Source organism: Phalangium opilio, unplaced genomic scaffold (genome assembly GCF_054372755.1).
Source record: "Phalangium opilio isolate 3A_F unplaced genomic scaffold, DU_Popi_V2 ptg000209l_1, whole genome shotgun sequence".
Classification (NCBI taxonomy): domain Eukaryota; kingdom Metazoa; phylum Arthropoda; class Arachnida; order Opiliones; family Phalangiidae; genus Phalangium; species Phalangium opilio.
The window spans coordinates 10,317,097-10,371,457 of record NW_028324217.1 but is presented as its reverse complement, the minus strand read 5'-3'; the positions used below and the strand labels follow the sequence as shown (position 1 = coordinate 10,371,457).

At 36.8% G+C, this 54,361-nt stretch overlaps 1 protein-coding gene across 1 annotated transcript; it reads right to left on the bottom strand.

Annotated features, from left to right (window-relative positions):
• Positions 1-2,732: 2,732 nt before the first annotated feature.
• On the bottom strand, positions 2,733-47,766 carry LOC149619072 (ATP-binding cassette sub-family C member 4-like). Its single transcript, XM_089854555.1, has 22 exons — positions 47,693-47,766; positions 47,135-47,245; positions 42,979-43,099; positions 42,698-42,916; positions 39,979-40,232; positions 39,594-39,719; positions 38,779-39,028; positions 36,953-37,069; positions 36,712-36,801; positions 33,996-34,369; positions 33,828-33,924; positions 33,445-33,678; positions 32,809-32,981; positions 32,448-32,752; positions 27,342-27,421; positions 27,124-27,274; positions 25,640-25,870; positions 25,379-25,479; positions 20,327-20,683; positions 15,096-15,185; positions 3,374-3,652; positions 2,733-3,305 (listed from the first exon to the last, which is right to left on the bottom strand). Exons 1-22 carry the CDS (start codon positions 47,764-47,766, stop codon positions 3,138-3,140), a joined length of 4,002 nt encoding a protein of 1,333 aa, XP_089710681.1. The 3' UTR covers positions 2,733-3,137.
• Positions 47,767-54,361: the final 6,595 nt, after the last annotated feature.

The window sequence follows — 54,361 nt, the reverse complement described above, 5'->3', positions numbered from 1 at the left end:
ATTATTTCTTTCGTTCCGTGACTCGCATATATATATATATATATTGCTTCATTGGTTCCAACTTTTTGTGTGGACAATTGAAAATAACTTATAAATCGATCGTTAAATATGGACCAAACAGATAATAAAAAAATATCGGTTTAAGTAATTTTGGCATCATCAGTTAGATGTTGACTTACTGTTTTGCCGGGAACACACCAAAAAGCAAAAGTCAATTACCAAACACTAAAATGGACAAAGAAAAACGGAGGAATATGCATCCATTTTATACATTGGACACTATCTCAAATCGAAATTCAAACAAATAGTACATGATTTTATCCCTTTAAATATCCTTAATAAACAAATTTTACGTTCAAGATTTACAATGGACAGAATGCGGTAACAGCAGCTCCCTTGCATATGACCTGATGACCCTTTCAATCGAACGACTGGGATTTAAGTACAACGTGTTTTTTAAATAATCTGAATTTAGCATAAATAATGAAGTAATTCACAGTTTCGAAGCAATTTTTGCTTTAGAATTTCATATAGGTAGCGTTATTACGTTTATTATTGGCATTTAGTTTCACAATATTATAAAATCATTATTCCCTCTTGTGCTAAGTTACGTTAGGTTTGGTTTGGTTAGGCTATGACGAACACGTCACTATTTCCTAAGGTTCAGTTAGATTAGTACTTTCTGAATAATTTGATGATTTTTCCAAATAATTTTTGCTTTCAATTAGATGCTTCCGCAATAACTTAACACCTTTTCCAAAATATCTTTGCTTTCGTTTACAAACTTCCCCAGTATTATGATACCTTTTACAAAATATTTGCTGGCAACAATTGGCGCTGTGTTAGGTTTTTTTTCGTTGGGCTAGAATAAGCCATGTTAGGGTTGATTTTGTAAAATTTTTAAGGTTATGTAACTAAAACTAAAAATATAAACATAAACACTAAAAATTAATAAAAGATACTGAGGTTTGGTTAGCATATACCAAATAAATTTAGTGAATAAACTGGAAGTGTGTTCCCTTAATTATTTTTATAATGATGATTTTGAGTGCAAATTATGGAAAAGATCAAAGGTTTTCTTCATTAAACTTCTTAGCTGAACATTTGTTAAAAACTTTCGTTTCAATCGTCATTAAAGGTAAATATCCAATGAACTACTTCGAAGTACAGCTTATTTTACATTACCCATAAAGTTCTATAATTATTATTTATTTTGACGCATTGCGTCCCGGATTTAACTTTTTTAAATCAATCAAAAGAAGTTAATTTATCGTCAAGTGCTCACGACTTCCACACTCTTCGTGAACGGCCCAAAGTGTTGGATTTCGGTTGATTTAAAAGTTTAGAAAACCCAAATAATAACTAAACTTATTCTGCACTAAAGTTCCACGATTCTGCTGATGCAAATTTGAACTGCAAGCAAAACTTTCATCAAAAAATTCATTAAATCTCAACAACTATCTGTAACATGTTAATTTACGGAGATTGTTAAAAGCATCATTTTACAATAATATCTAAGAAAATGTTACGGATTATGGCTTATCTCACCTTTCCCTTATATTTAAATAAGCCTTCTAATCGTTTGAAAATATAACTCCTTGCTACTCTGTTATTATCGAAGATTAAATAGCAATGAACACTTTCGTTAAGTGCAGTCTTTTGAGTCTATTTCCCACTTTTCGAAAGTCGCCAAAGGTGCGAGAGTTCGGTAGAATAGGCCTTTCCAATTTTGGTTTCGATCGAATGATAGGTAACCGCCCGTTTACCAGCCGATATCCTGTCCATTCGCCAACCGTCATGCTGTCCATTCGCCAACCGTCATGGTGTCCATTCGCAAGCTGATATCTTGTCCATTCGCCAACCATCATGGTGTCTATTCGCAAGTTGATATCTTGTCCATTTGCCAGCCGATATCGTGTCCAATTGCCAGCCGATGTTGAGTCCATTAGCCAGCCGTTATGATGTCCGTTCGCAACCAGATTTAGCGTCTATTCACCTTCATTTCAGTTGATTTCGTGTCCATCCGCTGGCCGATTTTCTGACCGTTTGTTTGCAAATTTAGTGTCCAGTAGACTATCATTTTCGTGTCCATTCGCCTCCTGATTTTCTGACCGTTTGATTGCAAAATTTCTTTTCCATTCGCTTACTGATTTTGTATCCATTAAGAGTATTTTGCAATCAACCGTAATAAACGTGCGTATATACTGGGATAGCAAGACACTTATCTGGGCGGACATTTTGCACTGTAGGGTACAGTCTAAGGTCACAAATCAGGTGATCCAAAAACCGTCCAGCTATTTAAAATAAAGTATCTGTGTGTGTGTGTGTGTGTGTCTGCCACCGCGTTCGTTCGCAGTTGGCAAATCGGAGCAAAGTTGTTCACAGAAAGCAATTTTTGTCTTCTACTTCCATCGTTTGGATTAACAAGTACGTGGCGATTGGCTAGGGTTACGAGAGGCAGGGCTTCCATCAAATTCTCACGCAATTGCGGCTTTTCTTATCATTTATCGTAAATCAATTGCCTTCCAAAAATTGTTAAAAAGTCATAGGCTTGAATTCAAACGTCAAAAGTTGCTAAGTGTAAAATGATTTCAGGAATAAAGATTCTTAAAACGATTTAACTAGAATTAAGGTAAATTAATGACGATTAAAATAAACAATATCCGTTATATGTATTTAATTATTTAAGAAAAACCGTTGCGTCTCGACTCGGAGAGGTTTATATAGGTTTCCCAACTTGTACTTTTAATATAGCGAGTCTGAAATTTCAGGTTTCAAATTTATTTGGCTTCAAAATACAATTATTAAACATGCTTTTTAAATGAAATCGCTATTTTGATATACGAATTCTTCATGATTTATATTCGAATATTTGATATTTTTCCACCACGAGTACAAATATTTTACTTTGTCACAACATCCAATAACCGTTTAACTTTTATAAGAAAAATGCTTATTCATACCAAGAGGTCTCAACTACTTCAAATTTAATTTACTTCAAAAATTATATTTCTTTCTCTCGTTGTAACAAGTGGTTAAAGTACTATCGAAAGCGGATAAGACTTCACTCATGTGCGAAGCCTAATCCGTTTTTGGTACTAGCTAAATATTGAAATGAGATTTTCCGTGAAATAACCCTATAAATGTATTGTTTCCTTATCTGATTGGGCGTGCTTAGCAATTTCGAACAATATTTTGGCCATAACGGGGCCAGTCTGCCGAACCATATCCGAGAAATGAGATGATTCTTGTTCTAACAACTTTAAAGGCTCATCAAACTCTAGGATTTTACCAGCATCCAGCACCTGTTGTATTTTGAATTTAAAATTAAATGAACTACACGAGTTGCTATAAATAAAACTATTCACAATACCAAAATTCTGTCTGAATCCATGATGGTATTTAATCTATGGGCTATTGTTAATACGGTGCAATGACCAAATTTGTCTCTGATTGTGTTCTGAATCAACGCGTCTGTTTTATGATCAACGTTCGCTGTAGCCTCGTCTAGTACGAGTATCTTATTCCTTCGAAGTAGAGCCCTGGCTAAGCAGATCAACTGCCGCTGGCCGACGCTCAAATTACTTCCTCCTTCAGACATCTTGTTATCAAGACCCCCACCCATTTCCATCACTGCTTCTTTAAGCTGAACCTAGAAATAAAAATAAGAAAAGTTTTAAAAACGCTTGTGGACACTGAAACTGATCACTCCGTAACCAAACCACAACGTAATTGGAATATTACTAATTTTAGAAAATATTATGTCACTGTTAATAACCAGTGGGAATGGGAACCCTATACTGAGCCCCTGGGTAGAAGCAAGGAAGACAGTGAATCTACGAGAGGATCTTTAGATCCCAGAAAGTTAATTATTTTCTAGTCATCTGATTGGGTTATAGAAACTCATACAGTTGGTTCCAAAAATACCGCGCCTCCTGTTAATGCCATGACTACAGAGATTGGCATATAACAACAACAGATTTCCATAAAAAATGGCTACCTATGAACGATACCATGGTTCAGTCGCTAAATAATATTTTTATAGTTTTAGAAACTATAATATTATCGCTTAAATTCATGATTTTAATTGTGAGACAATCTTTTCATTTACGAAGGGCGTGTTTTTATAATATGCCAACGACACTCTTCATTTTGAAAGTTTCGTTTTCAATAAAATTATTCGCCTCGGAGGAAAAAAAATTTAATTTCAATCACTACTCTAATAAGTTTTAATAGCCTAAATATTTTATTTTGTACTTTAAGCGACATTTAGGGCAATTTTCTAACTTTTTAAACGAGTTATCGCAAGTGATAACTATCGTCTTAACCTCGTATCAACCTCGTGCGTTCTATGAGAGCACAATATCTAAATAGATGATTAGTCATAGGTGTCATCAAACCTTGAACGAAAATCGGCGGATGTCTCGCGAATTCCCCTCTTGCTTATAAGAAACAAGGTGGTCAAGTTAAAATTTTACCGTTTTTAATTATCACGAAAGTGATAACTTATCGAAAGGGTTAAGCGGGTCGATAAGTTATCGCTCGTTTTATAACTAAAGAAGGTAAAACTTTCACTTAGATATAAAAACGAATCTATTTTTTCCAATTGAGGATAGTAAAAAAATAGGACAATTTGAAAGCTTCCATTTCTTCTGCAATTTTTTGAATCCGAAATTTAAGTGCTTCATTCTGTATCAGACCTATCTGCGATTCCAGATATTATTTTATTATGCATCATATTTTTTTTTCAGAAAACACTGCGTCCTTATTCGTTGTGCAATTTTCTGGTGTGCTACCAAAAAATTTAAATCATATTTATGACTGATTTTGTAATATTTTATTCCTAGCCACCACCCCTCTATGCATTGAAATCGTGACCCATTGAAATATAGCCATGGAGCAAACCAGGAGAGTCAACTCCGGTAGTTTCCGTAAACGTCCGGTAGAGGCATGACAGAAGCGTTGCAGAAGCTAGGCTTCTAGCGGCCTCTAGTTTTCCTACGGAACATAATTAGATGCACAGGGGGCAAGGTACTAGTTTCCTCAATGTTAAAATCCCCCGTTTTTCCGTACGGAAAACAGGGGGCGCCACGATCGCGTTTCGAAAATCGGTTACTATAGGCCAAAGCTAGAGTCGGCTATCCTGGTTTCATCCATAATATAGCCCACTGGGTGTTATGGACACGAAATAAAGCTAGATTATTATTATTATTATTATTATTATTATAGGGTCTTTGCGCGTGACGTCAAGTTACCTTCCCCCTTTCCTCTCCCCTTGCCGGCTGCCCGCTCTGGCCACGTTAGGATGCCATGTTGACATCCCCTGAAAACCGGTTTTCGCCCCCTATTTCTTCTCCCTTTTTACTCTCGCGGAAACACCCTATAAGGTGTTTGGAGGGTTTTCTCAAAATACTTGATTGGAAGCTATATTACATCACGTTATATCATTGAGAACTTCGTTCTATTACCAATGTGTTTCAGAATTTTCAGAAGAGGATTTGGCAACTGGTACTACCATAAGCATATCATTATAATACCACCCGGGTGGTATGATTTGTAGCTGATTTAGCTTTGGGAGAGCTTTAATAAATTAGAAGATACGGTTCCGACGGACTGAAACATCGGTCCCATAAGCGCGGTTGAGTTCGTATCGGTGTTGGTAGGTGAAAAAATAGAAACGGTACAAACGGGTAAAACCAGAAGGGAATAAGAGAGAAGGGAGACATTAGAGCCTGCTTTGGTAACGAGAGTCCGACCAACCTCAAGAAAACCGCGAAAACTTTGCGCAAGTACACAGCTTTTAACCAATTTACTGCAAATATAGTTCTTTAAGTTCTCCGCGGTATCAGGCGGCCTATTTGTCTTAGGGCTGTCGATGTTTCGTTCTTGTGTAATTATAACCTCAAGTATGTATTTTATTGGAACAAATTTTTATTTTTTAATATTAATTCAGAATAATTAGTTTTCATCTATTTATTACCTTCAAATTATCTGATTTTGGTATGTTCTGAATTCCCGTGTATCTAAATTAATTGCACAGCTTGATTTCGTTTATCAACATGAAATTCGGCCATTTTTATCTCCTTCAACGTAAAGTTGTAAACAAAACTACTTTTTATTCGTCAACCGAGACGTCACCTTCTTATGTGACGTACAGCTAAGGCAGAAGTTAGATAGCCAATCAGTGAAGGGTAGTTGATTTGAGGTTAGTAAGACTGTTGTTACGAGTGTAAAGCATTATGGAGATATAACGTGTGTCCCTCTCCCTTATTCCCTTCTGGTAAAACTTAACAGAATCTAATGATTTATTCGTCCTTTAAGAATTAAAGATCGCACTTGATTTATTGTTTCATGTCTAATTCACGCACAGTTTATTTTTAATTTTTGGTTTAAATTCGCACAAAATTACGCCTTATAAAAGCACTAATTTTTCTTATTGATCTTAGAAATGCTCAAAAGTTTCTTTTATTTCTAAGGCTTTTTAGGGCCAAGCTCACACAAAATTTAACCTTAAACCACTTACAGGTTGCTCAGTTAGTCCTTTTTCTTGGGCCTTTTTAAGGGGGCCTAGCGCGCTCACAAATTTTCTAGCCAACTTACTTGTTGGACTGCTCGAGAGATTCTACTTTTTTCTTTTTATTTTTTGGTAGCTACTGGTTTTTTTTTCTTAGGTGTATTTTTGGACCCACAATTCCTTTCTACAAAGGGCTTTTTTTCTTGTTGGCTCAAATCTTTAAAAAACACCTGTTTTGGGCAAACATACCCGCACTAGCACTGACGTAGGGGTTTTTTTATTTTTACCTACGTTGAAGGGTTTTTTACGGTTATTCACCGATTCTGATAGAGAAAAACATGTTTACAAAGGGAATGTCGAAAACGACTTGAAAGGAAGGAAAAGTACAAAAATAGCACCATGACAAATTTTAAAAATATTAACAATGAACATTGCTCTTAACAAACTTAATATTTACAAGTTAAAGCATTGATTTTTACAAGTTAAAGCATTGATTACAAGCAAATTTACAACAAAATATTCCTAAATCAAAACACTTAAAATTTTAACAAAATCATTCAATTATTATTATCAAAAACTTTATACAAATTAACTAACTTCTAGGTCGCCCCTAAAATATCTCATTATTTTACACACTCCCCGCCCTTGAACTGTCTATACAGTTCAAGACAAAGCCTCCTTTTTTTTTTTTTTTTACAGTTCTAAGTTATATAATAACTGGACGGGTCTCCTAAGTTTGTTACCATTGGATAATCTTACTAAACAAGATCGTACTATGCCATCGCGCCCTTCCGTTAGTTCTTGCACAACAGCCAACTTCCACATACACCGTGGACTTTTAGTATCTTCAATTAAAACTACATCTCCTGTTTGGAGTTCTTTGGTCGGTTGACCTTTGTTTAATTTGAGATGAGGAGCGGATCTAAGTTCTAGAAGATAATTATCTTTCCATCTAACCCAGAATCTGTCTAAAAGCGCTTGGCGATATTTTAATCGCTTCACTAATTCCCTTTTGCCGGCCGGTGGGAGCTCGCTAGTGGAATATACTTGTGATGGAAGTACGGTTAGGCGCTTGCCCACCAAAAAATGGGAAGGCGTAAGGGGTTGCGGCTCCCCAGGACTATCATAAACAAACGTAATCGGTCTAGAGTTTATAGTTGCTTCTATCTCTACGAGGAGAGTCTCAATTTCTTCATAGGTGAGGAGGGCTTGTCCAAGGACTTTTCTTAAGGAGGTTTTGACCGATTTTACCATTCTCTCCCAAAACCCTCCCCACCATGCTCCGCGCTCTGCGATGTATTTCCAAGAGATTTTTAGGCCTCCCAGAAATTCGGTTACTTTTGGACTTCTTATATTGTTTAGCAAAATTTTTAAATCCTCATCCGCTCCTTTGAAGGTCGCGGCATTGTCACTATAGATAACTCGCACTATGCCGCGCCTAGCTATAAATCTTCTGAAAGACAATCGGTGACCAATTCTAAATGGACCGCCCTTGTCACCGCGCACGTGTATAGGGCGATGTAACATTTCTTGTTTGGCTTCACGTAGATGGGGCCCGCGTGGTCGATGCCACAGATCTCGAATGGAGGAGAAGGATTTATCCTGACATCTGGCAACGGAGCCATGACTGCCGTCGTTGGCTTTGCACGGAATATTTTGCACCGCGGGCATGACGTGATTATTTTCTTGATCAGTTGTCTCCCTCTAGGTATCCAGAATTGCTCACGCGTTTCCACTAATACGTCATTCAGGCCAGCGTGTTTTAGTCTGATATGATTCGAATAGCCTATTAAGTACGCTATATGATGGCTCGGCGAGAGAAGCCATGGGTGCTTCTCCCTGTATGACATTTTCGCCGCGCCGAGACGCCCGTCCACACAAAGTAACCCGAGATCATCGAGCTTCGGGTCCAAGGACCGGATTGGTGATTGTTTAGGGACATCTTCTCCCTTCTCTAAGTTTATAATCTCGTCTGGATAGCTTTCACTCTGCGCATTTCTAATCCTGTACCTTTCCGCGGCTTCTAGCTCTTTTGTATTTAGCGCCCCTTTTGTTTTGTCATCTTTTGCTCTAATATTGTTTACGAATCGGAATATCCACGCGGTCAATCGCACGACTAGCTGTAGGCTACTGTATTTCTTGATATCGAAGACCGTTTCTCTGGATTTCGCGACTGAATTTATGTTTACCATAAACTCTCTCGTTGACGCTCTAAGCTCGCACGTGGCTTCTTTAAGTACAGTTTCTGTTTGCACGAAATTTTCAATTGGACAATTTTCTTCCTGAAGCCATTGTGGCCCGTGCCACCATAAATCGCACGAAGCGATATCTTTTAACGATTTTCCGCGTGTAGGGAGATCGGCCGGGTTTTCTGTTCCCGCAACGTGATTCCATGACTTAGGGTCAGTACGCGCCTGAATTTCTCTGACTCTATTTTGCACAAACGGCTTCCAACGATTAGCTTCTCCGCGAATCCAACACAACGCGATGGTGGAGTCGGTCCACATTTGTATTTTGTCCAGTTTTACTGTTAGCGTTCAACTAAGCTATTAGCTAACCTGGCACCGATAACGGCTGCCATCAATTCTAATCTTGGCACTTTTAAACATTGTGATTTTAACTCTTTTTTCAGTGGGGCGACCTTGGCTTTAGAAGCCACTAAAACAGTACTAACTAATCCATTTGCATATACATTTTTCAAATAAAAAACTGAGGCATACGCAATTACGCTCGCATCTACAAAACCGTGTAGCTCAATTGAGATAGGCGGTTCGTCTGAACAATTTTGAAAATAAAATCTGGGAACTTTAATTTTAATTAAGTTTCTTAACTCTGTGCACCATGAATTAAACTTTTCGGAGAACTCAAGCCCTAATTCTGCGTCCCAGTTTATTTTATTTTCCCATAATTCTTGCAAGAGCATCTTGGCAGAGATTGTAAACGGGGTAATAAAACCCAGGGGGTCAAAAATCCTGGCTACGGCTTTTAAAACCCACCTTTTAGTATTTAATCTGTTTAGTAAAAACGTTAAGAGCGGCTCCACATCAAACATTAAACAATCTCCAACTTCATCCCAGGTCAACCCTAAAACTTTGACTAGTCCTGGATTGGGTAAAGGATGGGTACCGGCTAAGCCCAAAGATTCATTGCCCCATTTTGCTCTAATTTCGGGGGAATTGCTGTGCCACTTCCTCAAATTCATACCTGCACTGGCCATGATTGCTTTAGTTTCTTTGATTAAGTTATCTGCTTCTGTTACTCCCTTCCCCCTGCTGCTAAATCATCGACGTACAAGTCTCTCAACAACGCTTCACTTGCTATGGGGTATTCGGCTAAGTATTTCTGCGCATGGACTTTAATTGTTGCGGCTAGCAAAAACGGACTAGCAGTTACGCCAAAAGGGACTCTAGTCAGCCTCAATTCTACTAAGGTTTGGTTGTCAGGACTTTCTAAACCTTTTACCCACAGAAATCTCAAAGAATCCCTGTCTCGCTCTACTATCCCTATCTGGTGAAAGGCCTTTTCAATGTCTCCTGTCACTGCAATTTTGTTTTCTCTAAAACGAACTAATATATTGAACAGCTCTGGGAGTAAATTGGGACCAGATTCTATGCAATCATTAAGTGAGGGAACGTTTTTGGCATGAGACGAACCATCATTAACAATTCTTAATTTTGTCGTGACACTTTCTACTCTGACAACCCCCCCGATGAGGAAGGTAATACAGGGGTCCCTCAATCACGTGGTTTTCTGGGACTTGCTCAACAATACCCGTCTTTATTTGCTCTTGGATTATCGCGTCATAAGCGCTAAACGTAACGGGGTCTTTTCTTAGCCTTTCTAATAAGCTAAGGGTTCGCTTCTTGGCCACTTCATAGTTGTCGCCTAGATTATTCACATTATCTTTCCAGGGGAAAGAAACCTGGTACCTCCCGTTGTTAAATTGAATTGACTTTTGAAAATCCTTAATTACTTTATTTTCTGCGCTAAAATCACTAGCTTCTGGGGTATCGTTTATTCCTAAATGCTCTAAATCCCAAAATGCTTTTACTCTTTCTGACAGAAGGTCGTCCTCGCTCTCTGGCTTCACGGTAACTCTCATTACGTTAATCGCGTTAACTGCTACGCTTAGCGCTGCTCCTGCGACCTTGGTGGTACCGTGTAAGGTCCAACCAAGCTTAGTGTCAATAACAACTAACCTGTCTGATAGTCTCTCTACTGGACCTTTTGCAACTGTCCAAAAATAGTCCGCGCCTATCAAAATATCTAACGGGGCTTCCACACCTGAACTGGCTTCGCTCTCTGAATCTGACAAGGTATACCCACGTTTCTCCATCTCACTAGCAATATCCCCGCTTGGGACGGTGAAAACTCCACCACTTATTCCAGGGGTCTCCAAAGCTTCTATCGTAACTGTTTCCTCGCTACGCGCATTCATAAGGACTACTTTTACTCTATTTCGCACCATTGTTGTTGGGACGTTACTCTCAAATTTAAAAACATTAAGTTTTTCTTCCCCAACTTTCTCTAGTCCTAGCTCTCTAGACAGTTTCTCATTGATAAATCACCTATGGCTTCCGCCATCGAATAAACATCTAACCCCTCTTTCATGCCCATTATCTCCTCGAATTACCGCCCTAACTGTTTGTAGCATAATTTCTTTTGTTTGCACTTGCTCGCTCTGCGCTGCGGTATTTACATTAATATCACTTGGGTTATCTTGATTTTTATTTTTCTCATCGTCACACAATATCTGATGGTGTTTACGACGACATTTTCTACATTTTTGTATTTTTCCTCTACAATTGTCAGTTACGTGGCCAGATCGCATACATAAGAAACAAACCTGCTTTCTAAGGGCTATTTCCTTTCTTTCACTAACTGTTAATTTGGTACACGTATAATAAGGGTGCGGACCTTCACAAAATACACACGTTCCAAAGCGGGAACTTGGGACAGGTGACACAGCTGTGTTCAAGGCAGCGGCGGAACTACTTCTTCCGCTATAACTAGGGACGGGCTTAGGGACGGGCTTACTATGGGGCTTTTCAACTTGCACGGTACTACTTGTTTTATGTTGACTCCCCGCTCTGTGAATGGATATGGCCCTCTCCGTACCCTCTATCGCTTTTCCCAAAAAACTTAAAAGATCGTCTATTTTCCAGACATCTGCCTGTCCTAAAGGGTCATCTCCAAAACGCTCTAGAAGTTCAATAGGTAACAAACCACCCAGAATATGTGCCATGAGTTCTCCGTCACTAGCTGATAATATTCCAAGGGCTTCTAAACTTCGTACCTCGATTTGACACGTATCATGCAAATGCCTCAATCCCTTTATGTCATTACTTTTAGAAACAGGTGGTAATTGTAAAATATTGTTCATGCGTGTACTAATTAACATACTTCTGCGTCCAAAACGCTTTTCTAACGTGTGAATGGCTAAGGCGTAGCTACCCTCGCCGTCAATTACAGTTCTTATGGCTTCCTCAGCCTTCCCTTCCAAAAATGAGCGTAAATAAATCAACTTATCGGTATCAGAGAGTTCTGGGTCCTGGTCGATGGTTCCACGAAACTGTCCCCAGAAACGTTGCCACTGGTTGCTGTCTCCATTATACTTCTTTATCTGGATCTGAGGTAGTTTGACATTCTTCTTGCTCGTGGAGTGCGTCGTACTGCTGGATTGGCTCGAAGGCGGTCCTCCTTGGCCTGAGGTTACGCTGGCGGCTGAGCTGGTGTTCCGTTGCATCTTATCCATATAGCGCTTTGCACGATCCTTCCATAAGGTTATTTCGTCAACCCAATCTTCTACGTCGGCTAGCTCGTTTTTCAGATCATCGTCATCTTTTATCAGATCAAATATGACCTGATTTAACGCGGTAATCTTTTTCTCTCGCGTACTGATTTGTGCTAAATCGTCCGCCAATTGTTCTTCGTTAACCACGGGGTTTTGAAGTTCATTTTTAATGTTATCTAACGACGTTTTAATCCGACTTCTCACCGCTTCGCGCCTAGCCGTTTGTTTAGCTAAATCGTTACTCGCCATTGTTCTATTTAATTAAACCGATCTAAAGTCTCATTATCCAACACCTCGATCCCGGGTTTACGATTGCACCAAAATGTGTAGCTGATTTAGCTTTGGGAGAGCTTTAATAAATTAGAAGATACGGTTCCGACGGACTGAAACATCGGTCCCATAAGCGCGGTTGAGTTCGTATCGGTGTTGGTAGGTGAAAAAATAGAAACGGTACAAACGGGTAAAACTTAACAGAATCTAATGATTTATTCGTCCTTTAAGAATTAAAGATCGCACTTGATTTATTGTTTCATGTCTAATTCACGCACAGTTTATTTTTAATTTTTTGGTTTAAATTCGCACAAAATTACGCCTTATAAAAGCACTAATTTTTCTTATTGATCTTAAAAATGCTCAAAAGTTTCTTTTATTTCTAAGGCTTTTTAGGGCCAAGCTCACACAAAATTTAACCTTAAACCACTTACAGGTTGCTCAGTTAGTCCTTTTTCTTGGGCCTTTTTAAGGGGGCCTAGCGCGCTCACAAATTTTCTAGCCAACTTACTTGTTGGACTGCTCGAGAGATTCTACTTTTTTCTTTTTATTTTTTGGTAGCTACTGGTTTTTTTTTTCTTAGGTGTATTTTTGGACCCACAATTCCTTTCTACAAAGGGCTTTTTTTCTTGTTGGCTCAAATCTTTAAAAAACACCTGTTTTGGGCAAACATACCCGCACTAGCACTGACGTAGGGGTTTTTTTATTTTTACCTACGTTGAAGGGTTTTTTACGGTTATTCACCGATTCTGATAGAGAAAAACATGTTTACAAAGGGAATGTCGAAAACGACTTGAAAGGAAGGAAAAGTACAAAAATAGCACCATGACAAATTTTAAAAATATTAACAATGAACATTGCTCTTAACAAACTTAATATTTACAAGTTAAAGCATTGATTTTTACCAGTTAAAGCATTGATTACAAGCAAATTTACAACAAAATATTCCTAAATCAAAACACTTAAAATTTTAACAAAATCATTCAATTATTATTATCAAAAACTTTATACAAATTAACTAACTTCTAGGTCGCCCCTAAAATATCTCATTATTTTACATGATTTGCTTATGGCACTACTAAAACTACATAAAAAAATGGAAAAAAAGGCTAAGCCTTGGCTAATACAAGGTTAACATCACAAATTTGATTACTATTAGGGTGGTAAATTGCTGCGAAATTAATAATTTGCTTTGGTGATAATTTTGGGACCTAATTTTAAAAAAATTATAAAATTTTACAAACGTCTTCTAAAAGTTTACTAACAGAAAAAAATAAAAAATAAATAAAAAGTGGTTGACTGAACCTGGAAGGAGTGACAAGCAATATGAACTAGGAGATATGAAATACATTTCGTAAAATTAATTAATTTCATCCGCCGTGCCTATTTACTAAAAAAAAAACCTAATCATGGGCTGCGTTCAGTAACACTCATCAGGAAAAACATCGATGTTTGGGAAAATGAAATCGGTGTTCTTTTGACGTCATGATGACGTTGCAGTTGTTGAACGGCACAATTTTGTGTAATCGATGCTTTTCAAAATGGCGACGATATTATGATAACGTTACTGCAGAGGCTTAAATAATAAATCCCAAATATTTACAAAGATTTTGTACTTCAATTTATCAATTAAATCAAAATTCTGTCAGAATCCATTTTTTAACGAAATAATATATTGCTTTTTAGTATTATTATCGATAAGGATAATATTTGTCAATTCTACATTATTTTAATTGTCGCGGCGAAAAATGACGAAATTTACGTCATGAATCCGATGCTCATCAAAAAAACCTCCTCTCACAGCCGATTTTTCTGATGGGCATCCGATGAGCATCATGACGTCACGCCCAAAGACGCGAAAAACCATTCAGTAAGACATCGATGTCATCTTTTAGTCATCGATGTTTTTGATGCCGGTTACTGAACGCAGCCAATGACTACCTCATTGAAAAGATTTTTTTGGCTAGCATCTTATCAACTGCTCTTCGAACTTTCAAATAGCATAACATCAACGCACAAAGGCAGGAAATAATTCAGATTATAAACATGGCTTGCAAATTTGCTTCCTCGAGATCAAGCATCGCGTTTTCTCCACGCAGTGGCACCAGAGATACTCTTCGTTGCCAGTACTAAGAACTAGTATTGTAAAAGCATGAATGATGAATCGAACAATTTTTGGAGCCATGTTTATAATTTGTGGATGGTTGCTCTGTGTACCGACTAATATTAGTTTTTTATTCACTCAAAAGCACTCTAAGTATTGTTATATTCACTCAAAAGCACTCTAAGTATTGTTATATTCACTCAAAAGCACTCCAAGTATTGTTATATTCACTCAAAAGCACTAAGTATTGTTATACTCACTCAAAGCACTCTAAGTAATGTTATATTCACTCAAAAGCACTCTAAATATTGTTATATTCATTCAAAAGTTTTGTTATTTATACCAAATAATAATAGGTACTAAATATGAAGATTGACTGAAATTTCAATACAAGAATACTTATGTACGCATACCTCTTCAAGCACAGCCCATAAGTCGTTGTCATTTCTTTCATTAAATGGATCAATGTTTCCCCTCACAGGTCCGCTGAACAGTATTGGGTCCTTAAACAAATAATAGAAGATTAGTTTCTACAGAATTTAAATTTAATCCTTTGGAAGGGCAAACATCAAGTTTATTCATTACAAAACTACTTTTGAATTTTGAAAATAAAACAAAGTTTTGTTTTTGTTTCCCACTTGGCGAAAATGGGGCGAAACTTCAACGAGATAAAATTGACCGAATTTTTGAAATTCGCCGGCAAAAAATCGTACGCGCGGAACTGAGCGACTTGTTCTATTTTTTTTAGTCGAGACGAAAAGGAAACCAAATCGCCCATAAAGCAACCAATCAAAACCCATTTTCAGAATTTTGTCCTGCCTCCTCTCTTTTGTAGATCACTTTGGTTTTATTTTAAGCCTACTACGGTTTTAAGTTTTAGCACAACACAAATTATATTAGAAATACAAAGTTTGCCCATGGCTAAAAAACAAAACGATAGCGCGGATATTATTTTTTGCTAATGAACTTTAAAGACAATCCGTATTTTACAATTCTTTAGAATTTGATTCAATCCCCTGATTTTATTGGTAATGGATTTATTTCCTATAAATTATTGAAATTAAAAATTCCCTGAATTCATTTAAACATTTACGAATTCATACTCGAATTCACTGGTGAATTCCATGAATTCACTTCAAAATCTATAAATGCAGGTGTGAATTCATTTTCTACTTGCGTGAAGTCATCTAACACATTGATGAATTCTTTCTAAGAATTCAGTATTCAGTAGAAAATCATGAATTCATAAAGTTGAAAATGAAGGAATTCATGAATCCTTGAATCTATATAACTATGAATATACAGCTCTATCATATGGCCCTTCTATCATGTCGATTTGGTTTGGGTGTTACCCTCCTAGTTTTGACGTGTTTTGCGTAGCTCTAATAGCCAATTAGAAGACAAGAGGAAGTGACGTTTCGAATTTACACACCCCCGGACTCCCGCTCCTAACACTAGCATACACGTGACTGATGTCTCCTTTCGCTAAGCCCCGCCCAAACCTTATCGAGAGGTTAGACAGCGTAACGCAGCTGTATATTGATAGTTATATAGATTCATGATGAATCTGAAATCTGGTGTACACCATTAAGAGAGAGATAGCAGCCCCTCGTTTCCGCCTAATGCGAACCAGGCTTTACTCTAACAAATGAATTAAAAATATCGCTTGGAAATTTAAGGAATTTAATGAAATCGTCCAGGTATAGCGTTTCCCTTAATATATGCCTCGTTAACAGAGGATCAGGTCCTGAGATAGCAACCGCGATTCCATTGTAAAATATTTTTATTTTTAATTAATTCAATAGTAGTATTATTATTGTAATTTAGTTGATTAACTTTTGTATATTTTTTATTGTTGTTATTAATTTAGTTTGGTAATTCAAGGTTGTTTGTGTAAAATTTGGAAAATTTGTTATTCAATGTATTTGTAAAATGTTTTCGACCAAAAGATATTGCAAAGAGCTAAGTATTTTTTTGAGGGTAAAGTGGACAAAAATAGTTTAAAAATAGAGCAACCTGCTGGGGGTACCAAAGAGCGGAAAACATAGTAAAAACCCTTTACGTAGGTAAAAATTGAAAAATAAGTTGAGGCAGGTAAACAGCCCTGTTAGCGGAAAAGACCCAGTAAAAAAGAAATTGGAAAAAACTGTTTAAAAAAAATAGCCAATAGGCAATAGGCCAATGGGCCCCAACCTAAGAGATAATAACAAAAGCGGATTATGCTTTACACATAAAGTACGTAAGTCCCACTTTTCCATATCTTTGGCCATGGATTTCATGGCATTCCCGAAGTAAAAACTAAGCAGACGAACAAAAAAGCTTTTAACCAATCATGAGCCCCCTAACCATAGATAACCTCTTTAATTCCAGACCAATAGGCGACGGCTATTACTATTTTCTTGCATGGGACCTCGACTCGACCTCGCCGTCGACATAACCGGGAGGCCCGGAAGGCGAATTTGCGGGACCGTTCCGTAGTCGTTATAAAATATTCAACGTTTTAAAGCTCAAGTTTCGAAATATTTTGAGACATTTACTTAGTCTTCAACTAAATATGATAAGATTGTCTTTAAATTTCAACAGAAAAATAGCTCTGCGAATAAAATTAGACACGAAAACTACACTAAGCCTTGGCTAGATATCAGCGGCTGAGGCCGAGCGGCGCATCTCGAGCTGCCGGCGGCCGGGCTTGCCGTAACGGCGAGAACAGAAAAATACCTCGTTAAAAAACAGATGCACGGCGTCTTAAATAGGCCAAGCAAAAGCTACGCAGATTGATAGGATCTTCGTGCCTTACTCCCAAATAATCTTTCGTATTGTGAATAGTTTTAACTAAAGAATATTTCAGACACTCTACTCAATATTTATACTAGTTCCCTAATTTCAACAGAAAAATAGCTCTGCGAATAATAATAGAGCAATTCGAATATTACATGCAGAGAAACAAACTTCCAGGGGCAAGTGGCCATTGTGAATAATTTCCCTCACGCCAGGAGACATCGCTAGAGGCATGACCGGGTTTGCTAGCCTCTAACATGCAGTGAGCTTGGGCTGCCCTCTAGTGGTGTTTCGTGGCGGGAGAGAAATTATTCAGAATGACGGCTTGCTCCGGGAAGTTTGTTTCTCTGCATGTAATATTCGAATTGGTCTATAGACTCTAAAACTACACTAGGCCTTGTCTAGGTAACAGCGGTATCCCGATTCCCGAGCCGCCGGCGGCTGAGCTCGCCGTAACCGCGAGAACAGAAAACATTCCTCGTAAAAAACAGATGCACGGCGTCTTAAATAGTCCAAGCAAAAGCTACCGAGATTGATAACATTTTAACGCGTTACTCCCAAATAATCTTTGGTATAGTGAACAGTTTTATCTAAAGAATGTTTTAGATACCCTACTCAGTCTTTATAGTAGTTCTCGAATTTAGGTACGTGGTAAATCGGTTTTTTAGGCGGATGGATGCGATGGATCCGAAGGAGCCGCGTTACTGAACTATTTCCCTCCGCGTAAGGGGAGGTTCTTTCCTAGGAGCTTAGAGAATATCGTGTAGCTCCCCAAGGCACATGTTACGCACTTCATGTGTAAAGCCTAACCGGCTTCTGATAATAATAAGAAAACGTTTGAGCAAGATCAGTCAGTGTGGTCCGAGAACTCAAAGAAGATGGCTTGAACCTCGAAAAGAAAATTACTGAGCGGTCCTCGAGGAAATAAAAAACGAGTTAAAATTAGAGTGAGCATAACCTAAAGAGGTAAATAAAATTTAAACAACTTTTCTGTGCGGGCGGATTAAAACCCAAATTAATAAATTAAAGAACTGTGCGAGCGGGTTGAAACCCAAATTGAGAAACTAAAGAACTTTTCTGTGCGGGCGGGTTTGAAAACTCAAATTAAAAAATGAATAGAACTTTTTGAGCAAGCGGTTTTCTTTATAAAAAATTTAAACTTTCTGTGCATTTGATTAAAATCTTGTGCGAACATTTAATGAGCTAAAAATAAATAAACTAAACTTTGGTGCGAATATAAAACTATATTATTTCAAACACACGTATCACACCAACAATAATTATAATGTTTCAGTCCGTTATAATTACTTAATAGACTCTCCCAATTAAAGAACTAGGGGTTGCCAAAAAGGCGCAACATCCATAAAATAGCGGCGCTGTTCAAAAATGCTTATTTAGAAATAGCGGCTGATCGAGTGTTGAACAATGCTTAACCCTACAGTGTATCTGGCTACGACTAGATCATAATACCTCACCTAACCTTGCATGACCTAATATTATTTGTGATCAAATAACAAAAGCTAAGCTAACCTACCCTATAATAGTATTCGGGTTTAAATATCAAAAGTTAACCTTACCTAATACTATTGAGGTTCAAATAGCCAAACAAAAGCTAAGCTAACCTACCCTAATAGTATTCGGGTTTAAATACCAAAAGTTAACCTTACCTAATACTATTGAGGTTCAAATAGCCAAACAAAAGCTAACCTGAACTAAAACTATTGGGGTGAGATAACCACATCAAACTTAACCTTACCTATCCTATTACTATTGGGGTTCTAATAACAAAACCTAACGTAACCTATTACTATTGTAGTTGAAATAACAAAACCTATCCTGACCTAACACTATTTGGGTTGAGAAATCAAACCTAACCTAAATTTACCTACGACTATTATGGTAAAAATAACCAAATTTAACCTGACTTAAATAACATCACCTAACCTAAGACTATTGTGCTACAAATATCCTAATCTAACTCGACTTAATACTATTGGGGTTCAAATAATCAAACCTAAAGTTACCTAGCCTAATGCTATAAGGCTTCAAATAATCAAACCTAACGTTACCTAGCCTGATGCTATAAGGGTTCAAATAATCAAACCTAACGTTACCTAGCCTAATGCTATAAGGGTTCAAATAATCAAACCCAACGTTACCTAGCCTAATGCTATAAGGGTTCAAATAATCAAACCTTACGTTACCTAGCCTAATACCATGTAGGTTCAAATACACAAACCCTAAGTTACCTAACCTAATACCATTTTGGTTAAAATAAACTGACGTCTCGTTTTTCACATCCTGGTTGTACTGCTCCTTATTGAACTGCAGTAACGGTACCCAGCGTTTACAAAACCGCTGTTTAAGGAACTACCATAATGGGTAAATTGAGTCTTCTGGAAACCGCTATATATAGGGTATCGAGGTTACGAGTACGAGAACCACTATTGTGTGATACGCTTGGTTTTGTATGACTGTCGATCAAAAATGGCTAATGTTCCTAATAACTCGTGATTATTTTTACTTTTCAGGGCAATATCTTTTAAAATGGCACCCTGAAAGGTATCAATAATTTCTGAACGCGCTAAGGGTCAATGCTGTGTCTCTTTGCTACTATTCTCTAAATTTATTCGTACAATTTGATAGAGGCTAGATTTAACTGCATTTTAAAGTACGACAGTGGTGTATGTTAAAAATAAAGCCCCTAACAATGTGTAATATTTGTTTTTACGCTATACCCCGAACTATAACTGTATCTGATTGGCTTAACATGTGATTGGGTTACGTGCTTATGATATTTGGTAATATTTTCCTTCCTAATTAGACGAACTTTAATAACCATTTAAAATGAAAATTTTGTTATCACCTGAGGAATAATGGAAATTTTACTACGAAGGTCATGGAGACCAATTTCTTGAACATTAATTCCGTCGATAAGCAGGGTACCATTTGGTTCAGCCATTCGGAACAAGGCAGATATAATGGAACTTTTCCCAGCACCTGTACGTCCAACGATTCCAATTTTTTCACCCCCTTTTATATGGCAGTTTAGGTTCTTTAGTACTGGAATATCGCCACTGTCTGGATATGTTAGAGAGAAGTTCTTCATGGTTATGGATCCTTCTATGGGCCAATCCAATGGAGGTTTCTTATCTGGGGTTGCTTCAAGTTCTGCTTCAGGTGTTAATTTGCTGTACTCCAAAACTCTCTCCACGGAGGTCATCTAAAGTACACAATGTGTTTTTCATTAATTATCATAAGGAATGCCATAAAAGAGTCATTGGTTTTCTGAATAGAAATTTCTGAAAATACCGAGGGGCGAGGGGAAACAATCGCAAAGTCACGAAAAAACGTATCATTGAGTGACATCTTTACCCCTTTCATAAATGTTATTCAATTCTTCCGCTCCTAGTTTTATGTCTCAATTCTTAAGTCGTCTGCTGCTTAATGTCCAATTTATTCAAAAATAATTGAACGTCGTATCGAATGACATACTATAGTCATTCCATTTTGTTCTCTTATCTTTAATTTTTCTTGCCTTTGTCCACTAAGAAATTTTTTATAAATCTTTTTGTTGACGTAATTGAAAATTATACGTATAACCCTGCTGGATTTGTGCCTAACTTTTTTGAGCATATGTATCCTGGATTCCTTTTCTAATTAAACTCATTTTAACAAAACTAGGACCAAGTAATGGCACAATGCAATCATGATGTTAACCTATTTAAAGGAATGGTTCACTCATAAACTTTTTTTGTCTCTTTGCGTCAATAGTACTTTTATAAAGATAGTGGTACTACTGAAATTAAATTAGTAGCGATAGTTTGCATTTTATAATTAAAATAAAATTTTATATAGACATCACCATTAACCCCTATCTCTAAACTTCACTGTCGTGCTTGGCTAGACCTGCCAGATGGTTGACTGGTTTAAATAGACGTTTAGTCGATGAGATTTTAGCACTCCAAGCAGAAGAATTTAGGTCGGCTTTTTATAATGTGACAACTTTGTCTTCAAGTCAAGTATGTTTAGCTCTCGTTAGTCGTTTCGTTGATAAGTGCGTAATAGTCGTGTTTACTTTTTAGTAGAAGCTTGTCCTATATATTCCTCGGCCAATAAGATGGAGGACTGAATTAATATATGAGAGTGACGTAACGCACTCTCTCTGGCTTTGCGGAAAAGCACCATACAGGCGCAATAAAGTCCTCAATGCAATTCGTTTTTCTGATTTAGTTTAAAATATACTTAATGTAAAATTTTTTCAACTCTCGAAATCTGGTTTTTGGGTGAAATTAAAGGGAATACAGCAAAAAAGTTTATGAGTGCCACATTCCTTTAAAACTGTACCATTCCTTTAAAACCAGACCATTCCTTTAAAACTGGTCATTCCTTTAAAACTGAACTCGTAACCAAAAAAGGAAGAATAGCTCGTTCAACTGTATTTTTGGTACCTCAAAAATATTAATTTCGCTTCAGATAGTTGTGTTACCAACCGTCAATAACTGACTTTAACTAATATGTAACCCCCCCCCCGGATATACAAATTTAAAGAAAATGAGAAAGTTGTTATGGCATAGCCGTCTAAAGGATGGATTAATGCACAATTTTCACGACTAAATAGATTGATTCAAATGTAAAATTAAAAATAGAATGTAATAAAAATAATTTGAAAAAGCCAGGACAAACAGTAAAACAATCTATGAATAAAAACAAGTATCTTTAACTCATGAGTTATGGTTAACCTTGAATTAACTAAAATGAGTTTCAGATCCACTCATTTAAGGCAAGGAATACGAAAAGACGCACTACGATGTTTATAATGAAGTGGTCGAGATTTAGTCTTAAAACCAATATTTTGAAAATAATATTCAAATATAATGAAAATTATACTAGGTAGAATGAAATATAATAAATTTTAATATATATATATATATATATATAAAAGACTAGTCATATATTTGAAATTTGTTACTATTATAATCTCAGGCAATTCAATGATCTAAAAAACTCTTGCGATAATATCTTGGATCTGTGCCTAGCTAATGTTAACACCTTGGATATTTTCTCATTGTGTGATCCTTATGTCACCCCGGATGCATATCATCCTCCCTTTATAGTAAATTACCCTGTACCGTCGTCTCCTCCACATTTCATGCCGAACAAATTTTATAAATTCCTGAAGGGGAACTACAATCATCTCTACTCTACCTTGCGCGATTCAGATTGGCCGAGCATTTTAAATTCCCAGGATGTTAATAATTGTGTAACCTTGTTAACACATTATATTAAACGCGCTATGGATGCTGCCATACCTATGCAAGTCGGTAGCAGATTATCTTCGTATCCCAAGTGGTATTCCCCTAAATTACGCTCTGCTATTCGTAGGAAGAGGTACTACTTTGATAAATTCAAGCGTACTGCTTTCCTACCAGATTTTATCCACTATAAAAGACAAAGGGCTTTAGTTAGACGCTTTGCTAAGCGTGACCGCAACTTAGAAAGTAAACGTGTTTGTGAGGAAGCATTGTCCCATCCTAAGAAATTTTGGAGTTTCGTCAATGGTAACATTAAGAATAAGACGCATCATATCTCCCTCAAAATCAACAACGAAATGATTACTGATACAGACACACTTGCCAATCATTTCGGTGATCATTTCTCACGAATATCGATCGATAACACGCCTGCCCATGATCAGTACAATTATAACTCGTCCCATACTGAACATCACCTGTTATCCTCCATTATTATCACACAACATGACATTCACAAAGCGATCTTAAAACTACCCAATAAGTTGACTACAGGAATAGATAGGATACCGGCATTTATTATAAAGGGCTGCGGCGACATTTTACTTCCTGTACTAGCTCACATTTATAATTTATCACTCAGGACACAGATCTTTCCAACTGTTTGGAAACAAGCGGTGGTATCACCCATTTATAAATCAGGCGCTGCATGTGATGTTAAAAATTATCGACCAATTTCGCTTTTGTGCACCCTTGCTAAAATATTCGACATGCTTGTACATGATAAGGTGCAGGTATGGTTCAGTAAATTTCCCTTTGATAGTCAACATGGCTTCGTGCCGGGTAGGAGTGTAGACACTAACCATGCAGTGTTCATGAACTATGTTGCTCCGGCGGTCGAAAATCGTGGCCAGGTCGACGTTGTCTATCTCGACCTGGCTAAGGCTTTCGATCGCGTTTCTCATTCTTATCTTCTGGATAAAATGCGAATCTTGGGTGTTGGCAATGAACTGCTTGGATGGTTTCGCTCCTATTTATGTGATCGCACTAACTTAATTAAATGTAATGGTGCCTTAAGTTCCTTTACCTACCCTATTTCATGCGGTGTGCCACAGGGCTCATCTTTAGGCCCTTTATTATTTAACATATACATATACGACCTCCAGTACTCTGTTAAATCATCCATGCTAATCGCGTTCGCGGACGACCATAAAGTTTGTAAATCTATTAATTCCCACGATGATTGCACTCAACTCCAAAATGATCTCAATGCTATTGCTTTGTGGTGTGACGCCAACAACTTGCCAATTAACCCTACCAAGTCGACTCAGGTAACCTTTACGAGGAGAGTATGCCGAGAAATCGTTCATACCTACACCATCTCAAATTCTATCATACCTCCGAAACTTCAGGTAAACGATCTAGGAGTTATCTTTGATCGTGCCTTGATTTTTCGTGAGCAAGTGTCGAATACTGTGAACCGTTGTCGCCGGACTTTAGGAGTTTCATTAAAAATGTCTCGTGCTTTAAGATCGTTAAATCACTTTAAACTACTCTACCTCAGTCTAGTTCGGTCGCGACTTGTCTACGGTTCCTTGGCATGGAGTGGCTGTAGTCTCTACTTACGAGAACGAATAGAGTCTGTACAACGTAAATTTATTTCGTACGCGCATACTTTTTTCTTGCGAAATCTCGCTTATGATTACCAATTAATACTGAATCATTTAAACCTTCCGTCTTTGGCTCGCCTACTTGATTTGATTGACATTAAATTTCTCTCCAAACTAATTAATAATGACATAACACTAAGCGACTTACTCGCCACACTAAACTTTTTAATTCCTAACTCTCTACGTCATAACAAGACTTTCTATGTACCGCCTAAATGCCTTAATCCAATTATTCGCATTCAAAACACTTATAATAAACATTCCCAGGCCATCGATATATTTTCGGTCCCAATTAAAAATATTCGGTAATACCGTATAACCTCCGTCCCTAAATATTTATATATTATAATTGAAAATACTCGGTAATACCCTATAACCTCCGTCCCTGAATATTTATATATTATAGTTGAAATACTCGGTAATACTTCATAATCTCTGTCCCTAAATATATATATTATATAATTAAAAATATTCGGTAATACTAAATAACCTCTGTCCCGAACTATACATATATCTGGCTGTATATAACACAAATATCAATTATGTAATTCTCCATAACTATTGTATAACGGCTCAGCGACAACGTGTGTGTATATTCTAGTGAACTATATGTAGTTTTTTGTATACACATTAAAAACCTATTTCATTTCATTTCATAAATATTTTATAGAATAGAAGTTTAATGTGCATAAAAAGAATCACGGGGGATTCACGGGATTATATTATATATATATATATATATTTTTAAAAGCAGGCTGAAGAATCCAACATTCTGCAAATAGAACGTGTTGACTAATCGCTTTTCAACTCAAATATTTAAAAACGTAATGATCTTTCAAGGAGGAGCAAGTGTTCCAGACTATGCGAAAAATTTCAAATGTGCCAATTTTCCTTTTCTTCAAAAAACTGATCAGGTTTTTTAGATGGAGTTTTGTGAAAGTATAGCAAGGGCGTTATATCGATATATTTCATTCCGATTTTAGAAATCATACGCACTTGACTTTCTAGTTCAGCTGACTGTCTAACTGTCCATTGGAAGGTGCCACTCAGAACTAATGCGGATGAAATAGCCAGGCCCACATTACTTCCACTTGTCCCTAAAATAGATATTTAAACCCTATGTTACTAAGCCAATGGTGGTATTGTTGAACCTTGGACTAACGGATATTATCAGTATGAAAATACACTATTGACAACTATGGTTGAAAACGAGTAAAAAATGTTTATATCACATTGTGCAATTTATTATGATTTTACCTGTATAAAAAGTCATCAAGAAAATAGTAAGGCACGATATATATAACGCTGTTAGTTGATCGAGATTAAGAGCAAACCAATGAGAGATGCAGAGAAAAGTAAACCATGTGGAGGTGTGGTTATCTTGTAGTGAGCAAAAATCTTTTTCAAATTTTTTCTGTACACCAGATGAACGGATGGTAGTTATTCCGTATAAGGAAGTTGACAGGTGTGAAAATACAGGACTCCTTGCTGAATTTTAAATAAAAAATAAGTTTTAACTAGGGTTTTTTTCGTATAATTTAAAAATAAAAATTAACTCAAATATAGGAAAACAAAAGTGACCAAGCAAGGATCGGGTCTGTACCGAAAGAAATTTGGAGGTGATACCCTAGAGTAGTATAAACCGCACTGTTCATTAATTGTAAAAGTATAAAGAACTAGTAATGCGTCACGGGGGTAAAAGGGAGTAGAAACCAAAATTTGTTTTCTATGTTGAGACTAAGCACTAAATAATTTTTGGACCCAACCCTTTATCTGCTTAATTTTTTCTTTAAACTAAGTTTTACAACTTTGAAATTCAATACAACCCTTGAAAGTTTTTTTTTTAATTTCCCAAGAGCCTCAGAGGGATATAAAATAAAACCACAAGTAGAATAATCTTACACCAAGTTCCTATGTAAGATTTTTTGCAGTAGCCTCTGTGTCTGAAAGTTCTGACGTTAAGCTTTTTAAAGTTTCCAACGGAGCTCGCGTGAATGGAGAGATAAAATTTCTAAAATCTCGGCCACGACCGAGAACGAGCTTTTGAAGCAGCGCTCCACAGCGGTGGACAGTGAAGTAAAACAGGCGGGGCTAATTTTTTTTATCTGAGTAAGTTCAAGCATGGAGGGTTCATCCACGGTGTTTACGTTTTTTATGGCAACGGCGTATCGTGCGGAGTGCTAAGGGGGGTGAAATTTTTTAGTGAGAGCCAGCTTTCCGCGGCTGATGTTAGCTGGCGCCGAGAAAAAATGTTAGGAGAGAAAAACTTTGGGTGTTCAACCACCATTTACTCTACAGTAGATACATTCGGCCTAGCCTTGGGATATCAAGTTTTAGGAACACTCGAGATGAGACGTTCGTTAGAGAACCTGACACACAATACCCTCATTCCTAAGCTGGAAAGCTAGGTCCTTGGTGTTAGATTATTCACCTTGTGATAAAACTGAACTATAGAAGAAGTAGAATCAAACTTCAGAAAAAAGGAAGAGCCCTAGAACTTGCACAGTTTGCCACTAGAGCTACACTTCTAACGACGAACCTTAATTGTTTCTTCCAGTTCTATGTTTTATAAAATGCCGGATATTTGACCAACATCAAAATTTGAAAAAAAAACTTAAGAAAGGGAATTCATCTGAAAAATATATCCTAAACGAGGACTCTCTTTGACAGATTTTTACATTTGCAATTGGTAATTAAACTTTGATTTTTCCTGATTTCGAGTGAAATTTTCAACTTGTTACTTGTTCCTTCGAGACGTTTCAAATCTCTCGCTGTTGCTATGTAAAACCTTCGAATAAAGATGAACACGACGAAAAGGATGAACGTAGGTAGAGAAATTAAAGGGCTGACATAGATAACAATGACCACTGTTCCAACCAGAGTTAAACCATGCTAAACATATTTAAGAATAATGAATAAATCTTTTTGTAAAGCATTAACTAACACTTTCTGAACTTACTCCCAGGATATCCACAAGCGTAAATGGTAGAAGGTCGTCTATAAGACCTAAATCTTTCGTGAATCTGTTTAAAATTCTACCTGTAAATGTGAGATAAAGGATTTAGAAATGTGTTATAGTTATCTGTAGTCGTATTTGCAAAGCTAAGGCAAACTAATATGGTTAGATAAATTTCTAACGAATTGTCATTTATGAGCGCTTGCACGTTAGTATAAGTGAAAAAATATGAGATGACAAAATTTGATTGAAAGATGAGTCAGCAATGTGGTTACAAATTCATTTGAAGGGACTAATGGTAAAAATCCCTTAATCGATTTATATTGATAAAATAGCACCAAAATCATTAATAAAACCTTTTGTTTAATTATATACCTATGATTTTAAACTCTAAGCCAAGAGCACACGCTTTTAATAGAAGACTAAAGAACGTGTCGCTAAGTAGTCACTCGCATTACTCCTGTTTTTATCATAAAAACAGTCTTAGGCCTAGAAGTCAACTTTTGAAACTTTGAAAAATTACATAAATTAACGGAAAGTTTTGTTTTTGATGTTATTACTCCTTGTAGTTATAAAATATCCAACGGAGCTGTGCTCTGCTACCCCGTTTTTAGTTAGTTATTTAGTGTGATGCACGCGAAAAGGCAGTGCACGCAATTCCATGGATATTGCAATCGTAAAGATACGGGTGAAAGTGACAGATTTCATGGTTCAAAAATCTTGATACGAGTCCGTTTTGAAGTTCAGTACAAAGCTCGGGTTCTAGAAGTACCCCAGTAGCATAACAGAGACGGGCCGACCAGTCGGCTTCCAGTCTGCCCCACTTTTCAACGACTGGTACAAATTTAGTTTTGTGGCTAGCCACTGCCTGTGAGACAATAGGACCCAATATGCATCAGTAGTTGCAAAATCTGGCAGACTGCCAACCGACTAATAGGTGCGACCATCAAAAGGAGAGTCGGCCAAATGGTCAGTTTGTTGGACAGTAATCCTCAAAAATATGGCAAACCAGAAGGAGTGTCGGCCGACCGCATATAATTAGGGCCCAAATAAATTTGTAGAAATACACTTAAAAACGCTGTTGGCCGACAAGGTGCTTTGGCCTGTATTAAAATTTTAAAATTGTACGTCTCTAGCGTGACAACTGAGACTCTATCCCGACTGTTATTGTGACTTAACGTGATACCGGGGTAGTTGTGAAACTGAATTGCAGGATCATGATTAAATTCGTCCCTGAAATGTAGAATTTTGCATTGTTTGGTAGTCCCTTATGAGTATGTATTGTCCCTGACCCACCAGATTTACTATTTCATATGCATATACAGGTTTAGACAAGACTTTCGCAACCGCTGTTTTCTATACAGTGTTGCAATTCAATACAGGGTGTTTCTGATAAGCATGTCATAAATTAAAGGGTGTGTTCTTTGGGTCAAACTGAGTGAAAAGTGTCAAAGAACATGGGGTCTACAACGCTTAGTTTCGGAGGTACGGGCCTCCAAACATTGACCCCCAAAACGCGAAAAATGTCACAAATGTGGAGTAAGACATATCAGCTTGCTCATCTTGTTTAGACAATTCCAATACCCTCGCATCTTAGAATTCTAATGAGCCATTTTCTAGCAGAAGCGTATTATTAAAGGTAGAAGTGTGCAAGGACTGGTATATAAAAGTCGGTTTACTTCAAAGTGGGAAACAAAGAAGAGTTTCCAGTTAATATATCATTTAATCGTACATGTACAAAGTTAGCAGCAGTTTTAGAGGTATTGTTCAAAATGCCCACCATTAGCATTAATGCAAACATGTGCCCGTCTAACGAACGATTCTTGGAAATGTTGAAAGATGCCTGGTGTGTTTCGGATTGTTTCACACCCTTCAAGTATTCGTTGTCGCAAGTCGTCCACATCACAGACTTCACTCTTGTACACAGAGTCCTTGAGATGACCCCAAAGGTAGAAATCACACGGATTCAAATCGGGAGATCTCGCCGGCCACACAACTGGTCCTCCTCGTCCAATCCACCTCAAAGGAAATGTAGCGTCGAGATGTTCTCGAACCATATGGCTGAAGTGTGGTGCTGCCCCGTCGTGCATGAACCACATGTCACGTAGCAACGTTAACGGTATGTCTTCAAGTAGTTGCGTTAAAGTCTCTCTTAAAAACTCGAGATATGCCTCGCCATTTAGTCTGGGTGGTAGAAAATGAGGCCCTAATAAATGTAAGCCGACAATTCCGCACCACACATTTAAACTAAATTGAACTTGGTGACTCCTAACAGTTGTTGCATGTGGGTTTATCTGACGCAATTCATGGTCGTTGTGATAATTCAAAAAACCATCACGGGAGAAAGATGTCTCATTGGCAACTAAAAGAGCGCGTGGGAATAGATGATCTTCAGCTCTAGCCACAAACCACTGGCAAAAGTCTAGGATAATCTGCAGGGTCAGATAAATCCAAATCTCAGAGCTGTGCTAATTAGCTGACTACTAATTGAATTAGAATTAGCAATTAGGTAAATATTTATGAACTAATTAATTAGCCAATTAGCAATTAGACATAGAAACTAATTAAATTCAATTAGAAATTAGCCATTTATTTATCAAACTAATTAATTAGAATTACTAATTTCTAATTAATTACTTGTCTAATTAAGGAAAAAAAAGAAACCATAAGTAAACATAAAAGTTTAAAAGTGCCCATGGATTTAGTACTTTGGTAATGCAAAGTTTAATGTTTTAATGCCATTGAAAAACGGGTACGGAAGCCGTGAATTATTCATGAAAAATGAGACAAGCCTCGAGGCTTCCGTCATGTTAAAAATTGTCTCATTTCTTCATTTTCATGCCACAGTTCCTATAATGGACTCTTGAGTAGTAAATACATGGGCACTGCTATAAATTAGAGTGGGAAAACAGTCGAAATTTCGAAATGGGACAGTTACGATTTACGAAATTTTCTACTAGTACTAGTACTCATGTTTTGAGGAGCTGAAATATTTAGAGTAGTACTAAGGTTTCCTCATCGATATAATAAGGCCGTTTTCATATTCAAATAGATGAATCAAGAGTTAATTCCTCGATTTTTAGTTTTTACTAAATTAAAAGACTAATTGAAAATCCAATTGGCTAATTAGTTAATCCTAAGTCTAATTAAATTTTAATTAGATAATTACCTTTCCTATTCATACTAATTAATTAGAATTACTTCTCAATTAGCACAAAGGTAATTAAAATTCAATTACCATTTTCAATTAGTAAATGATGCTAATTAATTAGAAATTCAATTAGCTAACTAATTAATTAGCACAGCTCTGCCAAATCTTAGGAGTCACCTAGTTCATTTTAGTTTAAATGTGTGGTGCGGAATTGTCGGCTCACGTTTATTAGGGCCTCATTTTCTACCACCCAGGCTTAGCATTGCTACGTGACATGTGGTTCATGCACGACGGGGCATCACCACACTTCAGCCATATGGTTCGAGAACATCTCGACGCTACATTTCCTTTGAGGTGGATTGGACGAGGAGGACCAGTTGCGTGGCCGGCGAGATCTCCCGATTTGAATCCGTGTGATTTCTACCTTTGGGGTCATCTCAAGGACTTGGTGTACAAAAGTGAAGTCCGTTATGTGGACGACTTGCGACAACGAATGCTTGAAGGGTGTGAAACAATCCGAAACACACCTGGTATCTTTCAACATGTCCAAGAATCGTTCGTTAGACGGGCACATGTTTGCATTAACGCTAATGGTGGGCATTTTGAACAATACCTCTAAAACTGCTGCTAACTTTGTACATGTACGAATAAATTATACATTAGCTGGAAACTGTTCTTTGTTTCTCACTTTGAACCAACTTTTATATACCAGTCCTTGCACACTTCTACCTTTAATAATAAGCTTCTGCTAGAAAATGGCTCATTAGAATTCTAAGATGGGATGGTATTGGAATTGTCTTAACAAGATGAGCAAGCTGATATGTCTTACTCCACATTTGTGACATTTTTCACGTTTTGGGGGTCAATGTTTGGGGGTCCGTACCTCCGAAACTAAGCGTTGTAGACCCCATGTTCTTTGACACTTTTCACTCAGTTTGATCCAAAGAACACACCCTTTAATTTATGACAGCTACCCTGTATAAGAAAAATGGTGTAGTGCTCAAATCTATTGTAGCTATCACAAGTAGAATAATCTTACACCAAGTTTCTATGTAAGATTTTTTGCCGTAGCCTCTGTGTCTGAAAGTTCTGACGTTAAGCTTTTTAAAGTTTCCAACGGAGCTCGCGTGAATGGAGAGATAAAATTTCTAAAATCTCGGCCACGACCGAGAACGAGCTTTTGAAGCAGCGCTCCACAGCGGTGGACAGTGAAGTAAAACAGGCGGGGCTAATTTTTTTTATCTGAGTAAGTTCAAGCATGGAGGGTTCATCCACGGTGTTTACGTTTTTTATGGCAACGGCGTATCGTGCGGAGTGCTAAGGGGGGTGAAATTTTTTTAGTGAGAGCCAGCTTTCCGCGGCTGATGTTAGCTGGCGCCGAGAAAAAATGTTAGGAGAGAAAAACTTTGGGTGTTCAACCACCATTTACTCTACAGTAGATACATTCGGCCTAGCCTTGGGATATCAAGTTTTAGGAACACTCGAGATGAGACGTTCGTTAGAGAGAACCTGACACACAATACCCTCATTCCTAAGCTGGAAAGCTAGGTCATTGGTGTTAGATTATTCACCTTGTGTAGCTATCAATCGCGACATTTATTTTATTTTTACTATTTTCTGCGATTTAGGAATCCCCCGAGCATTCAATCGGGTAGGCATTTCTCAAGTTTATGTGGCACTCTTCGAAACTTTACGTTGTATGCGAGACACTGTATATCATTAGATTATTGATGGGTGCTGTAAATTCTTAGCATATTGGAGACCTCACGGAGTATTGCAAAATGATTTTGCTCTTTTTTTATCAACATAAATCCATAAAAAAATTAATTGTTAGACCATCTCATTCTCCCTTTAAATGATACTTGGCTTCACTTTGTAGGTTAACACCCAAGTTTCAACGGTAAAAAAACAAAGTATAAGATAGAAGGACCATTAAATTTCAAGTCGTTTTTGCTTACCAACTGGATTTTTATCAAAGAAGGCGATAGGTGCTCGACTGACGCTTCTAAACATTGTGTTATGCAAATTGACGGAGGCCTTCATGCATATCAGAAAAGTTGCAATAGTTCTTGTGAGTGATAAAATGAACAACCCCACCATGAGGCCAGTGTAAATGTAAATATTGGTGTTAGTGTTGCTGAAATCCCCTGTTATACTTTCCCAGGTAAAACCACTGGTGCTCTCATCAGGATAATTCTCTGTTGATGTGGAATACTCCGTATCGTTAGCTGCCTTGTTACCTTTTCTTTCTTCTGCATTGGTCCTACAATTACAGGAGGTACATGTATTTCCAAATTGAAACTGTAAATCATAACTAACCATAATGATAGCCAATAGTCACTGTACGTGTAAATAACCTGAGCCGTTAGGTTTAGAATGATAACCAAGGTGATAAATAAAACACTACCACCGGCTTTGAAATAGTTCAAGTACGTAAAGGCTTTCACGGAGCCCTCGCTTTTGTGCTCCTCAGCTTGCTTTGGCCCGTCTCCCTGAGAAAGTTTAGAAGGAAATCAATTTTCATTATTAGCTTTTTGCCGAAATGGTTAGTATTTACGACACCATTTATTAGTTTTATATAAACTGAAATGAAGAACGTTTAACGCTGCACTTCTGGCAAAAAGATGCAGCGAGCGTAAGTCTGGCAATGGGAAGTAGCGTTAGTCTTATGCTACGTCCGAATGCAACGTTTGTCAGCTTTGGCTAAGCGAATGTGCCTATTGCACTTGCAGATATTGGGATAAGAATTTGGTTAATTCCTATTATACACATTTTGTCCTGGTTCTTTAATGGGCAATTGAAAACCATCTGATCATAAAATATGTAACAGAAGTTATAGAATTAATAAATGCACCTAGTCTAAGTCGTGGCGTACAATCTGTCATTCAATATCTTAATATCGGCTCTTTAGCCAGGTAAGTCATATTTCTAAAACCAAATGTATGGTTGTTTTACTTTGATAGTGTTGTCTTCAGATGGTGTAAATCCAATTGATTCGAGTGAAGTCACAGACCCATAAATGGAATTGCTCCGGCTAATTAAAGCTTCTGAATTTTGAGGGGCTGTGATATCGTCTTTTTGACTTGTTGATCCGCTTTTGTTTTTGGAAGTTTCCTCATCAATAATGGCCCAAAGATCGAAACCTTGTGAGATCAAGTCGTGGTAAGCACCCACGGCCAGAATAGAACCCTAAAGTAAAAAAGATTATTATTTGCAAACAAGTTTTATTTTATTCATGACTATAAAAAGTCGGTTCTTGTATACATAAAATCTGCTATAGACACGTCCATGTGCTATACATGGTTATTTAAAAAAAAAAACAGTCACTGTTGACCTACGTGCTTTAGGATGATGATCCTATGCGCTGACTTAAGAAACTGGACTTGGTGAGTTACAAGAACGCGAGGTTTTCGTTTAATGTATCCATTTATGCATCTTCAAAATTGTTTTTAGAATATTAAATACATTCTAAAGTACTATTGAAAAAATATGGTACAAAAACTAACTTATCAAACAAGTGCTTCGCGACAGAGACATCGACAGCGCTTAAGGGATCATCCATCAGATAAACATCGGCGTCCATGTAGATCGATCTGGCCAAATTAACACGAGCCTTTTGACCTCCACTAAGTGATACTCCTCTCTCACCAACCATAGTTTGATCTCCATAAGGTAAAATCTTAATATCTTTGTCAAGAGCGCACACGTTTAGCACTCGTTTATATTTATATTTATCCATTGGTAATCCAAATAACACATTCTCTTCGATAGTTCCACCAAACACCCAAGGCTCCTGTGCTGAATATGCAATTCTTCCTCGAATTCTAACGTCGCCATTACAAGTTGGTAGCTCACCCAAAATGGCCATAAGCAAAGATGACTGAAATTTCGATACATCATGTTCACAGTTATTCACAAGTATATATCTGTTTTAACCAGTAGCGTCGCTAGGGTTTGAAATGTGGGGGGCTAAATCTGGGCAAACTATTTGAAAGTTATTATAAGAACTTTATATAACAAGATGGCCCAAGGGCTGGGCCTTAATAGTAATTTTACACGGCTCACGTGACCCCCCGTATAGTTGATTTCCAATAAATCGTACAACTAAAAACATTTCTGAAACACAATCGTGTATCCCTTTAATTTCTAATAACGTCACATTTCAAATAATATTAATGAAACTAAATTGTGCACCCCACTAAAGTATAATTTTTAAAAACCATACGAATCAAATAATGTATTTAAACAAAATCCTGGATCCCCTAAACCAGAAATCACTATGACCGTAAAGCGTCCCCTCTATTTTACGAAACCTAACCTAACCATCCAGCATAATCTCTGATGTATCACGCGCACAAAGTGCAGTAGTGCACGAAAATTATCATCTTGTTTCCCTTCACTCAAAAAAGCCCGCGAGATTTAAACTACCTTTCTTTCCTCTCTCTCCGAGCAGGATGCCCCCTCTCCCTCTTCCCCCTCTCACTAATATACCAGGCAGGCAGTTCTCTCTCTCTACGCGGAGCTTCGTATCGCCACCGCGTACGCTAGCGATCTCTCTCTCTCATCGTAAGCGTACGTTTCGCGGACGCGACCGGTTTCCCTCTCTTATCGTAAGCGTTCGTTTCGCGGACGCGTCCGGGACAGGGACAGGGACAGGGGTTTTGGTGCCGTTTCTAAAATTTTAACGGAATAAAATTCCGTGTAAAATTAAAAATAGACCCAACCAACAAATAAACAAGTTGGTTTGGTCAAGTCTCCATCTAAGGGACAGGATCACGTGACTAACAAAGTTGACTGTATTACCTTCTGTCGTTGAGCGACGAAAATAAATCTCCTATTTATCTGATTGGATAAGAGTCTGACTTTTGGGGTAAAACAGGTTCTGCGCATGTCAAAATCAAGCCTCAAAACTTGAGAACGAGATCTGAGCCGTTATAAAAATTCAAAAGATTTGTCGGTTGGGTCTATTGCATAATGGGTTCATTGGAAAATGTGTAGACCTTTAGAACTCTCCGTAAATTTGTGTCAACTTAAATTTATTCGTATTTTTAAGATAAATAACCTTTTATTGATAAAGACTACGGAACCGATTATGAAGGATTTTCACTCGTCTTAGGTTTATTTTTAGTTTTGGTTAGCTTTTAGTCTACACTATTGGGACTCCCTTCGAAAGAACATAAAACATTTTACTTGTCTCCATATGCTTTTTTCTTCAAAATTTTACTGTTTGATATTGAAATTTTTTTATATCTTGCTAAAGAATTTTAAGTTGCTAACAGCAATTTTTGGCAGGGTTTACGGATTATTTTGGGGGGATCTAAGTTTTGCATTTGGGGGGGCGTCACTCGGAGAGGTAAACATTTCCACAGAGGGCTCGCGTGTTATGTCATGCAGACGAACCTTTCTAGTGCTACGGAAATTTCGTTAACAGGAAGGCAGGGCGTTTTGCGATTTTTCGGAGGTCTTTATTTCAAATAATCCATAAAATCTGAATATAATTTTAATTTTAAAATCATTCGGAGATATTTACTGGATGTTTCACTATGCAGAATGGTATTGTAATTTTTGTAGAATCCATAAAAAATCGATTTATTTTCCTCTTCACACTCCCTTTTATAATGTAATTACTGTTTTGTACTATCATATTCCTTTAAATTTAGTAAAATATAATACACATGGTAAGAAAATGTCAGCTGCACGGTTGGCCGCTTACGATGCTGCAGCAAAGGAGTTGAAAGAAATTGAGCCTTCAACTGATAGAAATTTTAAAGAGAATTCAACGTGCCCTTCAACCCAATGTCAAAGCCATAGCAAAAACTCTCAGGAGCTGAGCACCGAAAAGCACAAGCTAAAGAGAAGAAGCTAAAGCAACCAAAAATTTGGCTGAAAACATAAAAAGAAGTTGAATATTACAAGGCAAGGTGTGATAGAGCAACTACAATTTTTTCCCGCTCTACCGAGCATGGTCCAGGTTCAAGAAGAGCGCCATGAATGTTAAAAAACAAGAAGTTTGTTCATATCAGTTATATATATATGCAAACCCGATGCATTTTTTAGAAAAATGGTGCTAAGCTGAAGGTATGTTATAAGTAATAATATAAATATTTTCGTTACTATTTTCGTATTTTACATATAGTAATACCTATTTAAAAAGGTTTATAATAATGGTCTTCGTTTTCTTTAACGTATGAAAACATTAATTCGTCAATGCGTCAAAATTACCTTTCCAGAACCAACAGGTCCAACAACTGCCCATAGTTCTCCAGGCTGGACATTCATATTGATATTGTTTAAACTAGTTTCATCTGAGTCCTAAAGTTAATGTTTTGTTTGTATAAGTTTAGAGTAACATTAACAACCAATGACAATTAAACTTCCTTCCTATATTTAGCACATATACGTTATTCTATTTAAATGTTATCAGGTTGTATTGTCACATTTTTACAAATGGTAGCGGTTTTACCTCATTCCATTTAGCAGAGACAGAATTGAGCCAAATGCCACATTTTTCAGGTTCATTTTGTAATTCAATTTTATCAACTGTTGAAGTGTCTTCTTGTTCTTCTAACTCCAAGAACGCCTAAAAATTAATTAAAAGTAATTTAACACTGCTTATAAAATTTAAGGTATGTAAAGAACAACCAAACAACTATTACGTAAAAAAATATTTAAAGGGTATGGGAATTTACAATTTCATGTCATATTTTAGCACGACAGTGGTATTAGATTAAACTTTCAAGTCTCTACTTTCAAAATATCAAGTTTTTAATATAATTGAACCAAAGTTTCTATTTTTAATATCCATTGGAAAATCACGAAAATTCAGTTTCGATATATAAATAATTTTGTCTTGTCGAGCTTGTTCGTCTGTTTTATGACATCACTATGACGTTGAGGAAAAAAGCGCGGAAATCCTATACGCGCGAGGTATTCGCGTCTCGAGCTCTGTCCATGCTTCTCCCCTGTCTAAATTCTGGGTCTGATAGCGCAGCGCGTGGCATCATCTCGCGTGTGACGTCGAAAACAGGAAAACGTTAAATAATTTCATATGAAGCATTTTCAAATGCATATTGCCAAATAACCAGAAATCGGAGCATTAAAAGCTTCATATTTTTGAATTCACAGTAATTAATTCTATCTTTTGCTATATAAATCAGAGGTTTTTCAAACGAAGCTTCTCATACCCTTTTTAAGGACTGAAATTGGTGGAACGAAACCCCATTTCTACACAAAGATGTTTAGTCAAAATTTCTGTTATGACGGAAATTGAATAACTGAACTTGTATACTGAACTCATGCTGTTCCTTTTCAAACGAAATAAAATGTATACGGATTCGATTTTATGGTTTGGATGGATACTAGTGATGCTGGTACGAACCGGCAAATTGATCTTTCAACCAAAAAGACAAGATCAACTTTTCTTTTCCATTCATAACAGTGTATAAATTAATAGCAAGTATAAAACTATCTGTCTAGGACTGTTCACGAACCGAGCTGAGCGAGCTTTCTTAAAGCTCGGCTCGGTTAACATATATATGTTTAACAAAATTTGCTACTACCAACGTAAGACTTGAGAGCGACTAAAAATGCTAACCCATCTTTATGAATGTAGTGATTGAGTGAAACCCGCTCAGTAAAATGTGAAGAAATCGTTATATGCTCAAGGCTAGACGCGAGAGAAAGCGAAAGCCAATTTTCCTACGCTTTATTTCATTTTAAAATACAACGGAACGCCAATTGTGGAGAGAAGAAAGACTAAAAGTAAGCACTATTTCAGCGACTAAGCTCGCGAGTCGTAGTGGCTCGATTCTTATCGGCTGGGCTCGGCTCGACCTTAAAAAAGTTAGCTCGTTAATTAATCGAGCCGCCAAAGTGTCGGCTCGGCTCGAATTCGGCTCGCTCGTCACGAGCCCGAACTGGCTGGAGCTTGTGAACAGTCCTATATCTGTCCATCACAAATATTCTTGAATAATTGTGAAATTAAATTTTCATACTGGAGCGCTTGCGTTACACAGCACTGTGAAGCAGAAGGTGTTGGGGTACAGAATGCTATTAGATGACCAGTACCATCTGACCGATTTCAATAACATTCATAACCGCAATGCCTTCTGTTTCACTGTTCACTACAAATAACAATAATAAAACTTCAATCCGAGTATCATCTTTAACATTCTACATAGGTACGTAGTTACAATACGAAAAAAATTATATTATATTAAATGCTTTTCAAATAAAATGAAGAAGATGATATCACTTTCATGCTGAACTTAAAATGGTTTATTACAATACCTGAATCCTCTTTAAGGAAATTTTAGATTCAGCCCAACTTGTAATAGCCAGTGGGAAAAATAAAGTCATGCTAAGTCGTAGGTTGTTGTAAAGACTCATGCTAACGAAGACTATTTCGGAGGTAATTGTATTTCCCATTAAAATATAGGCTACGAAGCAAACGAATACAATAACTTTCGATGCTGCAAAATAAACAGCAACGTTAAATCCTCGAAGTAGCGATGTGTATCGAATTTGATGGATTTCTTTTCTATAGAAAAATCATGTTATTTTTATCTTTACATAATAATTCAGATGACATGGAGTTTGTTTGTGTGCTGTATTGAATGGATCTTTTATTATTGGTTTACAAAAACTATAGGGGTAAATTATCCTCTTGGAGCTATCTATGAAATAGAGTATGTATCTAACATCCTGAACTACGCACCTAGAGATGGTAGAAATTAAAAAGGGTTTTTCTTTCGCTGTTCAAAAAATAAAACCGAGCAGGGTATTAAACGAAGAAATTTGGCCTTTGGGAATCTGCTGCGTAATGACACGAAAAAAATAACGCCCATTACCGGGAATCAGATCATGACGAACGAAGAACTTTACGCCGCAATGGATATATTCCTGGGTAGATAGTCTGCAAATTCCACCATAGAGATTATACAAACCCATCTTCTTAGTCATAATAATACATCCAACAATGATCAACAACGAAGAGCGAACAGTTTCAAGAAGAAATTTTTATGAAGGTAACAATAACGTGATTCCTTTCAAACATCACCCAACGTTTAACTCCATGTCATTTTCTTTGCTATTTTGTAAATTACCGTCTTGCCAAGTCCACCATACTAGCAAATGGGTGTTCCCAAGAATACATCTTGATTACTCTCATTCCAGCAACAATTTCGTTCATGAGGCGAATTCTCTCATCAGTCAAAATCGCCGTTTTCGATCTGCGTTAATTAGACCTAACTACGTAAAGCAAAGCGAGGGTCCAGTGGTTCCCCTACAAGGTTACTTTCCTCCTGAACTCCGGTTTAGCTTGTCGAAGGCTAGTGGGCGGGATTTATAAGTGCACTTCTAAATCCCGCCCACAAATGACTCCTGCCTTCCCCAAGCCAAAATTGGAGTTCGTGAGGAAAGTCATCTTCTAGGGGATCCACTGAACCCGCACTTTGCTTTAACTACTGCTCTCATCTTATTTAAGTTTACCTTAGAACTGAAAAAAATTTCCCCATGTATGTTTGGAACGGGATAAACAGAAGAAGAACCACAAGACCAAACAGACTGGACACTTGTAGGTGCGTCCAGAGCACTGAGAGAACTATTCCAATTTGAATGGGCCCCACGATGAGAAATGGTAAATAAAAAACAGCCAGATCAAATCGGTTGACGTCGTTAGATAAGAGGTTGACCATTTGGCCAATTGTGGTGTTCCCCATAGCCCGTTGACTTAGCTTTAGCGCCTGTTGCAATAGATTCATAACGATTAAAATTGATTAAAAATACAAAGTTATTTCTTCGCAAAAGTTAACGTATTAATAATTAGTATTTATATATGCATATCCAGGGTGATTCTAAAATGGTGGTACGAGCGAAGCTGTGCAGATTCTATGGACCAGGTAGTGCTTAAAATTATGAATTGTTTCATCTTTTATGACATCTGATTGCGATATCTTTTCCGCATAATCGTCTACAGTTCTTTGGACGTCCTTTTTACTTTAAGTTATTAAATCTGATCTGATAAGGTGATGTTATTCATCTCACCTACTGGTATCTGAACGATTTCCAAGCTTATATATGTTCAGATATCTTTATAATGTTTCAGATATGTGCGTTTTAACTTTATACTGATTATATATGCAAACATTCTGAACACACGAAAACCTTCAGATAGTTAGTCAAGACAAGTCATAAATCAGAGGCACCCTGACGCACGATAATAAAAATTATTGCATTCATGAAAGTACTTAAGTAGGTGGAACAAATTACATTTGCAAACGATGTTGTGATTTTGACTAAATTGGTGCCGCACAAATTTGTTTCGTAGAAATTTCAAAATTCAGTATTCATTCCAAATTATCTCAAAATTCATAACCAAAATTAATTCTTTCTATTCCATTTTTAAAAGTAAACAAATAAAATTGAAAATTCTAAGAAACAAAGGGTACTGTTCGAACCTGGGACCCTTGACTTCAGGCATTTAAGGTACCATAACCAAGCCGTGCAAATAGTATCTACCCAAAATGGGGGCGTTCCACCTACTGCAGAGATTGTTTGCCTAATTCGTTCCGCTAAGATCAGCTTTTGGGATTCGCGAGAATGGCCTATAACCCCATTACTATCTAAATTCTCCCCACATATTGATGTATTTCCTTTTTTGAAATGGCCAGAGAAACAAGGTTGACAAACCAAGTACAATTGTACAGTTTTGATAAGTAGTGATACGGGTTTTTGTTAAAAACGACACAAACACTATTGAAGCAGGAGGGACCCTTGACGTAGAGAAGGAAAAGGTTTTTCTAGAAAATGACCAAACAGAACCCTGGAACCCGAAGTCCCGAAAATAATTTTTAAGAAGACTGAGCCCTTTCTGATGCTTTAGTACGGTTTCAATTGTCCAAAAATATGTTCCCGCTTGCATTGTTTATAAAAAACAATTTTTGACTTGGAACATATAAAATGGACCTTGCTCAGCAAGAAATTAATTGTTGACAAGTTTCTTGGGCCGTATTATGGGAGCGAGAGGGGGAGGAATTTTACGCTCCCCAAAGTGTGGTTTTTATTTTCTTTCTAAATAAATATTTAAGATAGAAACCAAAACTCAACGGCAATATGATTTTAGTGATTAGAGAAAATGCCTGAAATGTGTTCAAGAATGTAGTGGCGTTAGTTGGGGGAAGGCAGCAATTTGTTTCCACCCCACGTCTTACCATATTCATAAATAGTCAATCATTGCTAATTTTTTCTTTTTGTTTTCCCGTTTGCAATTTAAAATAATATAAATTAGACCTGGAGTATATTAGAAATATTTATTTTTACCCGTTTGTAACAATAATAAACGTTGGACGCCAGGTTTTGTCAAACCGTGTAACCGATAGCTGAAGTGAAGCAAACATTTTTGTTCCGTTCGGATCAAAAATCAGATATCCGCGTTCGGTTTAAAGCACTAGGACCAAGGGCAGGCGAAAATATTCTAATACAATTTGTCGTACGAGGCTCCGTTTAGAATTTATAATATGGGTGATTTACGGATGCCCCATCTAAATAAAATTAATGAAATTAATAAACAAAAGACACAGTGCCAGGAAATGAAAGGCGCGAGACGAAATGTAACTGTAAAAGTGGTGTGCGTGGTATTTTCTACTTCTACCATTTCACTTTTTGTTCCATATTTGTCCACTGAAGTGCGTTTGCAAATAGGCTCAATGGGATGATTCTTGCCTATGTGAGAGAAAAACTAATCGGATGGGGAATTTACTTCACCACTCGCCAAAAATGGTATTGCCACGTCAAACAAAACTATTAGAGGCTCCGCCAAATCAAATGATAATGACTTTGACGATAGTCAGCAGGAAGGTGAAAATGGCGATCACGGACATTTTGATAGCATGGTCTAGCCACTCTGGGACTATGAAAAAGCCTAAAACAAAGTTCCTCGCGAGAAAAGTCTCGTCGACAGCAACCTCATTTACATAAACTAAACCCTTCACCCGCGCCCGAACATTAACATTGTCGTTTCTTTGTTAACTCATTTAGAGGGGCCTGGATAAATGGGTCTTATTATAACTTTAAACGTACGACAATCTCCCATAGAACATTTTAGGCTGCAATTGGTCCATAGAACCTGTAAAACTTCACTCGTATCACCATATTAGAATCATAAGTCAGACAGTAGAGCTCGGAAATATTTTATTCATAGGAAGCTTACTTTTTTATAAATGAGTGTACAGGCTGCTATCCTAATTCGCATGCCAGTTACAGAGAAAACAAAAACAACTGGTTGGTAGAAAGAAACTTGGATAAGAGAAAGGAGGCATACACCTGCTGCAGACAATATGCCTTCGGTTTCGCTCATCGAACCAGGATTGCTAAAATAACGTATAAGCCACCCAAGACACAAAGGCTGAAGAACACGTATCACACATTCCTAAATGTATACAATCCGTATAGATTTGAATCAACGCTTTTGATATAAAATACTTTACTCACCAGAAATAGAATAAATAAAGTATGCTTGATATAAGTTCTACCAAACGCCCTCATAACCGCTAATCTTAGACTAGCTTTGTATTTTCCTGATTTTTGTCGTTGTAGTTCCTTCTGCCATTCTCTGTAAACCAAAGTAGAAAACACACAACTATTTTATTCAGTATAAAGTCATGAGTTAATAATATGTTAGCTCCCTAACATATTATTAACTCATGATAAAGTACATGTTGTGTTAATAGGTCAATAACGGTAGACTAAAAATGGATTTTTTTTCAAAGGGTTTCGTCAAAAGAACCTAGTTTGTGCAAAATACTATTTAAAATGGAAAATAGCGTTTTTTCGTGTCCTATGCAAGGAGGTCTTAGCGGTTGAGAGTGAGCCGAAAGTTAAATACACACTTTAATAATAAATTTTAGGTCATTTAATAGGATCATTGAGGATATACAGTAAAGGATTAGACACTTTAACCTTTGCACTAGACAATATCTCGCCAAATTTATTCCATTCATTTCCAGTTTTCCCAGTGCTGGCTGATTGACATTTATTTAAGAAGTATCATTTTTCGTTGAAAACGTTGTCTGCTATATATTTTTTCCTCTATGTTGGCGGGTAGTGACTAGTGATATTTAGACAAAGTTAATTACGTGGCAGAAAAACAAGAGTGCCATTAGTTCCAAAATTTAAAAGAGAACTGAATTCGTGAACTGTCGAATTAGAATGTCTCACAATCTCACAAAATTCGCTTTTTCTCTTAATAGCAATGCCAATTTTAAAGTGTCGGTATTAATTTGAAAACTCTACTTAAAATGGACAACCCATGAAAAACATACAAAACATTTTTTGATAAAAGTTTTTGCTGCGCTTGAAACCGAAACGTGGTTTACTGTACCGCTTCTTAACCTAGCGTGTTAAGACTCTGCCTTGTTAGAAGCGTTAAACAAGAATTTCTGGACCTCGTGAATGATGACGAGAAAGAGATACAAGAAACGTTTACTACACTTGAGGGAAAACAAAACTATGCATATAAAAAAGCCCTGACATCTAGCGTCGACACTAGTTGCATCGTGGACGGTATTTGGTGGAAAATTAGGAAACCAACGGCAAACGGGCAAAGGTATGGCAACCAAAGCTAGGATTTAGGAGGTTTGACTAGAGCCTAGAAAAATGGCAAACGTTTTGTCTCCATTTGAAGAAAATTCTTGAAAACTCTCAGCTAGTTAAAAGAAATTTTTATTTGAAACCACTTTAAAGACGGCCTTGGAAAACTATGGACTTGGGACGAAAGTCTTCCACTAGGCTCAAGTAATAACGTTTAATCAACATTAGAGTATCTAACTCAATTATTGAAAACTGGTCTCATGTTGTTGTAGACCTCTTCCAGTTTTTTATACCATAAGAGTACACTCGAGGAAGTCATATATCCAATCTTAGGAAAATAAATAACCTGAACTACAATTGTATTGATAATAATAAAAACATGGTTAGTTTTTTTCACAAACTGTGTTTCTTGATCCCCATTCTAAATTAGACGCCGGAAAATACAGTAACAGATCGCAGAGCTCCTCTGTTAGGTTTCCTGTGTCTATAATCTGAGAATCTATTTAAGTATAGGCTGTAGGCAGCGAAAATACAAAAATATTTCAAGAGTGGATATTTTGCTAACCCGTACAAAAATTTACGGCTGCATTTTGCTGTTATTTAGATTTTTTAGAATCTGCAATATATTGCAAATAAACTGAAATATTCTGGAAAAATACTGGAATAAACCTGAAAAAGGTTCAACTTCAGACAAAATTAAGATGCATTCCAGAGAGCAATGCAGAACATTTTAGACGTTTTGCGGAAAAAATATCTTCCGTTGGAAAACTCAGTACAGCAGTATACAAAATTTAGCTACTCTAGAGTCATAAAAGAGCTACCTTACAGCTAGAAAACAGAGGGGAAATAGTAACTCCCGTAAGAAATCAGGATGTTTGTAGGCTCATTACAGGTACTGTACCTTCCAGATATATTGTATGCATGTTACAGTCAGAAATTGCTAAGTTTGTAGGATAATGGCAGGCGGGTTTCGGATACTTTTTAGGATAATTGCAGGCGCGTTTCATATACTTTGTAGGAAAATTGCAGGCGCGTTTCAGATACTTTTTTGGATCATTGCAGGCGCGTTTATGATACTTTATTGGATCATTGCAGGCGCGTTTCAGATACTTTGTAGGATAATGGCAGGTGCATTTCCGATTCTTTGTCGGATAATTGCAGGTGTGTTTCAGATACATTGCAGGATCATTGTAGGTGCGTTTCATATTCTTTGTAGGATATTTGCAGATGCGTTTCAGATACTTTGTAGGATAATTGCAGGCGCGTTTCAGATACTTTGTAGGATCATTGCAGGCGCGTTTCAGATACTTTGTAGGATAATTGCAGGTGATTTTCAGATAATTTTTAGGATAATTGCAGGCGCATTTCAGATACTTTTCAGGATAATTTCAGGAGCGTTTCATATACTTTGTAGGAAAATTGCAGGCGTGTTTCATATACTTTGTAGGAAAATTACAGGCGTGTTTCAGATACTTTTCAGGATCATTGCAGGCGCGTTTCAGATGCTTTGTAGGATCATTGCAGGTGCTTTTCAGATAATTTTTATGATCATTGCAGCCGCATTTCAGATACTTTGTAGGATAATTACAGGCGCGTTTCAGATACTTTGTAGGATAATTGCAGGTACTTTGCAGATATTTTTAGGATAATTACAGGAGCATTTCATATACTTTGTAGGATAATTGCAGGCGCGTTTCAGATACTTTGCAGGGTCATTGCTGCTGCGTTTCGGATACTTTGTAGGATAATTGCAGCCGCGTTTAAATACTTTGCAGGATCATTGCAGCCGTGTTTCAGATACTTTTAAGGACCATTACAGGCGCGTTTCAGATACTTTAATTTGTACGATAATTGCAGGTGCCTTTCAGATACTTTGAAAAAGTGGAAAAGTTACAGTTTTAAATAGGCAGCTGGATTTCTACTTTTCCATCACTTTTTCAGACTTGTAACATGTCTATAAATATGGTCAAATTACAGTTTTAAATTGGCAGCTGGATTTCTACTTTTCCATCACTTTTTCAGACTTGTAACATGTCTATACATGCAGTCAAATTACAGTTTTAAACTAGCATCTGGTATTTCTACTTTTCTATCACTTTTGCACACCTGTAACATGTCTATAAAAATGGTGAAATTACAATTTTAAATTGGCAGCTGGATTTCTGCTTTTCCATCACTTTTGTAGACCTGTTACATGTCTATAAATGTGGTCAAATTACAGTTTTAAATTGGCAGCTGGATTTCTGCTTTTCCATCACTTTTGTAGACCTGTTACATGTCTATAAATGTGGTCAAATTGCAGTTTTAAATTGGCAGCTGAATATCTACTTTTCCATAAGTTTTGCAGACCTGTATCATGTCTATAAATGAGGTAAATTACAGTTTTAAATTGGCATCTGGATTTCTACTTTTCCATCACATTTGCAGGCCTGTAACATGTCTATAAATGTGGTCAAGTTGCAGTTTTAAACTAGCAGCTGGTATTTCTACCTTTTCATCACTTTTGCAGACCTGTAACATGTCAATAAATATAGTCAAATTGCAGTTTTAAATTGGCAGCTGGATTTCTACTTTTCCATCACTTTTGCAGATCTGTAACGTGTCTATAACTGTGGTCAAATTACAGTTTTAAACTAGCAGCTGTTATTTCTACTTTTGCATCGCGTTTGCAGAATCGCGCTGCATATTTCTGCCAGTACAGACAATTAACAGATAATAAACAGAAAATGTAGAAACGGCAGACAATTTGCAGTTCTGGAATTGTTGTTAAATTTTCGCGTTTTTCGAGCTGCAGAAAATGTAGCCTTAATGTATACCTATTACAGCGTGGTAGCGATAAAAAAGCGCGTATGCAGATCAATTACAGCCTAAAATTTTTGTACGGGAAAAGCCATCGCATTGTAATAATTATAATTGCCTTAGAAACAACTTGAACTAACTTGGATTGCATTGCAAATTCAGAAGTTAAGAGTGTAGGAATTATATTGGTTTTTCAACTAGTTTATTTCATTGTATTTTTTAAATATTATCAATATATTAGATTTTGAGTGTATCAAACCTTTGAAGTCTGTCTCCCAAGAGATTTGATCCGTCGCTTACGGGACAATCATCCAGGTCCTCCTCTCCAAGTTCTTTATTATATCCCTTTCTAAAAAATGGTATCGTGAACCTATAAGAAATCAAAAACAAAAATCTACATGAAATTTTTATAATAACATACACAATAAAGCATTTTTGATTTCCCATAGAAAAATCTTTTAACGTAAATTTTTTATTTGATTATTATTTTTTTTATTTAAGTCGAGTGTAGCATTTCAACTTAATTATGCCAATTTTTTATACTGCTTCTTATCGAGATGCGCATATTAAAAGATTTTACATTAAACTAAAAGCAAATAGGCCTATATACTCGTGGAGATATTAGTTGGAAATATATCACGAAGATGGGAGTTGTGAAAACTTATGCGAATGAAATAAAACAATTAAAGCTTTCAAAATAAGTTAAGGAATAACTGCAACTGCAGAAACAATTAATTCTGCACCGGAAAGTCCAACCTTGAATTTTACTATAACCTTAGCAAAAACGTTGTTAAGACTAAAATTTTCCTGCACTTACCAAAACATGTATTTTGATAAAAATGAAGACGAATCCCACGGATGTGGTTTCTGTCCTTGTTGTTTTATAATCATCTTAATAACTATTCTATTTTCTATCGTATTCTTAAAAACTTTTCTATTCTCTATTTTATTCTCAACAACTATTTCATTCCTATTCAAAATGGAGTAACTAGGTTAAGATCTGTGCCGTACTAGTTTACTTCTTCCCTATCCCTTGTTACCTAGTTTACAATGTGCATGCCTATATAATCGCCAATGAGGATTTTCACCTCTTCAGAGATGGGTTTATTGTTGACATAAATAGATTACGGATAAAATGTTTCTTAATTTGCCGCATTATCTGTAATCATCGAAGAGATTGTTAAATTGCACCTCAATGAAATTATGTATCACTTGACTTCGCATACTACCGTGAATATATAACAGCTAAAAACATGTTAGTGGCAAATTGGATCAGAGAGATTTCTCAATGGATTTAATTAGACTAATTTCCTCTTTTATATGGATATGTTCAATGAGGAACGTACTCACCCGAGTTTATCAGAGAATGATTCACTTTCAGTTATCGTAATGTTTTTTCTGTTATATGCACTGTGTGTATCGCTATCACAAATGAATTAAACATTACCATCTTCAGAGCGTATACGCCGTAACGTCGTGTAACGTTCAACTTAATTGCCTATTTTCCCTTCATTGTTGCTTCAAAATTAAAAAAAAGAGATGTATTTGCAAATCGACCAAAGTCATTTAGAACCATATTCATGTAATAAAGCTCAATCATGACTATTGTTATCACGGGAGGTTAAGTGATTTAGGGAGAAAAAACTACGTTAAAAACTATCTGCCAAATCTTAACTAACGAGCTAAAAACCTTTAACTACAATCGTACCGAAGATAAGAAAAAGTTTATGCTACACAATAAAAACTATCATTGAGAAAAATACCAGCTGATAAAAGGGGGGAATACTATTATGGACGAGAAATGTTACATAACTAAATTGCAAAGCCATAGTTGTGTTATAAATCGAAGATTGAAGTGTTAATTTTCAATTTGAATTCATAATTAAGTTATTAATATTATTTTTGTTAAGTGTCTTATTAGAAAATGTCAAATTCTTTGTCAATACGGTTTTTAATTAGAATTACTTTGTAAGCAACCTTATTGTTTGGATCTCAATACCAGTTTTATGTAGAAAAGTGTTTTTCGTTTTGCGCTATTTAGAGCTAAAACGATTGTTCCGACCTATGTTGGATAGCTGGCTGGTTCTTTCCTATGATCTGATGAGTTTCGTCGTAAATATTTCTGGCGATATTTAACTAAAAATTCACCCACAGCTAATATTACTACACATAGGTAGCAAGTAATTTATTTCAAATTAAAATATTTTTCTGCCACACCGGGAGCCGATCTCGCGACCTCCTGATCCATACTTGACGCCAGTGTTAAGGCCTTTCTTAGCCATCTGTGCAACGGCCGCTTACTAGTCAACTACTTAGCTCGAGTTAAACGAGAGTTAAAGTTAAATAATTATATATTGCAATGTATTTATTATTTAAGTAATTTTATTTTATTGAAATAGTAAATTTAATAATGGTAATTAATGTTTCCGCGAGAGGGCAGAATTTTTAAAAAATTCTGTGACATTTTTACCAGGGGTAAAGGATGCGCTTGAGGATATTTGTTTTCACGCTTGAAGGATAGGCAACTCCCTTTCTCCGACGACAGCTTATTCGTTTTATACTCTGTTCCAGCTTTGGTTGTCAGCACGCGCAAACCCAGATTTCTATATTGGAGCGGCCAGGGATTGATTTAATTTTAGAAGTAGGAATTTAGAACAGAGTAATCTGGGCGCGCGTCAAAGTCCCGGACCCCCTTCTCCGGGAAGGGAGGAATGGAAAGAAGAGGCGGGTTATAGCGACAGAGGTAAAAAGGAATTTCGTATTTTTCGGCATCCCCGTCAGCAACGTCATCAAAACGTAGTTTAAGTGAGCCAATAAGATAATTTTAACTTTTCGTTACGTGTTGGAGGGAAGGACTCTATACTGGGCTATGAATCGGACTGAGGTAAATACTAACCGTTCTCCATTCCTACTTCTAAATTAAATCTATCCCTGGAACGGCTTAGTGGTAATTATTAACGTAGCTTTGTGCGTGCAGACATCAGACAAAGGAAATACTGATTTACATGATTTAAAACCTCGAGTTTCAAATCCTGAATATCATTATTTCTTTCGTCTGTTGTCTCGAAATATCTATTTCGTATGTTTTCAGCACGCTTAAAGCTACGTTAGAGATTACCCCAAAGTCACTCCAACATGGAGACCAAGGTTTGTGCGTGTTGAGAACCGAAGCTGGAAAACATTATATATCGAATAAGCTGCTGTCGGAGATAGGGAGTTGCCTATCCTCTAAGCGTGAAAACAAAAAACATTCCTCAGTCGCTTGCTTTATCCAAGTTTTTACTTTGGCGCGTTTTAGTGGTTCTTCAAAGTATAGGTCCGACCCTGGCTGGCAGCCTGAGCGTCCCGGACTTCAATCCCATTTTCATTTCTAATAAAGTTTTAAACTAAACAAGTTGGGAAAACCAAAATATTACTTCTCCGAGTCAAGAGGTGGACACTACTACAAACTTATTAACCTAGATATACAGGGTGTTTCTGAAAAGTCCATCAATAATGAAGGAGCGTGTTTATTGGGCCATTTTGAGTCGAAAATGTTCTATGACATTTTGCCGTGCGAGCCACTGTTTTTGAGTTATGATTTGAATGTTTTAGGGATGATCCCTTAATTAAATTACAGTTGTAATTCAATTTTCTAATTAAATTTAAGGGGTCATACGTAAATTACTCCAATGCTAACTTGAAAACAGTGGCTTGGAATGCAAAATAACATAGAACATTTTCAACTCAAAATGGTCCAATAAACACGCTCCTTCATTATCGATGGACTTTTCAAAAACACCCTGTATATAACTTCTAGATTCTCGCAAGGATTTCTGTGACAATAACGTTTGTTGATTGACTTTGGTTTGGCGAATAGTGGCTAGTTCCTTTTCTATTGTACGAAAGAATTTCTTTTCAGTTTGTTTTAAAGGGATAGGTTTAAGTTTAAAGGGCTAGTATTATCTTTATAGTGTTAATTTGAGGTATTTAGTTATTAATTTAAAGATTAATTGAAAATTCAATTTGATTTTCGAAACAAGATGGTTACAACCTCTTCTTCCATATGTTAAGCCCCTTGTTCAACAGCAAATTTATGCTAAACTTGAAAACACAAAATGATCGAATCCACAGCGTGCCCTCACCACGAGAAGTCAAAACGAGGTTTACCTCCGGAATCGACCGAAGAGTCCAATTATGTCCGCACGCTTATTTTGTTGTGGCATCATTATCCTTTCAAAACAGAGCCTTAATAGTGTTTCTTAAAAGGTTCATTTCTAAACACGAATACAGACTTGGATTAACAGCGCCAAACGAGGAGCTCATCACCCTCAGATTCCCGCTCCACCTATTAAAGATTACGCGTAATCATTTTTGTACAAGCGAGGTTCACTGATTATTCTGAGTGGCGTGCCCCTCGACGGCAAGTTGGAATAATTACTTTTTGAAATGATGGCATTTACGAGCAGCAATCACAGTTTGTTATTAAAGTCATTTCAGAGTCCGCTTTGTTTTGCACGCACATTTGCGAAATCAAAACTAGAAACTCGACAGCGTTTCGACGCCATCAAGTTAAAATGTTCATTTCTAAAGAAGCATTTTCAATCAAGATTTGTTCTATCAAAAATTAAGCCTTTGCGTCTAAAGTAATGTTCAAAGGCAGGAACACAAATTGTAGATGGTTTTCAAACAAGCTTCAAATTCAGTTCGAGAAGCGGATATCTAAAAGAGTTAAGATATTTGTTTCTCATTTTCTTTAAGTTTTAACCGCTCAAGGTGAAAGTAATTGAGTTACGCCCTCTTTAGTCAATTTTATTCATTTGATGCTCGTTTGAAAACGATCCGAGTTGACGCTTTTTGATTTCGTTTTTTTTTATCTTCGAAAGCCGGTCAAAAGTTCGAAAGAAAAGGCCAAAGGCAAAAGCTTGGAAAAAGTTGACTGAAAATGGCCCTTAATTTAGAGACAGGGATATAATCTCGGTTTACTGGCGAAAAGCTGCAATAATGGCTTTAGTAATAATGGTGGTTCAATATTACACTGTTAAAAAAAATGGAACTGTTTGACACCTTTAGAGGTGTTTCCTAATGCATCCCCAGTAGCACCTCTATTGGTGTTTAAAAGCACCATTCGAGAGGATGTCAATACGCACCTTTCAAAACGGTGCGAAATAATACCTTCTCTGAAGGTGCTTTTTAAATCCTGTTAGGTGTTTTAATCACTTAGAATAAAGGTGTATATTAATACCAGAAAAAGTGTTAATAAACCCTTTAAAAAAAGGTCTTTTTGAGACAAATTTGGTGTTTTTAAATTCCATTGACGTTGGTGCTTTTTAATTCCTGTTAGGTTTAAAACATCACCCTTAATAGAGGTTTATAATGATACCAGAAAGGTGTCTATAGACTCTTAATTTCTTAAAACGTGTTTTTTGAAATAATTGTTTTTCAAAACACATGAGTTACCATAGATTAGTCTTTCAAAATAGCTACTCAAATCCAGTGGATTAAGGGTAAACGTTTTTTCTGCTGTAAGCCTTATTAAACCGTGTAAGAATTGATACGCGTGCGAAGTGGTTACGTTTAACCTTTACTGTATATCCTCAATAGTTCTATTGAAGGACCTGATTTATATCATTCAAAAGTGTATTTAATTTTTCGGCTCACTGTGAACCGTCAAGACCTCCTCAAAGACACACGAATTCATGGAACCAAACCGAACAACGCTTACCAAAATCTTTAGAAGTAGCATTCAGTGTAACTAGGAAAGTATAATTTCACGTTTACACTGTATATAAATGTAGTAAAGCTGAATTAAAAAGTAAACACCGAATTTGAAATATTAATATAAAAGATGTTCTTGGAATATTGAAATGAAACAGAGCTTTTTAGCTACAAAACTACAAAAAGAATCGTAATGCCGAAACATACTAAATGCTTTCATTTAATATTCTACAATAAGAAATGTTATGGTTTTGTAAGAGATAATTTTATTTTACTCGCTTCATATTAACTTTGATATGCGTATAGTGTTTCGATTCAGATGCAATCTTCATTACACGTTCTGTATAAACTTTCACTTGTGTCGTTCCGAAGAAAGAAGATTATCTTAAGTGATTAAATAAATATAAATGATATTAATTTTTTTAATCGTCGGTATTTTACCTTAATTCTAGTTAAGTGGTTTCGGAGATTCGAACCAACAACCTATCGCTTCGCAGTCCAACATCGTATCCACTACACCACCGAATCGCTGATGGCTACAGTGTTTCAAGTTATATTCATGTATTTTTTAGGGGCATATTCGGACGATTGGGATTTCGGTCCATCGGGAATATAGCCATTGGGCTGGAAATCTAAAATCATTGCGGGATATTCTGTCGAATGGGATTTCGGTCCATTGGGAATTCGGTTGAAACTTGAAAGGAACGATACCACTACGCTAAGCCTTGGCTAGGTATCAGCGGAATCCCGATTCCCGAGCCGCCGGCGGCTAAGCTCGCCGTAGCCGCGGGAATAGAAAACATTCCTCGTAAAAAACAGATACACGGCGTCTTAAAAGTCCAAGCAAAAGCTACCCAGATTCATAAGATTTTCGTGCCTTACTCCCAAATAATCTTTCGTATTGTGAATAGTTTTAACTAAAGAATATTTCAGACACTCTACTCAACATTTATAGTAGTTCCCTAATTTCAACAGAAAAATAGCTCTGCGAATTATAGTAGACTCGACGAAAACTGCACTAAGCCTTGGCTAGGTAACAACGGTATCCCGATTCCCGAGCCGCCGGCGGCTGAGCTCGCCGTAACCGCGAGAACAGAAATAATTACTCGTAAAAAACAGATACACGGCGTCTTAAATAGTCCAAGGCAAAGATACCCAGATCGATAAGATCTTGGTTCCTTACTCCCAAATAATCTTTGGTATTGTGAATAGTTTTATCTAAAGAATATTTTAGACACCCTATTCAGTCTTTATAGTAGCTCCCTAGTTTACGTACCAGGTAAATTGGTTCTTAAGGCGGAAGGATCGCAAGGATCCGAAAGAGCCGCGTTACCGAATTTTGTTCCTCCGCGTAAGGGGAGGTTCTTTCCTAGGAGCTTAGAGAATATCGTGTAGCTCTCCCAGGCACCTGTTACGTATTTCATGTGTAAAGCCTAATCGGCTTCTGGTTGAACCAATGTAGTAGCGTTCTGGAAATGGTATATGATAAGGTATGCTTTGAGTGCAAAGAAAGAGGTTGCTTTTTTTCAAGATCAGACCATAACCGAACTCTATGACCAACACATATGAAAGACATGTAGACCCGGTGGGCTCTTCCTCCATGGTAGAACTAGGTAGTCATTTTGATTATTTAATTGGCTGAAACATTTAATAATAAGTTAAGGTCAAATATGAAGAGAGCACTAGTTAGTATTTACCTTGATTATCACAACTCTTATCAGTTAGATTCGTACTCGCGCAAGATCTCAGATTAAAAGAGGATTAGTCGGTTGGCAACGAGTGTAACATC

Bases quoted from the DNA above. Each gene is read 5' to 3' on its own strand.
- LOC149619072 (XM_089854555.1), bottom strand. From the start codon at position 47,766: ATGATTATAAAACAACAAGGACAGAAACCACATCCGTGGGATTCGTCT. The intron at 43,100-47,134 runs GTTTGATACACT...TTTGGTTTACAG, and splicing joins TTGGGAGACAGACTTCAAAG to AGAATGGCAGAAGGAACTAC. The intron at 39,029-39,593 runs GTAATTTACAAA...ATTTTTCTATAG, and splicing joins ATGGTGGACTTGGCAAGACG to AAAAGAAATCCATCAAATTC.